Source organism: Pungitius pungitius, chromosome 8 (assembly GCF_949316345.1).
Source record: "Pungitius pungitius chromosome 8, fPunPun2.1, whole genome shotgun sequence".
Classification (NCBI taxonomy): domain Eukaryota; kingdom Metazoa; phylum Chordata; class Actinopteri; order Perciformes; family Gasterosteidae; genus Pungitius; species Pungitius pungitius.
This window is the reverse complement of record NC_084907.1, coordinates 3,489,761-3,559,298: the sequence shown is the minus strand read 5'-3', so window position 1 is coordinate 3,559,298 and position 69,538 is coordinate 3,489,761. Positions and strand designations below refer to the sequence as shown.

General features: G+C 45.9%; 2 protein-coding genes across 4 annotated transcripts; both read left to right on the top strand.

Moving 5' to 3' along the window:
• Positions 1–8,800: 8,800 nt before the first annotated feature.
• On the top strand, positions 8,801–33,537 carry mtss1 (MTSS I-BAR domain containing 1). 3 transcript variants are annotated; one of them, XM_037490379.2, is made up of 15 exons: positions 8,801–9,679; positions 17,925–17,986; positions 19,654–19,727; positions 23,994–24,078; positions 24,362–24,453; positions 24,536–24,610; positions 27,339–27,496; positions 27,595–27,702; positions 27,852–27,949; positions 28,123–28,201; positions 28,659–28,829; positions 29,363–29,464; positions 29,706–29,856; positions 29,982–30,008; positions 30,207–33,537. In XM_037490379.2, the coding sequence occupies exons 1-15, from the start codon at positions 9,608–9,610 to the stop codon at positions 31,340–31,342; spliced, it is 2,490 nt and encodes an 829-aa protein (XP_037346276.2). In that variant the 5' UTR covers positions 8,801–9,607; the 3' UTR covers positions 31,343–33,537. The 3 variants fall into 3 exon arrangements, with proteins under 3 accessions (XP_037346276.2, XP_062420100.1, XP_037346277.2); XM_062564116.1 differs by lacking the exon at positions 29,982–30,008; XM_037490380.2 differs by lacking the exon at positions 28,659–28,829 and having other exon boundaries at positions 8,803–9,679.
• A 1,461-nt stretch (positions 33,538–34,998) lies between these two features.
• On the top strand, positions 34,999–38,754 carry LOC119194260 (nuclear factor 7, brain-like). The gene is made up of 2 exons (XM_037448466.2): positions 34,999–35,889; positions 36,371–38,754. The coding sequence occupies exon 2, from the start codon at positions 36,386–36,388 to the stop codon at positions 37,760–37,762; it is 1,377 nt and encodes a 458-aa protein (XP_037304363.2). The 5' UTR covers positions 34,999–35,889; positions 36,371–36,385; the 3' UTR covers positions 37,763–38,754.
• Positions 38,755–69,538: the final 30,784 nt, after the last annotated feature.

The window sequence follows — 69,538 nt, the reverse complement described above, 5'->3', positions numbered from 1 at the left end:
ACATCTGGTATGTACATATGTGTACAAACACACTCTAATATCTATATCTAATAATCATATCTCACAAAGATTAGTATCAATACACGTGTTGATCTGACCAAGTAGAAAGAAAAATGACATCCAATCACAATGTGTAATGTCCTCAGAGGACCACAAGGGCCCGCCAGAGTCTCTAATCACCACCTGTGAGTCCTCCTTTAGTCCAGACTGGGCCTGCTCGGGTTCTGTCCCCGGTCTCCATGTCCAGGTGACGCAGGAGACACATTATCCAAAAGATGTGTCCCTCCCTGACAGGTTCAACTTTTAAAACCCCTTTTTGTTCAATTCCTCGCAGCGAGCTCCAAGATCTACAACCATCTGCTCAGGGCTTCATCACGTGCACTGCTCTCATGCACAGGTCCACTGCATTAGGTCTCAATGATTTGTTTGTGCAGTTTATTTATTTCACATATTTAAATTTATACTTCTTAGAATTAAAACATGATATCATACATCACAGAGTCAGACACCTCTGTAGAAGCGGATGAGCCCGGGTGTGAACGTGGTCATGTGACACACAACCGCAAGCAACGGAAGGAATAAAGGTTATTCTGAGAAGCCTTGTGGTTCTTTTTCTCACACTTTGGCTGCAGAGTTTTCTTTAAAGCACAATGAATGTAAACAGTTTATTCCATTTCATCTTTTGTTTTGTTAGATTTCTTTTATTTTGCCTTTTTCTTTTAAATCGGCGTCACAAGAACTGATTCTTCTGTGAAAACATTCAGCTGTGAGGTGTTTGTTGGAGTTTGAGCCTAAAATCTAAAAGGCAGCATTAAAGTGCCTGTTGAAAAAAAATCTGTCAATGTCACGACTACCAGAATAAACATGATTAAATTGGTTAATGTATGAACTTTTTATTACGGGTCATTTAAACAGATTCATAAGAAGACGGTTTATTAAGTGTCACCTCAAGTAGTTACATCATCCTTAAGTGTCACAAGGTTTATGATTGTATATATATAAATATATTGTGGAGTCTCTGCCCTAAGCTGCCCCCGATCAGGTGAGAGTCTCTGTTGCAGCACTAGTGTACGCAGAGGGGGCCGGGTGCAGCTCTTGGGGCGGGTCATTGATGGGAGGTAAGTCCCCAGATCAATCCTCGATCAGGGTGATATGCTCCCAGCCCCGCCCGCAGGAGCACGGCTGTGCTGAACTGCCAATCAGGGTTTCGGCATAAGAGGAGCGGCACCCTGGCCTCTCTTTGTGTGCCTGGCTCGTATTCTGAGCAGAACTCTCACCATCGGGCGGTAAGTTGAGACTCCACGTTATTCGACCCTGTTAAGAGAAGTTATGTTGAGATCAACCCCTGGCTAACGACCACCTTTGTTGTCCTAGGCAAAGACTGGAACCCAAGGATGTTTTAAGTTGAGTTTTTTGGATACGTGTTTGAGCCGGTGGGACCGGCAGCAAGCGGACGACGTCCTTATCCTATTGTTTTGGTTTTGTAAATAAAGCCACGCTGACGGCGTGTTAACCCTTCCCCCTAACTTTGTGGTTGTTTTGGACCCAGACACCTCACAAGTGGAGGAGAATGCGGGCAGTCTGACCCAAGCAAACCACAGCATGGAGCATACGGCTGTGTTAGCCGCCTTGCTAAAAAGCCAAGCCGAGCTACAGAATGCTGTGAAGGAATTGGTGGGAAGAATAGACAAAGAGGGGAATGCCCCACGACCTCCAGGCGCCGTTCTCTCCAAACAAAGTCCAGAAAATGATATAGAGGCGTATATTGAAGTATTTGAACGCACCGCTGCTCATGAGCGCTGGCCTGCTGCCGAGTGGGCTAATATCCTCGCACCCGTTCTCACTGGTGAAGCACAGCGAGCCTGCCGTGACCTGTCCACCGCCGGTGCCCGGGACTTCCAGAAGCTGAAGACGGCCATTTTGTCGAGCCATGGCTACAGCCTGCCAGCCCGGGCCCAGCGGTTCCATGCTTGGACCTACCAGCCGGGAGAGGCACCTCGGGCCCAAGTCGCAGGGCTCCGCCGCCTTGCACACCGATGGCTCAACTCGGGCGAGGGACCGCCATGGATCGAGAGACTTGTGATAGATCGTTGCATACGTGCACTGCCGCCCGATGCTCGCAAGTATGCCGCCCAGGTGAGCCCCTTATCGTTGGATGCGCTGGTTGCGCTCCTCGAAAATCACCAGGTGAGCACGGAAATGATGAGAGCAAGCAGGAGCGAGCCACCTAGGGTCACCCCGAGAGAGCCAGCCAGCCGCGACCGCCGCAGGGCGCTGCCGCCACCCAACACAAGCCAGCCGAGGCCCCCTCCCCATGCTGCGAGAGCCCACCAGGCCCCCCGGAGGTGCTACGTATGTGGTCAGGAAGACCACATCTCCTGGGACTGCCCGGCCCGGGACCAGGATGTCTCCATGGCTTCCGCCACCAGCACAGACGCTGCTCGGCCCTGTCTTCACACCGGCGGTCCCGACCAGCAACATGCCTACGTGCCAAGTGAAGATTGGAGACGCCGACGCCCACGCCCTCATTGATTCTGGGAGTGTCATCACCCTGGTCCATGCTGACTACGCTGACGACCTGACTACCGGGACCGTCCCAGTAACCTGTGTTCACGGGGACGTGAAGCAATATCCAGTGAGCTACGTTGCAGTCCGGACGCCTAAGGGAAATGTCGTCGTCCCCGCTGGAGTGGTCCCCAATCTGCCGGTGCCACTACTCGGCACACTCGGCACAGACTTCCCCCTCTTTCCTCGGTTCTGGGGAAGTGGCAAAAGAGACTTACCAGCTGCACCTCGCCGAAGAGGACATCGGCGTCGGCCGGCCAGCCCCCCAGTGCGCAGAGTTGCCTGCCCCACCTTCCGGCCCAGCGCAGAGGGGACCCCCAGGTCGAGCTCCGGGCCGGAGGAAGAGGTTGGAGGGACCCCGCCGCCTGACCAGGATGCCTTCGCGGAGTTCTAGGTGGTTGACGCAGTGGCCACCGGCCAAAGGGGTGAGTTCGCCACCGCTCAGTGGGAAGATCCAAACTTGGAGGCGCCTCGTCGGAATGTGATGGCGATCGATGGTAACTTGTGCCCTGGGATGAATGAGCTACCAAACCCACATTTCTGCATAAGGAACGGTCTGTTGTATAGGGGGGTCCAAGCTAAGGGGGGGGGGGATCTAGTCGAGCAGTTATTGGTGCCAAAGAAGTATGTTTCACGAGTATTGTATCTAGCCCACACACACCAGCTGGGGGCTCACTTGGGTGTTCAAAAGACATTTGACCGGGTGGTGGCCAGGTTCTATTGGCCGGCGGTGAAAGGTGCCATTGAACAATTTTGCCGTGAATGTCCGGAATGTCAGAAGACAGCACCCCGCCCAAACTTCCGAAACCCCTTAGTACCACTCCCCATCATAGGCACCCCGTTTTCACGTATTGCAATGGATATAGTGGGTCCGTTATCCAAATCCAGCCGGGGCCACAAATATATTTTGGTGATAGTTGACTATGCTACGCGGTAACCGGAAGCCATTCCCCTGCGTACGGCCAATGCGAAGAATGTGGCCCACGAACTTGTGATGTTATTCAGCCGGGTAGGGATTGCGGACAAAGTTTTAACGGACTAGGGTACATGTTTTATGTCTAGAATAATGAGTTCCGTGTACAGATGGCTGAAGGTAAAGCGAATACGCACGTCTGTTTACCACCCACATAATAATTAAAAAAAAAGACACATTCCATATTTTAACTCTGATACTTGAAATTAGTTATTGATTAATTATAACTTAAATGGATCAGACACATCAGCAGAGTGTGGCGCCTCCTTCAGGTGAAATGTACTCATTACTCAGTGAACCTTTTATTATTTATTACAGGGAGACGTCTTCTTCTGTCTAAAACTTCATGTTAAATAATAATAAGGTTAAAACATGAATCACTGATGTCTTGAATCATTGATCATTTCTACAAAGACAAAACACTTTTTGAGATGGACACAAACCATCAGAACACACATTAAAACACCATTTCGCTGATGTCTGATGGGAGCCCTTACAAGTGCAGATTTAACACAGACACACAGAATCTGAAATAGAACATTTGAAATGTAAGATGAGTTACTGTGTTTAAAGACATTGTCCCCAAACACCTGTTTAAATACAGTTGAAGACAGATAAAAAGACAGAGGACATCAGCAGCATTCAACTTGGACTTTGTTATAGTTTTGGAACCCCGGGCCTTTGTGTCCTCTGCCTTTCGACCATGGGGTTGCCCCTGCACTTTGGCTGCTTTTTGGGTTTTATGTCGGTATTTTGCTGCTGGCTTGCCTGCGTGAATAAAGTACTGCAAATGGATTTGAATGCCTCTTTCTTTTTGTCACAATCGTACAGAGAGATTTATTTGGGACTGAACACAGCTTTGTTATTGGGAACTGGACTTAATTAAATACATTTAATTGCCATTAAGGGGTTTTTATCTTTAGAAAACTATGCAGATTATCTTATGAAATACACCTCGAGGGCACTTTACCATTTAATATCATTCACCTTCACTGACTTCTTTTTAACATAAATTCTAACAATTAAATTAATTTATTACCAACAATAATGTAAAATTATGTGCAATATGAATTACTAACGTAAAAAAACATGCACTATATTACATTTTTATTATATAAATACACTTATTTATACACTAAAGAGGGATAAAAAAATATTAGAAAGTGCAAAAACAAAACTATTTACAAATGAACTATTTAAAACTTTAAACTTTTTAATACTTAATAAATCTTAAGTGAAACAACGTACAGAATCAACAAAACATGGATTAAAATGTTGAATGAATTAAAACAAGATTTACATTATGACCAAGTGCCTCAGCTTTGAGGAGCTGATCCTGGTTCTTCTCTCGGTATCTGCCCTGTTTTGGAGGAGCAAACAATGCACAGTCTCCATGAACATCACATGATTAAGGCGCGGGAACACTGAAGCCTTGGTCTCCCACCAGCTCAGTGGCTCTGCACTTCTCTGAAAAAGTGGCTCCTCAGGGTAGGATCTCACTTCCAGACAATATTCCGTGGCGAATTAATCCACTTTCGGATTCATAAGGATGTGTACTTTCTCAGTAACAAAGGAACATTCAAAAATATATAATTCTATGTTCGATTTGTTTAAGCACAAGCTGCACGCTAACAATAGCCGAGCTTCTTTATGGGCATGATGAGGATTTGGGGGCGTGGCCTAAAGGGACACATTTTGGATCTTCTGCTTTAATCAGAAAAGAGTCGATGTGATGAACACTTCATTTTTCTCCATAAATACCATTAAATGATATATTACTGTGCATATGATTTTCTCAAAAGACGTTTTGTTCGACCAACAAAACGAAATGAAATGAAATATATTTTTCTTACATGAATAAGCCGTTATCAACACAGCTGCTTATAGATCTGATTTATTAAATGAACCGGCTCATTGTTAGAGCTCCACCAGGTGGGGGCGTCGTTTTCATGCCTTCATGCTGCTTCTTGTCATATTGAATCTGTTTCATAGATATTCAAAGGTAAATGCATTTATTGTGTCAGAATGAGTGCCTTCACACAAGTATTCATGTATGGTTTATGAAACATTTCTGTATCCACACTCCACTTTTTTACATTTTCATCTGTTGATTTCAATTAAAAAGGCATTTTTCCCCGCATGTCTCTGCGCTTTAGTCTCTTTCTGGACTGTGTTTGGTTTATTTTATTATCTTAATTAATAGCGCCAACACTGCAATGTCTGGGTGTTTTAAAAGGAGAATTTATCAACAGGTTAAAAATGTAATTAAATGTCAACTTGTGCTCATTTTATTATCTTCTCTTTGAAGAAGTCAAAGTCAAGTTTGAACTACCAGCAGCAGACATGAAGGTCTAGACCGACACACAGAGAGGAAGATTAAGGATCAGTTTCAGAAGCTTCACCAGTTTCTGGAGGAGGAAGAGGAGGCCAGGATCTCTGCTCTGAGGGAGGAAGAGGAGTAGAAGTGTCAGATGATGCAGGAGAGGATGGAGCCTCTGAGCAGAGAGATAGCAGCTCTTTCAGACACAGTCAGAGCCACAGAGGAGCAGCTGAGAGCAGAAGACGTCTCCTTCCTGAACCACTACAAGGCTGCACTGGAAAGAGTCCAGCAGCGCCCCCTGCTGGAGGACCCACTGCTGCTCTCAGGAGCTCTGATGAGACCAGGCAAAACATCTGGGCGACCTGACCTTTAACATCTGGATCAAGATGAAGGACCAGAGGTATGTAAGAGTCGCCCCACTGATCCCCCTCGTCTCTTTCTGGTGGTGCAGAAGAAGCTCCGGAAGGATCCGAGGGAATCTGGACTGAAGTGGAGAAGGTGTGTCGTCTTCTGATCCTGTACACACAAATACACACCTCCGCACACGCACACAGAGCACTCGTTTGATTTCAATGCTTAATACGCTTTATTTCAGAAATACCTCTGGACAAAAATGCTTTATTTTTAACTTATTAATTTCATCACTCATGATTTTTGATTTCTTTTAAAATGATTGTCAAGAAGTAAAATAGCAAAGTAATATATATATTCATGCGTATATTATTATGATCATATGATCATACATATATATATTTGTGTAATTTTACATAGATACATAGAATATGTCATAGAATACGTAAAGTCCAACGAAACATCTCAGGTGGAAGCGTTTATAAACTCACTGACAGAAATATGTTCGCATGTTGTTCCTTTAGTCTGTGATTCAAGGAAGGACTCGTTTTGTGTTCCTAAGGGATCAGAGCCTGGATCTGAAGGCCGTGGTTCAGTTGGGGCCTCTGGTCGGCAGGTGGCACTGATGACGTGTTTGAAATAGCACAACACCTGAAGTATTTACCTGTGAGCACCGGGACCTGGAATGGTTCGTTTCACCTTGTTACGGAGTTATGGGACATCATAATATCCTGTACCCAAGTATGATGAAGCTGATTTTAGGTACTTTGTGAAGTATTTCAAGTACATTGTTGTATAATGCATCACATGTCGTATGTTTTCATTTAACAGGTGACCATGGTGGCAAATATGTGTTGAATTTTGTATTTTTGAATTGAATTACAGCTGCAGTCAATCACACCACAGCCTGAACTTATAAACCAACGTTGGAAAACCGAACAGACGGGATTTACTGTTGTTAGATGCTGGCTGGCTGGACGCCGGTGCTTTGGTCTCCGTGGAAACCAGCCTGGCGTTTGGTGGGTAGATACAGTGGTCGGTGATTCAGCAAAACACACACAAACTGCTGCGGCATGCTTGTTGCCATGGTAATCAGACTTGCAGTGGGAAGGCTGGCCGGGGCTGTGACTCAGCTTGTTGCCGGGTGAATCAAATCAATACAACGTGACTTTATGTTTATCATTGGCTAGTTGCTACAGAATAGATTCATAAATATGACCTATATATATATATATATATATATATATATATATATATTGATAGTCATAATTTGCAAGGCACTTTAGGAAGACATCTAAAACATATCTGAGTGTTTTAAAGATTCAAGTTATTACAATAATCTGCATATATTTTGGTGATTTGTGGGGCCTTCTCGACAGGCTCTGACTAAACGCTGGGGTTTGGTGTCGCCCCAACAATGTCAAAAAGGAACAAGTGTTTGAAGCTGCTTCCACGGTGAAACAGAACGAGGGAAACTATGCTGAGTCTACACAGTCGTTGATTGAAAGGTGACTCACGGATGTGTGAGAAACGAAAGAGATGAAGTTTGAACCACACCTTTACTTTCTCACCTTCACACACACACACACACACGCACGCACACACACACACGCATACAAATTGTAGGCCCGTATTTGTCGACGGGCCAGATATTGGAAACAACTGTAAAAGTAAAAGATTAATATTCTTAAAATTAATGTTTATCCTTTTTTCAGATGGTTTGTATTTTCCATATTACAAACAATGAGTCAGCATAAGCTACCATTTTTAGATTGGATGCCTTTTACTTTATTGTTAATTAGATGGTTTTGTTTTATTAGCTGCGGTTTACATTTAACACAATTCAGTTGCATTGTGTTTATATGTATCTGTATATTATGTATATGTATGAATGTATACAAATAATCATATAATTGTATTATGTTACTATATAATATTAGAGGCCGAATAGTCCCAGCTAAAGTGTAAAGTTGGTCAAACCATTATCCCCCCCCTCCCTCTCCTTCCAAAGACTCACAGTAGCTTCAAGCGAAAAAACTCAGCGCAAACCGGAAACAATATGGGGCTTCAAAATAAAGGCAATCTTTTCAGATTACGAGATTTGTTTAAAGTTTCAGATAACAACAGGAGACACACAGTAAAAAAATGGTTTTCCATGTAATTGGTTATTTCCTTTGCTCAAATCATGTTTAATCGCCAATTCACAATAGAAATGGCAACAAAAATATCAGAATCAGCCTTGTGTCCGTACATACAGAAGGAATTCTTCCATTGAATATACAAAAATACATACATGCATCAAAAACAACAGTGACAGTCTAAGGGAGAATATACTGCCAACAAATAACTATGCTTGCTTAGTGCCAACAATGTTAATTAATCAAATGGATAAGTATTTATAACATATTAACGTCACATATTATCATTCCAAAATTGGCCATCCTGCATAATGAGTCACTTTTAATTGCATGTTTAATACAATGTAAAATTGTGAAAGCATCATATTTACTAATGCTATTTTATACAAAGTTGTATTTCTATCCTCGTTTAGAGACGAACTTCTTGAGTGCTTCTATTGTGAAACCCCGGGGCCGGATGTGCGTTAGCATCACGGTGGCTAGCTCGCCGCGGTGTTTGGGAGACGCTCTCATTCACTCCACGGCCAGGACTCCCGCTGGAGGAACTGGAGGCAAACGGCTGCTCGGCTCGTCACACGCAACCAAAAAAAAAAAAAAAGAAGAAAAAACAACGCGAATTACCCCGGAGAGACACGTCACGACACAACGACGTCTGTGGATTCTGAACCCGAGCTGGACGTCGGTTAAAAGCCGAGTCGGTCTCCTTTTTCTTTTTTGGGGCAAACTGACTCCATGTTTAGGAATTACGCACACAGGTTGCTAGCGGAGTTGATGCTAACCTAGCTAGCCGAGTGAGCTAGCGGTGGTTAGCTGTTTTTTTCTTTCTCATTCTTTTTTTTTTAAGCCCCCGGGGTTGAACTTTAGCACCGACACACGGTCGGAAGCTTCTCCGGGACGGTGTGGCGTGTGTGGTTTCGGGCACGATGTGGTGTTTTTTCGGACGTTTGTCCAGTTGGCCGGTCGGTAGCATCGGCTGACCGAAGCCTGACGTTAAGTCTCTCGGCTGCTCGCGACCTGGAATTAACTCCTGGATGTTTTTTCCACTGCGGGTTTCTTCTTCTTCTTCTTCTGTTTTTTAAAGGTGGACTTTGCCCTCGGGGTGTTGTAACTCCCCCCTCCCCTCTCTCAATTAAATAAAAGAAAGGCTCCATTGATACGTTCTTTTAGAAGAAGAAAAAACGTTGGCTAGAAGTTTTAGTTTTTTTTTTCTTTTTGGAGGTAAAAGTTTTTGGAAGTTTTTTTTCCAAAGTCGTGTAAAAAATGGATGCGGGTATAGAGAAGGAATGCAGCGCCTTGGGAGGGCTCTTCCAGCTCATCATGAACGACATGAAGGTACAGAACAACTTTTACTTGTCTTTTGCATTTTATTTTGCAGATATCATATTTTCTTTTAATGTACTCTTTCTTGTTTATTTTCGTCCTGTGCTGTTTCTTTTTTTTAAATGTATGTATTTTATGTTGAAGTATTTTGAATATTTAGAAGTTGGTTTTTCAAATGCAACTTTTATCTTCTCCCTTTGGCCGTTCAAAATACACTTTATACACCTTTACTCCCAAAGGCACTTTTAAAAATTCAAAACAATATTTACCAGATGAAGATGAGTAGCTTTATGGCTTTTCTTATCCCTGCATTGCTTCACTGAACCTCGTGCACTTCCTTTAAAATGTACGACTTGCATTTCTTCCTTTTTTTATTATGGATGTCACAACCATCCCATCTCAAGTGCAAGAGAGACTTCTGGGACTCTTTTATTCTAAAATTACAGCTATCGAGCACGATGAAAACCATTGTGTTCAGACTGGCTGTAATTTTAGAATAAAGAGTCCCAGAAACGAATGAGTGATCTCCCAAGTGCTTCTATATTTATAAAGCAAGAATACAGGTTATTATTGTCTGCGTTCGGGGTGACTGGATGCGACTGCTGTTGATTGGGTAATGAGTGAGCAGAGGTTAGAGCTGGAAGAGGGCCATCTGAGATGAAGGGGGGGGGGGGGGGGTCCACCAGCTGGGTGCTCCTTGATGTTTGTTCAGCAGGCTGCCCTTTGCCGCCTGTCTGTCTGTCTCTCTGTCTGCCTGTCTCTCTGTCGGTGTTTCACTGCTCTCAGATGTTCATCGTTAGCAGACTCTCCCCTTTCCAGTCGGCCCTGAACACAACTCGATTAATGAACATCTGCATTAACAATTCTGCTGACAAATGTGAGCCTTCCGCAAACATATTTGATAAGCAAAAATAAACTGCAATACCTTGAGTGGGGCCAGAATAATGCTGGTTTCTAATGCTTCTTTTGATCACATTTAGAAGACCCTTATATTCCTTTAGGGATGTTAGATCAGCACCATAAGGTGGTGGATCAACACGTCTGTGTTTATCATTGTTTTCCAGCTTCTCTAAAGAATGTGACCTCATAGAAACAAGAATGTCTTGAGCTCAGCTCACAGTGAAGTCCTGAGGTTCATCCCAACATCAAACCAATTAGTTGCAAAATAGTCGTCTGGTTTGATTGATTATTCGGCCGTTATCATTGGACAGCTCGTGATGCTGATTGGTGGTCGGCTTGTTGTCTGAAATGCTGCGTTACGAAACTACTTACTGTCGACGAAGACATTTTTATGTGTTACTCTGTTACACAATTGTCCCCATGTGTCATCCTGAACTTGTCTTTTGTGCAAGACTCGGATGACATATTCCAGCTCGGGTCCATCAAACTACCTGCACAACCTCGTCCTGACACGGCTCGTTTCGGCCCGTGGAAACATCGGATGGTCAGCAGATAATCAACGTACCCTAAAATCGACACTCTGCCTCCGGCTCGCCGCCAGCTGTTAGTGGTCAGCAGACGCGTCGAGATCACGTCGAGCAGCGTCAGCAGTTAGCAAAGCTCGTCCCACGTAGAGCGGCTCCTTTTCTACGTCAGCGTGCTAATGTGCCTAATCTCCTCGTGGTTTCGGACCTTCTGAGGAAACGCAGACAATGGACTCGAGTAAACCTTTTAAGTTCCCAGAAAGTTAGTGCCGGGCGTTAAACGGACAGGACGCCTTGGCCACCAAAGACTCTGCAGTGTGAGAGACACGCTGTGCTCGTGCGTCCGGCGCGGTGTGGAAATGGATTTCAACACACCGCAGTTGATGATTCAGCCGCCAAACGCGCGCATGCTGCATGAGAGGCCTCCACGTACGCACAGCCGCTTATTTTAGATGCTTTTTTGTTTTCCCTCTCTTTTTTTTCTCCCCATAACGGATGCAGCCACTCAAACGCACGGGGCGGTCAAGTCAGACTTTCCGAAATGAGGAGAGAAACCTTCTCCTTTTTGATCATTTTATTTGGTATTAACGTGGTGGAACTTGCAGTGAGGAGAACACATGAGTCACGTCCGCTGTTTGATAACAGGGATTGTGTTTGTTAGGTGTGTGTGTGTGTGTGTGTGTTAGGGAGTCGGGGCATGCGGCACCACATCCTAGCTCTTTACCAACATGGCACATAACCAACGGGGGAATAAATCCTATATAGTATTGAACTATTTCACATTCAACAAATGTTGCATCTCCTTGGGTTTGAAAATCGCTTTGTTAACAATAACTATATTTTAAAAAGCACCTTTTGAAAAACAACACAGCACCACGATCGTTTAGCACGAAGCCACAACGCGTTACGGCACTAATGAGGCCCACAGAGGTTGAATAGAAGAGGTCACTCTGGTCAGGGAGCACGGACTAAAGGAGAGCATCACAGGACCTGCAGTCAGACGGCTTATTGATTTCTGCCTCAGCGATATCAACGAGTCGTCGACCTCGCTCTCCCCCACGCTCCCGTTCGCCCTCCATTACTTGTGTGTGTGTGTCCTTCTGGTCGTGGCTCCGAGAGGGTCCGATGAACATTTCGGTGTTAAGTTTATTCTCCTCGTTAACTCCACTTCAAAGGATCGCTCCTTGCTTCGGTGTATTAAGTGATTAGTGTGTGTGTGTGTCTGTGTGTGTGTGGTGTTATGGGTTCATGCATTTATATGCTGTGTGTGCGTTATGCATCCTGAGCTGTGTACTGAAGGTGAACTGAGGCTGACACGGCCCTGGCGTGTGTGTTTGTGTGCGTAGAATAGCAAATGGCTTTCAACACAGAGTGACTACCTTGTTCAGTTTCCACACACACAAACGCGCACAAACACTCCCTGCAAATACAGGCCATAAATGAAGGCGCTGTTGTCAAGACTTAGTCACATCTGTGATATAGTTAAGTGTGTGTGTGTGTGTTTTCTTAAACTTAAGAGAAGAGTCACTGCTGACAGAAAAATATTTAGCCTCAGGTGAATATGGGTGTGGACACACACACACACACAGTGTGTGAACGCAGTCACTGCTGGTAAACTGACCAACAAACACATTATGGAAATACACACACAAGACAGAAGGCTGGAAGGAAATAGGAAAGAACTAAAATGCAGAATGAATTGAGGTCAAGTAGCTTGTGCAAAATATTTGTCAGTTGCGTATTTAAATCAATCCACTGATATGTAAATAGAGAATCGTCCGTCTCTAATTCAAAATGTGATAATGTGATTTATTGAACTTCCTGCTGCCTCACTCAGCAGCCGGTTGTGTGGTTGACTCGCTTTGTGTTGACAAAGGGATCATTAATTAAACCAAAAGCAGTTGAACACTATTTGCCGTCGCATGTTGAAGGTCACAAGGTTAAAGGTCACCAGGTTCACAAACTCGGACCACTGGGACGGACGTGTTTTATTTAAAGATTACAGCTGCAGAGTCGTGAGTCAGTTTTATGGGCTAATATTTTGCTTTCAAGAAACCAATTTGAATCTTTCGGGCTTCTGGATTTGCACCCTTCACTAAGTCCCGCCCTTCCAACACCGATTAGCCAATCCAGTCCGGCGCTGTCCAGACCCCGATTTTAAACTGTTTTTGCTGCTGAATCCGTTTGACACCCTTGTCATATACTGTGTGAACCCCTTTATTGACCTCCTTCTGAAATGGCAGTTTTTTCATGAATCTTATTATGTGTGCAGTTAGTGGGCGGGTGGGCGCCGCGGTAGCTTTGGGGGGCAGTGACGGGATCGCATGGAAACAAGGATGCATGATCAGAAAGACACAAAAGAGACACACAAATGGTATGCAAAGATCCAAAATAAACAAACACACTAGTAAACAAAGTCACATGGAGATCAGCTGCCTTTTACTTCCTCCTCCACAGTGCAGAGAAGCCGTGGCAACAAGAAAAACAAAATGGACAAAGGCATACTGTGCTGCTGGTTGAAAACGGAGAGAAACGATTCAAACAAAAACTGCTATAAAACAGACCTCAGCTTCATTCCTTACAGAGGACCATGCGCCAAGTATCAGAGTCACTTTAAGTCCACCACACAAACCTGAGCACACTTAAGTTTCCTTATCTTCTCATCCGGTACCTGTGCTGATGAGCCTGCAGACACAGTCATTCACCACCTGGTTCCATCAAACACCTTTTAGTCCATATTTATCGGGTTTTAGCCTTTTAAAAACCATTTGAAGAAGCATTGGAGAAAGTCGACCCGCGAGCAGACGGGACGAGCAATGACGAGGAAGCGGAGTAACGAGGGGGAACCCGTAAATCTCTCAGCTTCAGGCTCTCGTCTGGAAGTCCACCGATTTGAACCTGCCGAGCTGAGGGGTGAATCCCTGCCAACTTCGCACAGAGAAGAGAGAGACACCACGGCGCCAAAGCAGAGCGAGCGACACCGCGAGGCCGGCCACCTAAGAACAATGAGGAGGACCAGTGGAAGGTCCATTTCCACTCCATAAAAACGCTCATTGTCCAACGGATAAAGGAGCAGTACAACACTGAACAAACCATTAACCTGATGTTGACACACACACACACACAGCCTGTCACCCCCCCCCCCCCCCCCCCCCCCCCATCCCTCTCCCTTTTTGTCTGCCTGTCCACAATCAACCAGTACAGCTCAAACAAACCATCGACCCGCTGTTTGAACAGACTCACCCTCTCTGGCTGCTTTAGAACGGAGGCCTCAGAAGGCACTGAGCAAAATGTCATTCTGTGTAACATGGTTTATAAATACCCAACATTTAGCATGAAAGAAACCCGATCCCCATGAGAGCAGGGACGTCCTCGACCAATAAGAGGCGCTCGATGGATTCATCATAATAAGAAAGGAGGTCGCCGTGAGGCGAAGTGCATGAGAACGGAGCCCCAACGTGGATCGCTCTTGAAAGTCAGAATGCAATCGGACAGTTTCGATCTCAAACTGGTTCCACAGGAATTTTTGCGTCGGCACATTCTTTTGAAGAACTCCTCCACCTGTGTGATTAACGACATGAGACCTATTCCAGTATTCAGAGCGTCATGTGTTTGGACCGTAAAGGAACGTTTTGACAGAGCAACACGTGACGTCTTTGTGGATGGTGGTGACTTCTGGTTCCCAGAGGGGGGGGTGGGGGGGTCGCGGGAAGCTCAAAATGGAAGAGAAGTCAAACCCATAAATCGCGTGCCTCCGTTTCACCACGATTCTGAAACCGGTTCCCTCTCGTTATTTATCGCACCTGGTTGTGCGCAAAAATACTTTCAACTCCTACTCAAGAACTTCTCCGAAACGTATCTGATATGATCTGGAATATCAGGAAAATAACACGACACACACGAGGGAACCAAACTCTGACTCATCACCGGCTCTCAAGGCCTCGTTCCTGCAGCTTCCTGCGGACGGAGGAGGAACCATCTTGGCTTTTCTCTTGATTCTCCATAACCGGCTTCTCAAGGCCACCGTTTATCTACGGCCCCTTATTCAGCCGTTGCTATTCCAGTGTTACCAGCACCGGTGTGTGTCGTCTCGTCGTGTTACTCCGACCTTCAAGTTGAACATTGTACACACGCTGTGTGTTTGTGTGTGGGCGGCTGTGGCGCACGGAGTGGAGAGCGTGGAGCGTGCGCCGAGAACCGCAGGGTTGGCGGCTCGAGTCCTGGCTGCTCCGTGTCAAAGTGTCTCTGAGCGAGACCACCCGAGACAACCCGACCCCCCCCAACTGCTACCGACCGGGCGAGCCTTACAGGAGCACACTGCTCCCACTGTGTGGGATGAGTTAAAGGCATCATTGGAATGACGTGTAATGTGTGGATGAGGTGACTAACTGCACGGGTCAGAGGGATTTTAGCTGGACCTTTTTTTATTTAGGTTACAGGCGTTGGGGCTGTTTCCTGCTTGTCGTCTCCCCGAAGCAGAAGTCACTGATACGGCGAGCAGCGCGTCTGGGTGATTGTTGCTATCTGAATGCTGTGAAATGTAGTTTTCAGCTGCGATGTTTCTCCTGGTCTCAAACATTTGCAGACGTGGAGATAAACGGACTCCGTATTCTAATCTCAGAGGGTTCTAGAGGCCACCGAGCGCTCTCAACGGGCTGTTCTGATTGGTCCGGACCTCACAGGACGGCAATAGATTTTTTTTTTTTTTTTTTTAAGTCTTGTCCATTTAATTATTGTTACCACTAACCTAGGATGTTGCTTTTGTTTATATATTTATTTGATCGTCTCGGCTCGTTGGTGAATGTCGACATGCCAACTTGTTGTCCCGAACACGTTAACGATGTGCAGATACGAATCTGGGTGTTACCGTGAAAACGGGCCTTGAAAACACATCACATTCCGTGATCGTTTACGATGACGCTATCTGTCAGTATTGCCACTTTCCTGAGACGTTTCTTTCCGCAGGTCAGCGTCGGATTATCGCTTTAAATGACACCGACTCAAAGAGCGCAGCGGCTCTCGTTTCTTTCTGCGCTTCGGTCCCCACCTTCAGCCTCCTCCTCCTTCTTCTGAGAGTTTGCAGCTGCTTCGTTGGCAGCTGTCTCGTGGAGCGCTTTGGACACAGTCGGTGACCCCCGGCGGGGCCCCCGGGAACCCGATTTAGCCACAACTGCTGTGAAGCCCCCCCTGCATCCGACGCTCACTGTAAAAAAAAACAAGAATCCAGCGCCGCTGGGATGTTTCGTCTCCGGCAGAGCGGGACATGCGGCACAGTCACAACAGACTCAACGTGCCGGTGGGAAGCGAGGAGGGAGACTTTCTGCACTCCGGGTCGTGGCTTTGTAGAGTAAACTTCATTCTTTAGATATCAAATGTCACACAAAGGCCATATCGGTTTGTTTCTGCACAGAGGAGGGGATTATTTCTTACTGAAGGCACTGAAACGTCAGCGAATCGTCAACTGGGAAAACCAAATAAACCCAGAATCCATCAAATATATTGAACAAGAGGGCCGGAGGGTGACGTAAGGCGGAGGGAGGGGGGGCAGAGGCGGATTTATACATAAGACCATTTTACACGCATGGATTATCTAAAAGATTAAAACAATGGTTTTGTTGGAAGGAGAAAAAAACCCCTCATGAAATGAGTATTTTTAGAAAGATTATATTATTTAAATGCTTTCAATTCAAAAATAAATACACCATCATCAAATCTAGAAGTGACTGCCTGAAATTGCCCAATTCCATAACCGCTAATGATTTCAACTCCACTTTCTGGGGGGGTTCGGGCCCAGAGGCGTTCAGCCGCTCACCTGCAGTATTTCACGGCGCAGTGCTAAATCACCGGGGCGAGTAAACCCGTCGTCCCCGTGCCGTGTGCACGCCTGGCCCGCCGTGGAGCGGGGGGTGGGGGGGAGGCTGGGCTGGGCTAATGGCTTTAGCCGTGTGGAGCTAAGAGGCTAATGTTGCGGTGCTGGGGGTTAAATCGGTATTATCCTCTCTGGGGGACAGTCGCAGTGACCCGGTTCAGGGCAGAGGGAGCGTGGTTCTGTTTCCCCTCAGCTCCAACAGGGCTTCCCTCTGTTATTATTATATTATTATTATTATTACTGTGTTTACTTGAATAAGCAAGTCCAGCAGCTGTTGGTCAACTCAAGGTCAGAGCTGGTCTGAGATTACATCATAATCGTACGAGCCCCCCCCCTCCCCCCTCCCCCTGAAAGGGTTTAAAGACCCTTCTAATGTCCTCCTCCAGCTAAAGCCTTTGAAACCCGCTTCTCCATTGTAATGATGTAATGGTGCCTGTTAACGACAAACACATGAACACATGAAACGCGACATGCAGTCGTGTGTCTCATTGGGAGAAATCCCAACGTCCAAATGGCGCTCGCAAGGCGAGCGGCGGCTTGTTGGAGGATCAATCATCGGGCTCGTGAGACACGCGGGTCAGTCAGGGGTCTCTCTTCCTGCTCTTTGTGCGTCTCACACCCCGGATGCTCATTTAGATCCGATCTATAATTTCATTTCTTTTCAGAAGCAGTACTCAAATGTTATAATAATAGGATGAAAACTAATGAGATCTACTATATATAATTTACTCTCATAATTCCCTTTTTGAAGGTTTCTATGATGGGAAAAATTCAGGCATGAAAAGGGTTTTGAGAGGTGAACCCAGAGAGTTTGGGCAAATCTATTGAAACGATGCATGACTTATTTCTGCAGTTCGGTTTGGCGTCGCCCCGTTCAGACTAATTCTTTTTTTCTCTTCATTTACACTTTGAAAAAACGTAGGTATCGCTGTTTAATGTCTTCGATGTTCTCCGTTCACTGCAGGCCAGTTACCCAACGTGGGAAGACTTTGTGACCAAAGGAGCCAAGCTACAATCACAGCTCAGGTAAAGCATGCACACACACACACACACACACAGATACTAACAAAACAACACACTCGAGCACACACCCCGAGGCTAACACAAACGAGAGCCCACACTGATGTCAAAGACCCAGTTGAAGTTGGCTCGGTAGCCTTTTAGGCGGCACAGTAATCCTCGGCCGACGTTAAAGGTGGGTGGAGTTGTTGTGGTGCGTTCAGGCTCTGTCTGGTGAAAAGGAGCACTGGGTGAATAGAGATTCTGAGACATCAAAGAGGGAATCCTGAACTTCTCTGTACATTTAAATTCATAATAGTGTATTACTTTTATTCTGGATCTTTTCAGACCTACTTAACAGCTTGTTGTTGAGAGAACTTCTGATTACTTCACCAGAACCTCTTGAAAGCAGGAGGAGCTCTCGGCTTCCTGTTGTTGACTCATTGTTAAACCCGGAGAAACTTCCCCCTGCTCCTTATTGTTCTATAGGCTGCATTAAGGCTGCATGTGTTCAGACCTCTTTAACACACACACAAATAGGACATCCATGCCAGTGCTTCCCCGAGCTAACTTCTGCTAAAGTTCAGCTAAAGGACCCTGTGTCTGGAGAGGCAATTACTAGACTAATATTATTCAGGCTGGTAATTATAAGACGTACAGTGTGAGATCTGTAAAGAAACCCGTCCCTGTTGTTATGGATCAGTGTGTGAGACGCAGCGGAGCATCTGTCCTGTGGGCCTCCTGGTGTCTCCATGAGGAATGTGGGACCGCCAAGCCTTTCCCACAGCGCCACCAGACCTCTCAGGCAGCTGGGGATCAAACGTGTGTGTGTGTGTGTGTGTGTGTGCGTGTGTGTGTGTGCGTGCGCGCGCGCACTCAAAGCCACAATGGTGTGTTTTTATCTTCTGCCCCTCAGTGTTTTTGTATTTTTTGTTGTATCCGATAAGTTGTCATCACATTGTAGGGTTTGGTAGCAGTAGATTGTAGAACACACGTGTGTGTGTGTGTGTGTGCGCGCCTGTGTGCTTTGGGTCTTAACCTGGGGGAGGATTTTCCACTGAGATCAGACACAAACTATTGCAGTGTCATCTGATCGTCTTAGTTAGGCTTGCCGGGAAATGTGTGTCTGTGTGTGTGTGTACAGGTATAGACACACACACACATTGCCTGTAATGGAACACACACACACACAGACAATAGATCCGTTGATGATGATGTGTGTGTGTGTGTGTGTGTGTGTGTCTCCAGTTACACACCTAACACTGGCCTTTGGAGGGCCACCAGCCTCGTGTGGCTCCGTCGATCCTGCCTCCAAAATAAAAGCTCTTTGTTTTTTCAGATGTTCAACTGCAGACGTTTTGCAGTTAGTGTCCGACTGTGACCGACCCAATGCAGCTACGCTTTGATCTGAACCGAAATAGATCACTTAATGACATCTTCATCACGCTGCCTCGTTATCTGCAAATATAAAGTCACATGACTTGCTTGGTAACAAGCAAATCTCTGTTTATTATACTTCTTCTCTTAAGTTAATGTGGGTGGGTGGCATGGTGTACAGACTGTGGAAATGCTCGAGATAAACCTTGTTAATTCTCAACATAATGTGATCGTACCGGGGTCAGAGGTTACTAAGACTACTTCCTGTGTACTTTATGGATTCAGTCCATTGTGTCTGATGTCAGTACTTTTTCCAGGACGACCATCTTGGTAACCGGAGCCTTCCTGGATGCTTTTCAGAAGGTGGCAGACATGGCGACCGGGACGAGAGGTACACACACACACACACACTTACTATACTTACACTTACTTCTATACTACACAAAGGGAAGTGGCTTCCCTCCTGATCTGTCAGTGGTTACAGTGTGATCTTTCTCTGCCTCTTTTTTATTAGAAACGGTGAGATCATGAGGGAACTTATTAGCTCAATTCTGTGTGTGTGTGTGAGTGATAAAATGTAGAAACCAGTGACAATCAGCTGGAGGATGAAATGTTTCCGTTACGTCTGTCTTCTTCTTCTCTGTCCCTGTTGTCTGTTTCTTTTGTTTTTTTTCTGTGTGTGTCTCTCTCTCTCTCTCTCTCTCTCTCTCTCTCTCTCTCTCTCTCTCTCTCTCTCTCTCTCTCTCTCTCTCTCTCTCTCTCTCTCTCTCTCTCTCTCTCTCTCTCTCTCTCTCTCTCTCTCTCTCTCTCTCTCTCTCTCTCTCTCTCTCTCTCTCTCTCTCTCTTATTGTCTCTGTAAAGTGACACAGTGAGGCCTCATGTGCAGCTGCCTTGTTTCAACCCGGATTAAGTTACTCACGCACACATTTCATAGGGCAGGGCGGTCGTGGCTCTTCAACGCTCCAACATTGTGTAAAATGCTTTACTTCTGCTGCCATTTAGCCACGAGAGCCACGTCGGGGGGGTCGGGGCCTCGGTGCAGACTCGTCAAGTTCAAGTTCCTCCACACCGAACTGGGGAATTCACTTTCTTTATGAAGCTGAAGTTATTGAAGCCACCCGAGCTGCCACGATGCCAACAGAACATTTTCCTTTATTAAATGAACAAACTGAATTAGAACCCTCCTCCCAACATGAAGGCTTCTTCTTCTCTCCTCCGAATACACGAATCAGTCCTGAGATTACAGGCCTCATGGACACTCGGACGGGGACTGACAGGACTCTGAGAGCCGGGGCTTTGTCGAGGTCGTCAGCTGCCAGCATGCTTATGTAACTCTGCAGTCACTTGGTATTAAAAGGGAAAATCCAGCAGTGTGTGTGTGTGTGTGTGTGCGTGTGTGTGTGTGTGCGTGCGTGCTTGTGTCTTGTGGACCTGCTCCGTCACGCCGCAGCACAACCACATCGAAGCAGAATGCAGATTAACGACCGCAGCACGTCACAGGACACACCGTGTGGATCACGCATGCTTACATGTCTGTATCTCTCTGTTACACCTGCACCACGATCTACAGCTGCTGACTTTTAATCATCTCGAGTCTCTTGTGATCACTTAAAAACAAATGTGGTTTTAATGACGACTTTACACATGTTATCAAGGCGCCTCCTGGGCTTACATACACACACACACACACACACACACTCTTAAACTCTTTGTGTCAAAAGTCTTGACAGCATGAAAAAAAGTTAATTGTTTTCTCCCTTTCCGCCCCTCATAACACATTCAGGGTTTGGGGGGGACGGGGTGTGTGTGTTTGTGTGTGTGTGTGTGTGTGTTTCTCTCTCAGAACCGGTCTGGTGGGTCTGTGCGTGAATCCTGTGGTCGGTTTAAAGTGTTTGGAGGTTTGGCGGCAGCTGGTTTTGCTTCAAGTTCATCACTTCCTCGTTGTGTGCGTTGGTGTCGCGCTGGAACACATCGGGGTTGCTGATGACTTGAGGTGTACTTTGTAAGTGCGGATACCTCCCCGGGGGCGGCGAGTGCGTTGCGTTGCTCAATCAGTCACTCAAACTCGGTCTCCTCACGCTGCTTCCTGTGAACCGGCAAACGACTACTGAAGACGACTCGGCAGTCGTCTTTAACGTCACTGAGATAACAGGAACGTCCTCCTCGACTGGCACATTGTACATAATATTGTACATAAGTGGATGTAGCCATTCACACATCACCTCCACTGATGCTATGCTGCCTTGAGTGCGGTAAATTTCGTAATCACTGGATCACTAAATCACTAAATCACTGGATCACCTGATCACTGGATCACTCGGCTCGTCGGCTTATTTCTGAAAAAGTGTCTTCCCCTCGTCCCGTTTCTCTGGCGGTTTCACATGAATCGTCTCCAGTGGCAACTGGGGAACAGTTGACGTCTGTGGCGTCATGGGTTCTTTCAACACACACACACACACACACGCACACACACACACACACACACACACACACACACACGGATCCCAAGACAACGCACAGAGTGCTGACTCGCCATAACAGATCTCCCTCAGGTCGACTGTGCACGCCTTCTAGATGATCGGGTCAGTTAATCAATAACCGGATCAATACAAAAACGAGGACGGACGCTACTGTTCTAAACTGGAGGTTGTTGCCATGGTGACCAGGACCGGAGCAATACATTTAAGTGTAGTTTCTGCACATAAATCCTTTTTTTTGCGGGGGGTTCTGTTCCAAAATCAATCACTTTCTGACTGTAACAATGTCGATATTAATTGATTTTCTTCCCTCCATGTTGATCTGTTAGAGAGGGTGTTAGACCGTGGACAGACCGACCAATCAGGAGAGGGCAGCTCTCAGTCGAGATGTAAACAAGCGTATCCACCATCTTAAAACGCATATGCAAATGAGGGGATCTTTCTATTCATATTTTATCTGAATCCAGCAATTGATCAATAATGCAGCCTCAGGCTCCACTTAAACAAGGCTCTCCTAACTTTGTGAAATAAGATATTAGAAATTAATTGAGTCAGGACCTGATTGATGCGTTCATTATTGAATTCATCGCCGTATGCCAAATGTTATAAAGCACCTTTTTTTTTTCTCTTCCTCTTTTTTTCCAGCCGGTGTCAACGTTATACATATTCTTTTGATGGAGAGAATGTTTTCTGCTAAGCTACGTAGCCCAAAATATGTAGACACCCAGTGAACCCAGTGACCTTATGCTGCAGCTGATGTCTTAGACCACCAGCAAAAAAACACGTAAACCGATGCGGCGCCTTCAGCACTTAAAAACCAGAACGCAACACCGTCTAAAACCAAACTGACTCCCTCAGCGAGTCTGTCTGATCTTGTCGGCTTGCATTTTTCTCCGAAGTCGACTCGGAGCTCCATTAGACATGTCTGAACACAAACGCAGCGCCTGTAGTGTGAGGACACCTGGCCACAACACACACACACGGCATGCTTACGGCATCACACATGGCTGGGCAGTGTGCTGTCATTCTGAGGATTTTTTAAATGATGTTTAAGTGCAGGATGCATAAGACCATCCATTAAAGGATCCTTCTGTTCATTACAGTCTTATCGTGGTGTCAGAGTTGGACTCTGTGCATAGAAGTAAAGTAAGAGTCCGACACTAAACCCCTAAAGTGATAGAATGCTTCATTCTTACAGTCCTTCAATCAGAGGATCGACGGTTCGATCAAAGCTCAACATTGCTGCCTTTTTGTTAAGCCAACCCCCCCCCCCCCTAAACATTGCACGACAGAGTGTAGAAACCATATCTGCAATGAGTTGATGTCTGTTCTACTTTTAATGTTTTTTTTCTGAGCTCACAGCTGCAACAGGGAGGGAAAGGCAAATAAAACCAACACACCTCGCCACACCTTAAACGTTTAACCCACGCCTCATACCTGTGTGTGTGTGTGTGTGTGTGTGTGTGTGTGTGTGTGTGTGTGTGTGTGTGTGTGTGTGTGTGTGTGTGTGTGTGTGTGTGTGTGTGTGTGTGTGTGCGCTCCGTTCTCCTCCCTGTGTGATAATGAATGTTTTGGAATGGGAGGGAAGGAGGAAGAGAGGCAACGAGGGAGGGAGGGAGGAAGAGAGGCAACGAGGGAGGGAGGGAGGGAGGGAGGGAGGGGAGGACTGATGGAGGATGGAGAGAAGGTCGGCTGATGGAGGCTAGATGACACACAGGAAGGGGGGGGGGGGGGAAGTGGGTGCAGTCCAGGTTCCTGCTCCTCTTGGAGGTGTTGGAATTGATTTGGATCTTATTCGTAACTCTGGTGTGACTCAGCGTTGCTGTGTGTGTGTATGTGTGTGTGTGTGCGCTCATACATGTGTGTCATTATGTCATTAATTGGATTTAAACGTTATTATGATAAAACTGTTGTAAGTTTGTGTGTTTTGTGAAACCAACGAGGCTGTTTGTGAAGAGAGGCGGCCTCCATGTTACGCAATACATTTCCACACCAGTCATAAGATTTTAATCCCATTGATTCTCCTGAATTCCTCCTCATTTCAAAAGACCTAAAAGCAGCAACCTTATTTCCTATCTCCAGTTCTTCTAATGTTGATCTTCATTTTGACACCTCGTTGTTTTTGTTGGTTTAGGAAATGGAACTCATGGGGTTGTTGTTGTTGTTGTTTTGTTTTCCAGGGGCCACCAAAGAGATCGGCTCAGCGCTGACCAGGATGTGCATGAGACACCGCAGCATCGAGTCCAAACTCAAACTGTTCACCACGTAAGACACACACACACACAGTCAAGAGAAACAAATAAACACTTCACATAAAATCGTAGGATTGAGTCTTTTGAGTTTTTTAGGTTTTTCATAAAGCAGAAATCTTATAATATCTCATATTTTATGATCTTGTCTTCTCAAATAATCTGTTTCTCATATATTATTGTAAATGCAATAATTGTAAAATGAAATTCATAAAAATCCACGTATAACTTATAGAGAAATGTCAAAGAGAAGTATATTAAGGGTTATGATTGAGACCGTGGAACTCTTTGGGTGTCAGAGCTCTCTCAGAAGGCCTCGTCACGCCGCTGGAGCTGAAGATGGAGGAGTGGAAAAAAGTGGCAGGTCAGCTGGACAAGGACCACGCTAAAGGTACCCACAGACACACACACACACACACACACACACACACACACACAGCCGAAACACTTCTGACGTCTTCTTCTGGGTTCAGAGTACAAGAAGGCCCGAGCGGACATCAAGAAGAAATCGTCGGACACCATCAAACTGCAGAAGAAGATGAAGAAAGGTGAGAATTAAACACAGAAAAGCAGATCAGGTTTTTTTTAATCAGCTGTGGAGCGGATCTGGTTTACTTCAGAGGAGGAAGAGACCCGCTGAATGCGATAATCCTGCCGGGTTAACGCGAGGAGTCCTTTGATCCTCCATGTGCTGAGATCAGCGTTTTCAGACCTCTGCGTTCTGCTCCGCCTCCTGTCAGTCAACCACGAGGGGAGAAATAATCCCTTCAAAAACAGGTTCCCGCCAGAATAAAGGCTCCCCTTCCGTGTTTTATTTAGTCTGGTTTGAAAGCCGCGGAGAGAAGCTGGTTTCTTTCTGCTGGTTGTGAACATTTTTAAACTTAACACCGGTATCAGAAAAAAAACGACTTTGTTTGAGTTATTTGCCCTGACTCAGGACTTAAAGGTTCTAAATGACTTGACAGCTTTCACAAGAGCCGACATGTAGAAACTTTAACTCCGTGCCAGCAGCCGATCACATGCATCAGTTGTGAAAGGGGGACAGAGGGAGTGGATGTGAAGCCTGTTGTTGTCATAGGCTGAACACACAAAGTGGACGTAGGTCGGTCCGTAACCGGACTGAGGAGAAGAGACGCTCCAGACCTGTCAATCACAGTAGCCCCGCCCTCAGGCGTTCCCTTTTGTTGTGGCACATAATGAATGAAGAGAGTTCTTGGAGTTTGTAACCGGCAGGGTGTATTTTATTACAGAAAACCCGACCTTTGATCTAACGCGGTGGTTTAAAGCAGCACACGCCCTTCGGTTGCTATAGCTGCACCTGGCCTAGCCGCCATCCCATAATCAAAGAGACCAACAGCCCGCCAGGAAAAGGCTGGGGATGGACGTGTGTGGTGGGAAGAAGAAGAAAAAACGCCCAAACACACACACACACACACACACACACAAACACCAAGAGACACACAATCTAAATGAAACCTTGGGGCCTTTTACATAAATCTCCTTTTTCGTCCCCCTCAACGAATCATGTATGCAAATGCACACACACACACACACAGCCTCAGTGTGGACCCGCCCATGCTAAGCAGAGCGACGTCTGATGTGGGTTTTACATCTCAACGTGTTTTCTGCCTGCTTTCGTTCTCTCTGGATTCTTAATGAACTTAATCAGAACGTCTCTGGCGTCCTGCTTCTTGTTTTGCTCTTTTTGGTCATTTAGTTTCACGTAAATATCAGTTGGTGGATCAACTTAAGGTGGAGACGACATTATGATCACATGAAGGAGGGAGAAAACAACGATTCAGCGCTTTTTATTATTCAAATCAAAGAGGCGTCAGAGAGACAATTCTTACACATTTTATTTTCCTGTATGTCAACATAACAGCACGACATTCCTTCATCATTTTAACGCAAAAGACGCAGTTCAAGCGATTAGTAAGAAAAGGGATTATAATACTTTCAGCTGAAAACGTAGCGGTTACATTCAATTCATACCAATAAACCTTCCACCCCAATTTGCACTTTTTGAATCTGCTGTAATAAAACAAAAGTAAATTCCCAATTCACAGAAAAAAGGCCGAAGATGGCTGGAGGATGTAATCATGAGAGAGAACAGAAAGAGGTCAAAGGTGTCGAGGGAAGGCGGTTGTTTTAAAAAATTCTGAAGAGGAGTGAAGCATCGAGCTGCTGTGAGAGTTTATTCATCGCAGAGTTTTCTAAATGTCGCATTAATGGCATCTGTTTGCTGTGTTGACCTGATTGTGACGGAGGAAAAGAGGCCGACGCTCCTCATTGGTCGATGTTGCAAAACATGGTTGATTGTGTGTAGTAAAACCTCTTTATTTGTATATAGTCTAATACACATTTCACTGATGGTGTTTTAGTCCCGATGATTCTTAGTTTGTGTGTGTATGTGTGTATGTGTGTGTGTGTGTGTGTGTGCGCGCGCTTCACAGGATTTACTGCCTGTTTTTTCGGCTTCTTGAAGGTAGAAAGAGGTTTTTGTTTCTCCACGTTTGGAAAAGGATTTAAAAATATTGAGAGAAGAGTCTGGGAAGGTCTCAGGGAAGAAGCTCGTCATCACTTTTTAACATTTTTTATTAAACAATCACGGTGCTTTCATGTGTCAGTGGGGAAAACGGGCTAAAGTAAAACTATTTATACTTCAATGTAAAACAAACAATCCCTCAGGAGTTACCTTTCTCGACTTTTCTCGAAGTTTTCTCAACTTAAAAAGTAACACTTAAAAGTTATCTCAAGGACTGATGCGTGATCTACATGAAAGTATAAAGTACCTGGTTAAAGCATTAAGTACCTGGTTAAAGTATTGCGTGCGAGTATTTTCTCTGCGCTTCGTCTGTTTGACCCGATCGACACACTGCAGCTACTGTGTGTGTCTCATTATTTACGAACGGGGGGAGGTCCACTGTTTTTGCACCCCTTTAGCTCAAATGTCATAGTGTGAGTCTAGTGTGTGTGTTTAGTGTGGTGCTGTGCTGACCCCTGCTGGTAGGATCGAAGTATCACAGCCTGAGGGTGAGTCTTGTGACTCTGACACCTGGTAATGTCTAACTGGACTCAGCTGGTGTGGTCATTTGCTGTGTGGGTTGTTGTGAGTCTGTGTGTGAGTGGTTGTGAGTCTTTGGTATGCGTGGTTGTATGTATCAGGTCCTCCTAACAAACGTCTGTCCAGGTGAGATTTACATTTCATCTCCGGTGAGATGATGCATTTGGGATATTGTATATGTACATTATGGATCTTTGTGTGTGTGTGTGTAGGGAAGGACGAGGTGCGTGGCCAGCTGGACAACGCGCTGCAGGACGTCAACGTGCGCTACGCCGTCCTGGAGGAGACGGAAAAGCGAGCAGTGTGCAGAGCGCTGATAGAGGAAAGAGCTCGTTACTGCAGCTTCGTCAGCATGCTGAAGCCCGTACTGGTCAGTGTGTGTGTGTGTGTGTGTGTGTGTGTGTGAGAGAGATTGATAGCCTTTAATGCCTGTTAAACCACAATAATCACACGTGTGTGTGTCTATAGGACCATGAGATCAACATGCTGGGTGAGGTGACCCATCTGCAGACTATTCTGGAAGATCTCACCAACCTGACGGCCGAACCAAATAAACTCCCCCCGTCCAGCGAGCAGGTACCTTCCTCCGACTCTGACTCTCTGACTCTCTTCCTCTGACACTTGCACCTCTAGCACAACCCTAAACACACACACACACACACACATATGTACCTACCGTATGTACCTTCAAGTGGCAAATAGGATGACTTTGTGTTTTGTTCCAGGTGATATTGGACCTGAACGGTTCTGATTTTAACTACAGCTACCAGACTCCTCCCGCTTCTCCCAGTAACACACTGTCTAGGAAGAGCAGCATCAGCAGGTAACACACACACACAACAACCCACTCATCACATGTTTCGTATCAACCTTCAACCCATGATATATTCCTATTATTATTGAGTTTCACTTTAATTTTGAAATTCCATTTAACTTTGATGTGTTCATTAGATCAAAGTCTGTTTGTGCCATTTATTCGCAAATGTTTTTTTACAGTAACTTCCAGTCTGGATCGGTGAGACACGTTCCCTCCCTGGACTCCATCAGCTGTGCAGTGGATGGAGAGCACATCCAGGTAACACACACACACACACACAGTGTGTTTACCACAGCACTTTTGTCATTTTTGCTCAGAAAGTAGAAATCAGTATGTTAAAAGGTGTCAGTTTCAATACCAGCAGAGATGTTTGGATGACCTTTAACCTTTCTATTCATACTTTGAAGTGTATTGCCAAAAGAATATGGACGCCGGATACTTAATGTGTGTCCTCATGCTTTTTGGCCATGTACTTTATTGTGACACTGATTTTATCATTTCCTTTCTAGGGCTAATTCATGTACGAATGTTTTGTATCTTAAAGGTGCATTTCACTTGTATTATAACCACACGCAACGCACACGCAACGCACACGCACACACTGACGCCCCTTGACCCTCCCTCCAAGATGGCAGTTAGCTGTGAGGATCTCCAGAATAAAAGCTTCTCACCGTGACAACGACCACCATCCGCTCTCACCCTCTCCTGTGTGTAGCGCTGCTCCTCCCCCTATCTGCTGATTGGCTGTGATGAAACCGGGCGCTCCCTCAGCGAGGGCAACTCCCCCTCTCGCCTCGGTCGCCGGGGCAGCCGCGGTTGCTACGGTTACGCCGCCGGCCACCACGCCGCGCTGAGCCGCCACGTTAGCCGCAGGGATAAGACCACCGTGAGGAAAAAAACAAAAAACAAAACCCCAACTATGACATCACTCCCGGAGCGAGCGGCGCCCTGAGTTCTTGCTGTTTAAACGTCCCATCCCACCCTTCACCGTGTCACTGGTTACTCCATCAGCCCCACCCAGACTCTCTCCATCAGCCCCACCCAGTTCGTTCTCATCTCACCTCTAAAATGTTTAATTCCCTCACACATCAAAGCGTTCGTCTCACTTCCATCAGAATAATGTCGCTGTTTTCTTGTGATTAATGTTTTATTTGCCTGTTAAGTGTCGATGGAAATAAAACAATTTTGTGTGCTTAAAAAAAAAGAGTAAATAAAAATAAAGTGTGTTTCTCCAGTGATGTGCTGAGACTCTAGAAGGGATTTTATTAGCATTAAAAGGTGTGAAAAGTACACAATAATTTCATTATTATTATTACAATAAGGAGTTTTAATTGAATGCAAATAGCAATAATAATGTGTAATAAAGAAGATGAGTCTCACTGTCCGTTAGATCAACTCTGATTGGTTCGTTTTGGACAGGAAGCCAGCGGCGGTGGAGCAGAAAACGGCCTGTTGGCTCCGCCCCAAAGCGCCTACTCCCACCACGCAGAGCGAGCCCGGGCCATGTCCGCCTCTGGGAAGGTAACCAACGTCACTGCAGATCTTCACCGGAGGTCTCCTCTCCTTTCACTTCCTCCTCTCCTCTCTCCTTGTTTCCTGGTCGCCTATCCTCATTTGTCTCAGTTTTCCACATTCTGCTTTTCTTGTCATGTTGCCTTGAATCTCTCCTTAAATCTTCTGTGTTCATGTCATTCTTAAAATGATTCATTATACTTATACACTGTATAAAGACCTAATAACCCTCTCTCTCTCTCTGTCTCAGTCTTGTTCGGCCCGCGATCAGCTGGCGTTGACGTTGAGTGCGTTGAATTCGGACGCCCCGAGGGACAGCAGGGACTCTCTGCACTGCTCCAGCGGCTACAGCACTCAGACCACCACCCCGTCCTGCTCTGAGGACACCATCCACACACACAGTGAGCACAACACACACACACACACACACACTAGCCTCCTCTGTGACCTTTCTCCTCTCTGGTCCGTTGTGTTCTCTCTGTAATTCTGTGTTTTTCTCGGCTAAACTTCCCTCCTTCTCTTCCAGCTGTAAAGAGAGAGCCTCCCATCTATGGTAGGTCTCTGACCAGCTGTCTGTCTGTCTGTCTGTCTGTGTGTCAGCGAGAGGGTCCCATAGTGTGGTCACATCCTCAAACAGCTTTTCCTTTCTGAGAAATACCTGTAATGCAAAGTGTGACCTCAGAGTACCGTCCTCCATGAGTACAACAGGTGTGGTTGTGGTTTCCTGATACTTCCTGTCTTCTCTCTCCAGTCGACTACGAGTCCATCTCTCTCCACGGGGACGCCGACTCCTTCTCCCTGCACCACCTCTCCCACGGCGGCGGAGGCCAGTCGGACTTCGACCGGTCCTCCACCATCCCGAGGAATTCCGACCTCAGTTTCCAGTACAGGAAGTTCGCCCAGTCCAAGCGGCCCGCCTCCACCGTCAGCCTGCTGGCCGAGCCCGACTTCATCGGCAGGTCCGCCCACCAACCGGCGTCGCACACGGCGACCATCCGCCGCAAGCCCTCGTCTAAGCCGGCGTACCGCCGCGGCACCATCAGCGGGGGGGTCCCCATCCCCATCTGCACGCCTCAGGTCCCCCTCAAAGCGCTCGCGGGGAACGCCGGCAGCGAGGAGAACGTCTTCGTGGTGCCCTCGGCCGCAGGAGCCGGAGGTTTGGGTTACAGCAAGCTCTGCACCTCCACCCAGAGCCTCAGCGCCTTGCCCCCCCCCTCCTCCCCGTACTACCAGCTGGTACCCGGTCAGATGCCCATCCCGGTGCCCACGCCCACCGTGCCCTTCATGCCGCCTGAGGGCGGCAACGCCAAGCAGCAGCAACAGAGACAGTTCCACCAACAGCAACTGCAGCAACATCAGCACATCAGCCAGCAGCGGAATCAGCAGCATCGCAACCAGCTGCAGCAGCACCACCACCTCCAGCAGCAGCAGCAGCAGCAGCAGCAGAAGGAGATCCAGCAGCAGCAGCAGCAGCAGGAGATCCAGCAGCAGCAGCACCTCCAGCAGCAGCACCTCCAGCAGCAGCAGCAGCAGGAGATCCAGCAGCAGCACCATCACCATCACCAGCAGCAGCAGCATCACCAGCACCATCAGCAGGCACTGCCTCAGCAGATCCTGCAGCACCACCCGGATCAGGAGCAGAAACAGCTGTACCAGCAGGCCTACGCCCCCCAGGGAGAGCCCTCCGTCCCGGGCCACAGCACTGACCACCAGCTCCAGGCTCCAGCGCCCGCCGGCCCGGACCAGCAGCAGCAGCAGCCGGAGCCGGCGGCCCCGGAAGGTGGGGGGGGCGGCATGCTGAACCAGATCCGATCTGTGAAGCTCAAACGGACCCTGACCAACGACCGCTCCGCCCCCCTCCTGCCCGCCCCGACCAATCGCCAATGAGGCCGACTGACTTGCTTTCGACGGAACTCATCATTGCTGGAACTCAACGTGTCTTATTTCATTTCTAAGGATCTGCTTCCTTTTACGCCGTTTAGTTGCTGTTTTTTAAGACATTTTTTGAGACTTTGTCATCATTTCATTTCCCCGTAGCCTTTTTTCTTTTCCTTTCATATTTGGATGGTGTGCGATTTGTTCTTTGTCTGACCCCGTCTTACCAACAGAGCTGTTGGTTGCTTCATCTGATTGTTGTTTAGGAAGCTGTCGTTCCTCTTTTCCTTCCCGGGTGTGTTTGATTTGCCTTTTTTCCTCCCAGGAGGGCGGGGTTTAGCCGTTGGCCCCGTAGCGCCGCTGTGTCACCTGGATGAAGCTGTGTGTGTGTGTGTGTGTGTGTGTGTGTTCCATCGCCGGTCTGTGGGTCAGCGTCGGTCCCGTAGTAAATCCGGTTCTGTAGTTTGTAAATATTTTGGAACCAAAACCAGCGTAGAAAGAGGAGGTCGCTCACTTCCTCCTCAGCTTCACCTTCAAGTGGCACCAACTCCCCCCCCCCCCCCCCCCCCCACCCCCCCTCGAGGGATGCCAAATGGATCCGCTGAGGGCCACAGCTGGTGGGACAGGGCGGCAGATGTTACTGCGTTTGAGAAGCAGAACAATAAAGAGACGATTATCAGTCACATCGCACAGAGAATCGATTGGTGTGATCAGTCGGTTCTGATATTTGCTTTAAAGCATGAACATTTGTTTTGATGAATACATCTTATATTTAAGGAATTGTGACCCAGATTTGATGGAGAAACTTTTGATTCTGACATCAAGCCTATTTTTACATTTTTTTTGTGTCATTGGTCAACAAACGCATTACGTGGCCGATAAATAACACGAGATGTCAGAACAGAATTTAATTCAATTTTAGGAACCTTGTCTCCATTAATGTTTGAGAGCTCAGACAAAATAGTTTTTATTTTTGCACAGTAATTTCCAGTTTAGTTCATCTCTCGGTCACAATTCTTTAATGAACAAATTTAAATGAAAAATGTTATTTGGATTTTTTCATTGGCCTCAAAAGTTAAGAAAATAAGTTTTTGCACAGAAACTTAATAATAAATACATTTTCTGAACAGATGTTGTTAAATTTTATATTTTAGATCATCAGACAGCATTCAGTCTGTAACCTTTGGTCATTTTTAGGTTGTGAAGAGATGTCACATGTTCCTAAAGTTGTCAATTAAATTTAATTTCTGATCCATTTTCTGTTCGATCCACTAATTGTTTCAGCTGTAATCATTTATTTTACCAGGTTAACCGAACATTTCCACATGTGGAACATCTGCTTCCATCCTTCACCACTATTAGAAATACTTCCGATTAAAACCAACAAATACCTGATCGTCGGATGTTTAATAAAAACAACGCTAGGATTTGATTTTGTTTGAGTGTTTAAATTCAGCACTGAGGAGTTTGTTTGTTTGCTTCAACGTTTAATTTCCATCTCCAGTAGTTTGGTTTGGCTCCAATAGCTGGTTCTATTTGGATCCCAAAGATGTTTAGATTACTTCATTTGTTGAGCTGTAATTCACATAAATCTCTTATTTGATATTTTAGCTCCTCTGCTTCTTCCTTCCCTCTTTTCCAGCTGACATCACATATTTAATGTGATATATTTATACAAACAAAAAGTCGCAGATGTTTTCAATATTTCAGGTGTTTTGCTCGTTGCTCATTTTATTTCTCAGAAAATGTCGAGGTTTGCAGCAGGCGTTAATTAAGTTTTATAGATTCTAATGATTAAATCATAGTTTGCATGTTACATTTCCCACTGAGTGGCGACGTAAATGAAATTCCATAGAAGACAGTGAAATGTCAGATGCATGCTGGGAGGGCCGAGGTCATGACCTCCCGAGTTGACCAGAGCTGCAACCAATTATTTTTATTCTCTCTAAAAGTTATGCTGTATTTTTGTTGATTTATTGATTGGGCAACGTGATAAGATGTTACACAATTGTCGTCACTCGTTATATTTTTGTATGAAAAGTTGAAGGGAGGAAACTTGATGTTGGAGGCTCTGGAAGGTGATTGGACGTCTGGGAGAAGCCTACGAAGGTGTGAACTGACGTTTGGACAACATGAACCATCAGAATTAATGTTCTGTTCCTGTTCGCTTTGGGATCAATGAGGATAATAATAATTCATTCATCCATTCTGGGGGTACTGTGTTTTTTTCGCCTCTTCGATTTTCTGTCAAAATAAAAAATTATGAAATTCAAATTATGTCTAAAAATGTGAATGTCAGATTTAAAAATATGGAAAAATCCTCAAATATTAGGTCAAAAATGTTTTTTAAAGAAGTCACATGTTAGTAAGAAAAATGTCATGGAGAAAAAGTAATTTTTGAAAATGTTATCGAAAAAAAAGTTTTACAAAAAGTCAAAACATGTCATACGAGAAATCCAATGGATTTTTTTGTATTAGTTCCAAAGGGTGTCGAAAAATAGAGAAAAAAAGTTAATTTTTTTTTACAAATCTCAAAATGTTAGTATGAAAAATTACATGGGAAAAAGTAAAAGAAAATGTCAAACAGAAAATGTCAAATTTAATAAAGACCAGATATGTCAAGAAACAAAATGTCATAATATAGTTTAGTAAACAATAAAATAGAAAAAAAATATTTAAAAGAAAAATCAAAATATATTTGCTCGAAAAATTCTGAAAAAAATGGGGAAAAAGTTCTGAAAAAAAATTCAAACTATATTTGGTTGCGGGTTAATAACAGCTGTCACTTGTCACCTGTAAAAATATAAGATATTTAAAATACATAATCTATATTAATTAACTCGTTATCTTTATTCACCTTTAGTATTTTTCCCATGCTAACTTTTCCTGATGACTTTTTTACTTTTAATAATGAAAAGCAAGAATATGTGCTGTGGTTACTGTGTTCAAAGCAGACTTAGTCAAATGTATTTCCATTTAAGTTAAAACTAAAGTCAGCTGGTGACCTCTCCTCCTTTCACTCAGCCTCCTCTTTGTGTGTTGGATGGTGTTTGTGTGTCTCTGCCGTGTGTTGTGAGTCAAATGATACCGTCAGCAAGACGTGGAGAGAATTAGATTTCAGTTACACACACACACACACACACACACAAACACACACGTTTATCTGATGTCATTGTGTTGAGATCAGACCGCTGGCAGGTGATTGGAGTCAGATTCACTTGTAACAGAGAGAAAGGTGACTCGGGCACCGTCACACACACCGACGCACACTGACCCAGATACCGAAGGAGATGAGCTCTCAGTGCGGCAGCTGTTCAATGAATCAAAGGCCACGTCACGCTGACTCAGACCGGCGTGTTGCTCCTGTGCTGCGCTTCCACCCTGCGCCGCCTGGGGGCGCTGCAGACCACCCTCACCTCCCTCGGAGCGCCGCGGGATTATCGGCTTTTGGCGGCATTTCTCGAATCGTCCTCGACATTTGCAAAACAGTTCGTGCGTTTTCTCAAAACAATTTGTACAAATAGCAGAACGCCGTGATTTACCTGCAAAGTTCATCTCTGAACAGTAAACATCTGCGTCAACGAACATGTCAGTGGCATCAGAACGACAAGTTTTGATGACATTTATTGTAAATTGTAAGTAACACGTGTGTGTGGGGGGGGGGGGGGGGGAGGTTAAGATTCACATTTTGTTGTAAAGTTTGTACTGTAATTTTTTGGCAGACATGTCATTGCAATACAATCGGACGTGTTACCACGGAAACCGTTTACGTTCTGTGAACTTGAAACGGTCCTTTTAACTAACAAAGATTCCATTCATTCATAAATCCCTTCTGTCATGCCCTTGTCTCCATAAACAACACATTATCAACTGATGTTGTTAATAATAACCAGCCTGGCTCAGAGCAGACCTTGTCCAGTTTAACCAGTGGTTTGACCAGTGGAGTCCACTGGAGTCCCAGGTAAACTTTGATAGAGTTCCATACTAAGACTGATCTGAGGGATCAGAGTTCGTGTGGAATTGAAAGAGATTCAGCTTTAAAGGGAAGGACGGAAGGAGGCACATTGGGGGCTTTACACATAATACTTCTGGGCAATAATAAAAATGTACACTTAATAATAAGGAAATTGAGATCTTATTCTCTAAACTTAGGCTGTTTATCTCTCTTCCTCTCAAATTCACATTCGACAATATGAACACTTACATTTAAAAGTTTTTCTCCTTTATGGGTCGGTAAGTTACGTTTTCTCTCTCAATGACCTCGCCCTCGTTGTGCGATTGTCACCCCCGGCGACGCTCTGCTTCGCTTTTATTCGTTTACAGTTTCCTCTCTGAACTTCACTCTGTAGCAATCTTCTATCCCGACCGAAGGTTAATGCTCTACACACACCCCGAACACCAATCCGCAGTCCTCACCTGTCACGGATGGGCGCGGAAATGCAAAGGAGAGTCAGATAGGAAGGCGTGGTACGGTCTGCGCTAGGAGGCATCGCGTGTGGAGCGTCGGGAGGCAGCAGGTCCTGGAGCGCGCTCGGACCCCCGTGACTTGGGTGACTACGGTACAGAGACTCAAGCAGTGACCCTTCTTGTGATTCTTTTTTTGTGCTGGACTATGAGTTTGTTCCTTTTCCTGGTGTGATCGAGGGGGTTTGGTTATTGAATGACTCTGATTGGACCACTGTGTGCTGTGTAGTCTTCACATTTCATTGGTGATACACCAGCATTTACCCTGAATTGTCTGTGGTGGCGTGTCATTGTTTCGCGTGTTTCCGGTTGGAAATGTAGCTGGGATCAAGTGGCGAGACCAGTGTGTGTTGTTGTTATTCTGTCCAAACGTAGGCCTACCGTTACAACACTAGTTCTGCAGAAAGAAATGAGCATCAACCATCTCCCTCCTCAAAGTTGCAGAGCGGGGTCTTCTAAAAGCCTCCTGAGAAGTGTGGCCGTGGCAACGTGAATGAAGAAATGCGATTTATAACGGAAACAGTCACGTGGATGTATCCTAATCTACACTCTGTCATTTGCCTGCTTTGTTTTCAGAGTTTTACAAATCCAATGGCTTCCAGGTGTGCGGAGGATCTCTCCTGTTCTGTCTGCCAGGACATCTTCAAGGATCCCGTGGTTCTGTCATGTAGCCACAGCTTCTGTCGAGACTGTCTGAAGAGGTGGTGGGCACAGAAACTAACTCGGGAGTGTCCAGTTTGTGCCAGAAGATCCTCGAGGAGTGATCCACCTGCTAGTTTGGTGATAAAGAACCTGTGTGAGTCCTTCATACTGGAGAGAGATCAGAGAGCTTCAGAGAAGGTCTGCAGTCTGCACTCGGAGAAGCTCAGACTCTTCTGCCTGGACCATCAGCAGCCAGTGTGTGTCGTCTGCAGAGATTCAAAAACACACACAAATCACAAATTCAAACCCATCGACGAGGCTGCAGAGGATCTCAAAGAGGAGATCCAGAAATACCTGAAGCCCTTCAAGAAGAAACTGAAGCTCTTTGAAGAGGTCAAAGCAAACTGTGATCAAACAGCAGCACACATGAAGGTCCAGGCTCGACACACAGAGAAGAAGATTAAAGACCAGTTCAAGAAGCTTCACCAGTTTCTAGAGGAGGAAGAGGAGGCCAGGATCTCTGCTCTGAGGGGGGAAGAGGAGCAGAAGTGTCAGATGATGGAGAAGAAGATGGAGGCTCTGAGCAGAGAGATAGCAGCTCTTTCAGACACAGTCAGGGCCACAGAGGAGCAGCTGAGAGCAGAAGACGTCTCCTTCCTGAACCACTACAAGGCTGCACTGGAAAGAGTCCAGCAGCGCCCCCTGCTGGAGGACCCACAGCTGCTGTCTGGAGCTCTGATAGACCAGGCCAAACATCTGGGCAACCTGACCTTTAACATCTGGGACAAGATGAAGGAGATGGTCTCCTACAGTCCTGTGGTTCTGGACCCAAACACCGCTCATCCAGAACTCATCCTTTCGGAAGATCTGACCAGTGTGAGACGAGGAGAGAGACAGAAGCTTCCTGATAATCCAGAGAGGTTTAACACTTTCAGCTCTGTCTTTGGCTCTGAGGGCTTTAACTCTGGGATTAACTCCTGGGACGTGGAAGTTGGAGACAATACATGCTGGTTTCTGGGGGTGGCAGAAGGGTCTGTTGAGAGGAAAGGGTCTGTACGTTCGGGAATGTGGAGGATTGGGTTCTCTCTGGGGAGTTACAAAGCCTTCTCCCCATCATCCCAGCCCATCGCTCTCCCAGTAAGGCGGAAGCTCCAGAGGGTCAGAGTCCACCTGGACTGGGGAAGAGGTCTGTCCTTCTTAGATGCTGACACTAAGACACACATAGTCACCTTCCCACACAGGTTCACCCAGAAGCTGTTTCCGTACATTTTCAGCAGCAATAATATCCCCATTAAGATTTTACCCCAGCTGGTCAACGATGATTAGTGGCACCGCAATCAATATCCTAAAGGGAAGTAACTCGTGAAGTGTGAATGAGTGCAATCCTGTTGATTCAGACTTTAAATAATTAATCTAATAGGTGATTATGTTAAAGAAAATGTGTTTTGATGGGAGGAGGTGTAAAACATGACACATTGTTTGTGCATTCTAAGTATCAATAGTGGTATATGAATTATATATTAATACAAAAATTGGAGTTTTGTCGCAAGATCAAATGTGTGTGTTTGTGTATTTACGTCACCTTATGTGATGTCACCAAAAGGTTGTGATCCGATTGGTAGCTGCATGATGGTGTTATAACACAGGTAGTAAAAGTCACTGTGCTACTTATGTCAGCTTACCTCAGAATGATGAATCGCTTTAAGGGAGTGTGTGTGTTATCTCACAGATGATGGTCCTCATATCTGACTCACAATAAGTACGCAGGACATTTCCAGCGGCTTAAAATGATTCCATGCTGAGATCATTTTCCAATGCAGACCTGAAGCAGTCTTGATCCAGAAGCAGTTCAAATCCTGGACCCTCGGTACGGATCGCAGTGTGAGAGCGTTGGATCGCTGGCAAAATAATACAATAAAACAATACTTTTATTAATAATGACATGTTTCTGTAACATTTGCACAGAGACGTATTTAAATCCACACTCAGTTCACCCACATACTTAAAACCACAAACCCATTCATCTGCCCACCTGCAGGGATGGGTAAGCCTACCATGCCATTCGTAAAACCAGTTACGAAACCAGTACCTAAACTGGTACCAAAACCAGTAACAAAACAAGTACCTAACCAGTACCTAAACCCGTACCTTATCTGTACCAAAACCAGCACCTAAACGGTAAAACCAGCACCTAAATGGTAAAACCATTACCTAAACGGTAAAACCATTACCTTGATCAAAACCAGTACCTAAACTAAAACCTAAATGGTACCTAAACCAGTACACAAATCAGTTTCTAAACGGTACCTAAACCAGTAGCTGAAGGGATGAAGATGCCGGTGTTAGCACTGTTTGCTAGCTGCTAGCGCTGCTAGCGCTGCTAGCGCTGTTAGCTGCTAGCGCTGTTAGCTGCTAGCTCATCATGAACGGCTACGTGTCGCATCATAGAGAAAAGAGCTCGTCATTTATTTTCTAGATTTGGGCTGGAAAAGGGATTGATTGTGGATTTTGTCTTTTGCCTGAGAAAAGGTCAATGTAGTATATTGTTTATGTATATAGTAGAGGTTATGTAGATCACCTAAAAGGTGTCAAATACCGAAACTGAGAAAATTGTGTGATTAAAGTTGTGTTTCAAAAGCAGGTTTGAAGTTTGGCAACACGGACACGCAGAATCCCAGAATGGAACACGGGCAACTGTTCCGACTTCCTGAACACGTCACGTAGCGTGCAGCGTGTAGACATTTCAGGCTCCGTGTCCTCTGTGAAGAAAACAGAGCTCCTGAGCACACGGACCCCGAGCGAGTCGCCTCTCAGGCGATAACAGGGAGATCAAACGCCGCGTGTGCTCCACCGGCCTCGTTATCTGAAGGTGAGCAGGGGCAGCGTGAAGGCCACAGCAGGTGCCCGGAGCCCTCGGTTCACATTAATGTCACAGGAAAAACATCTGTAGCCGCAGCTTCTGCAGATGTGTTCCAGCCATCCTGGTTGTCTTCAACTAAGAGACGTTTCTATGTCGACATCATATTTTTCATATCTTACATCATGAGTTGTGATATTAAATACTTTCCAAAACATGCTAAAATATAACTGATGATTAACCAAAGAAACTTGAACTTTTGTTTCTTCAGAGGAGTTCAGGTCTCTTTGACCTTTAGTTCAAACACTAAAGGTCACCTCACCTTTGTATTTCCTCATTTCCCTTTTACTTTTATATATAATTACACATTACAGAGCAAGTGCTTTTACTTTGGATACTTTGAGTATATTTTGCATATCACACTTCTATATTTTCCGACCACTCATTTTACTGTTACCAAAACGATCTTTGACCTTGAACGTTTGCATTATATTAGACAGGAACACAGCCGGTTTCCTCTCTGATGAGATCATTGCCTGATTGCATTATGTGTGCACACACACACACACACACACACACACACACTCGGCTTGTTTCACAAACACACCCAAAAGAACAGATTCTCTTTCATTCATTATCCATCCAAACACAGCGTCTGTTTTCCCTCTCACACACACTCACGAACACACACTCAGACACACACAAAACACACACAGACACACTTCCCGCCAAACCTGTCCCCTGGGCGGCGTGCCCGGCGCGGAGGACGCTCCGACCCTTTCAGTTGGCCCTCGCCATGGAAACGACTTGTCTCATGTTGCCGCGGCGCCGCGCGGCGGACGTTGCTGTGCAAACACAAAAGCACACAGACACACAAACATACGCACTTTGTATTTTCATGTCATGCAGTCTGAGTTTGTGCGTTTATTATATAAACATCATCTCTTTACGGGGGAGACTTTTCATGTTGTAAAAACACTCAACAAAAAAAAGTTTGTGTTTAAGTACACTTTAAATGTAACTTCTCTTCTCACCACAAGAGGTCCTCAAAGGCTTTGGTTTGGGATGAACTTTCTTCTTTACTCCCCCTATCCTCTCCCTCTTCCCCCCCCCTTTACTCTCTTTTACCCCCCCCCAATCCTCTCCCTCTTCCCCCCCTTTACTCTCCTTTACTCCCCCACCCTTCCTATTTCTCCTTTCCCTCCATCTTCTCTCTCCCCCCCCCTTTACCCCCCACCCTCCCTGTCTCCCCCCTTTTCTCTGCCTTGCCCGTCCTTCTGTCCATCTGTGTTTCCTCAGCGTTACATAAGCTTCACAGCATCACGGTGAGATTGGAACACGGCTGCACTTTGGTGAGTTGTTGAAGATTGATTTTGCGTGTGAGAAAAACATTTGGATTTGTTTATTTTTTGTATTATGATGTAATTTCTTAATGAATAAATTCATGAAAAAATATATATTTTTAATTATTACTATTTTCACTTATATAAGTTGGTAAACTGTGACAACTGTGTCTGTTTTCTTTGTCATAAGGCAACAAAAAGGGCAGCAACACGTGCCGCTTTGTGATTTCTGGCACATTTGCTTTCACAAAATAATAATAGAACATATAAATGAACATGAGGACCTCTCCCTTCTCAGTTGAAATTCAAGATATCTATCAATAACTCTCTGGAAACATAGAGGACAACATCACTGACCTACTTCTAAAATAAATGTCTCACATGGCGATACGGCCGCTTGGCAGGCGTTCCCTCATAATGGCACACTTAAATAGATAAGCGCGCAATTCTGCTGGTGAATCGCTCACGATATCAACATGTTATGAAGCCACTTGTACCCACTTCAAGTGACCTGGAATCAGGTCAAAACTTCACCCGGCGAGCTGTACCTTGTGTTTTGGGGGTGTAGCATTTGATGTTTACTCTTATTCTTGTTTTATTTACTGAAACAGGAGAGGATCTCTCCCCAAACACGACCGAGAGGACGATTTAATCAATTCATAAATCAAAAATGCTGCAGGTTGGTGAAGATGGTGAAAGGAGAGACGAGTATTCCTCGGTGCTAGTGGGGCTAATGATGCTAACAGTGTTAGCCTCACACATTCCTTCACGCTATCGTTACATGAAGCAGTGTTAACTCTGATGTTGCTCCTTTAGGGCGGATAAAATGTCCCCTTTAGTTTCAGCAAAGAAAAAGCCGGTTAAACTGTGTTTTTGTGTAGCTGTGTTGAATTAAAACTCTCCAAGAGGAGGAATGTTGCAGAGTTACATCGTCCCCGCTCAGTGACAGCTTTACACGGTCAGTTATGAGGCCGACTTCCTGCTCTCCGGAGTCACTTCAACAGATTGTCATGTGACGACGTTAGAGCAACACTTCTCAGCTGAGTGTGAGCAGAGTTAAAAACGTGCTTGTGTGTTTTATTCTCAGCGATGGAACCTGTCATCCCTCTCCCGGGCCCCCCCACCGGGAGCGCGTTGTGCGTTCGGGGATGTCGTTGCCGGGGGCGACCACCCCCGCTGAACTCTTGTTTCCACGTGTCGCTCCGATGACTGCGGCGGCGCCGTCGTGATCACGAGGAAGAGAGAAGCCCGCCAAACTGCGGCAGCCAATCAGCGGGCGGGGAGGAGAGTGTGTGTGTCTGTGTGTGCGAGTGTGGGTGGTCACACACTGCAAAAAATGACTTACTTATACTATTTAAAGTTATTGCTGTTTTTGTGTTTGTTTCATTTGTTGTTGTTTATCAAATAAACAGCTGTAACACTTAATTGTTTCTTCAGCCACAGCAAAGATCAAAGTTCTTAAGCATTTTGTCATTTAAGAGTTGCAATACATACAACATAAACCACAAAAGAGTGGAAATCATAAAAGATCCACATTTAGAAAGGACCTAAAAAAGGTGACCTTTGACCTGCATTTTTACATTTTGTTCATCTTCTATTAGAATCTTAACTTTAGCGCAGTTTGTTCATTTCCTCAAATTTGGACTTCCTTCTAAACTCTCACACACACAAACCCACTTTGTCACTTCTCACAGTGTGGATGTGTGTGTGTGTGTGTCTGTGTGTCTGTGTGTGTGTGTGTTTTCCCGCCACTGACAACTTTCTGGAGTCGTGCCAAGAACACGTTCCTTAGACGGAAGGAGACAGAAAGTCTTTCATTCACAAATGCAAGCATGCTCCAGCTATTCACTGCAACCACCTCCCCGAGTTTCTGTGTGTGTGTGTGTGTTTGTGTGTGTGTGTGTGCATGTGTTTTTTAGAAAAAAAAGGCTGATTGAGTTTCGCCCTCGAGGAAAACTGTGAGCAGGCGAGCTGCTTCCCATGTGTGAGACAGCGAGGGAGAGACCTCCACGGCACATGTGAAGGTTTATTAGGAACACTGCCTCACACACACACACACACACACACACACAAAGTCAGTTCAGGTCAGGAAAACGTTTGAAGTTCAGGCGTCCTCAAGAACATTTAAAATCTTGTTAAAAATAACTAATTAAAAATCAAGCCTGACAATGTAGGTCTCTAGTCCCCGTAACAACGGTTAAACGAGTGTGTGTTCACATTTATTGTACCTTCACTCTTCTACATCTTTGCGCCTCCACCTCTGAAACGTTGAAGCCGATGCTGAAGTGCCTGCATTCTCTGTGGTGACCACCAGGGGGGCGATGAGGAGACGAGAGTCCGCTTACTTCTTCAACGCATCGAAATGAACCTTCGCTTTGACGTCAAGGTGTCAGAGCGGCGTCGCCATGGTAGCGCACGCTGTCACCAACGTAACCAGCCTCCCGAGGTTCACTTTTGCTCAACGCTTAACCTCGACGAGCGCCAAATTAAACCAGCGCTAACGTGAAGTCAATCCCAAATGATTGTGTTCAACTCAATGGAGTTGGCCACTGGTACGACATGATTGGCCGGGGGGCTTTAGAGAGGGCGGGACTTATAATTGAGAGAGAATCCAACATGAGATCAACTGGTAAATCTGCCAAACCCTTTACGTGAAAACGTAATAATAAAAAAATATTTGATCATTTTATACCCAGGAAACAGTGTGTGTGTGTGTGTGAGTGTGTGTGTGTGTATGTGTGTGTGTGTGTGACTCACACACACACACACACACACACACACACTTGCTTTAACGTTTATCAGAACTATCGCAGCAGAAAATAATGTTTTATGGTCAAGCATCACTCGCCTCGTCAAACTGGGTCTGCTCCCTAAAAACCAACAAACCAGACGGAACAAAGAACTATTTCTCTGCACTAAGATGTATTTCTGTTTGCCAGAGCGCCTCGAAGAAACATTCCATTAAGCACAGAGCTCACACTATGACCCGGCCTTCATGAATAAAGATCAACGCACACATTATTGCGTAAGCGTGATCATTCGCACGGAAGAAGAAGACGAAGATGACGAGGAAGAAGAAGCCGACAGTAAAAAGCAGTGAATGTAAAGGAACAAACGAGGAAGCATCGTCAGACAGAAAGAGGAGGAGGAAGTTCCCGTGAAGAAAGTCACAAGTCAAAGGGGGGGGGGGGGGGGGTGTCAAAGGTCCCCCCGAGTTCAAAACGCTAGAGCTGTGAGTGAGAGGTGTGTTGATGGATCGGCCTGGAGGGGGGGGGGGGGGGGGGGGGGGGGCATTTCATCCTCAATCAGAATTATTATGCATGCATATTATATTATTATTAATATTTTCTCACTAGTTGGATCGTGGTTTGCGTTGAAAGACGTCACAAAGAAGGAAGAATTAAAGACGGATGCAACGTCCTGGATTCAAACCATTGTCTTATTGATGGGATTAACTGCATCACAATGGAGTGACAGAAGTGATGAATGCAGTTAGTAGGAGTATTTATAGTAGGATGATAACAAAATAAAAAATATAAACTGGCATTAATAACAGGTGAGTATTATAACAGCAACAGTGGATATAATAGAAAATAAAAGCTGTGAAAGAAATGTTGCATCAACACGTGGAAGATTTCCCAACACGAATGACAAAAGCTAATATTTGCACTTCAAAAAAACACACATGCTCATTGACACACACACACACACACACACACACACACACACACACACATAAACACACAGTGTTTGATCCTGATTGGTCGCCGCAATGTAAAAGCAAGCAAAGAAACGTCATCTGCTGAGGTCACCCATCTGTTCCTCTGCCCAGAGCTCACACAGTGTCGAGGAGTCCTAATACACACAGTGCAATGTTTATATGTAAATATATGTTTATTTCTCTAGAGGGGGGGAGGGGCATAAAAGTGTCTGCAGTATCTCTTTTTTTTTTTTAGGGGAATAGTTTCCACATTTAACGAATATCCAAAGCGAGAGAAGTAAATGAAATTGTTTCCATGGCGACGGAGGATGCTCCAGCAGCTTCGTGAATCCCTGATGGGACGCTCGGCGTAGAGGCGGTCTCCCAGTGGGGTGGGCGGGGGGGGGGGTTTGGGTTAAAAGAAGCACGATGGGGTATGAAGTTATGACGACGAGTTACGTAACTTTAACACTGACACCCTGCATACAACGTTTAAAACATAACTAAATGAGAATTGTGGGGACTGCTTCTCTGTAATTGTTATAAATGACTTATGTAACTCCTAAATAAAGCAACCTGACCCGGCCCGTGTTGCGTTCCCCTTTGAATGTTGAATAATAAGATAGCGGCAGATAAACAAAAAGATCATAAGAGTTACAGATGTGAATATTTCCTGGACGGTCATCATGACCGCCACACGCGGTACACTCCTTTAGGACATGATAACATGTAACACACCGCACGAACTCGCCTTCGTGACCTTGGTCCGGTACACGCGCACACACACACACACACACACACCGCAGTAACACATTAACCTGCTGTGCACAATGCTGACGTGGCCCTGAAACACACCTAACTGACCGATGAAAGGACACTCAGCAGGTCTGAGCTGAGGGGGGAGGAGCTACATGTGCAGGGGGGGGGGGGGGGGGAGGGGCTACGGTGACCCGGAGGAGGAGCTTCCAGAGGCTGAGCGGGCCTAAACCCGAGCAACCATTCAGGCTCAAGTCCTTTATCACGATGTTTGTTCCCACGCTCGCCGTCAGCGCGACAAACACGACGCGTCCTCCAGCTGCAGGCAGACGTCTGAACATCTGCATCTGAGGTCAAACGTAACCGCGGCCTTTCACACACCAGACCGTTGATCCAGGCTTCCTCCACGCGACTGCGTTCAGTAATTCGATATGACACACTTTATGACTCTGGAGTTTTAAACCCCTCTAAAATGTGAGATCCTGTTGTCCTGAACATGAGCAGCACCTTTCGTTGCTTGAACCCAACAGTGAAGCCCTCTAAAGACAGGCATGACACCTTCTGCCTGACCTTCTCATGGAACTTCTCTGTTGTAACAATTCATTCCAAACGTTGCCTGAGGGTGAGTCGACAGAACACATCAGCACCTGAAGATTCCTGTGTGTGTGTGTGTGTGTGCGTGTGTGTGTGTGTCTAAACCTGCAAAAATGCCCGGCAAATTTCCAGCTAATTTAGATTGGGGTACACACACACACACACACACACTCACACACACTCACACACCTACTACTCGAGCCGGTGAAACATTTACAGGTCTGTTGGTCCACACCTGTTGAGCAGCGAGACACCGTTTGAGGGGGGATTTTGTCCAATTGTGGCAATTAAAAGCCTCGCAACCGAAAGGGAATCTATTGTTCCCGCCTCTCCAGAGCTAACGGTTCATTTACATAAGTGATGCTCAGATAATCAGACCTTTGGGGCAGGTGCTTTGAAAGATCCGGTCGGAGGTAAAAGATGACGAAAGAAACTTTAAGTTTATTTTTTAACTTTATTTTTCCCATGAATGCGCTCGTATGTCTGCACGTGACCTCATTTAAACACCGTTCGGTGGCCTCTTCTGGGGATGAGATCATATTCTGCACGGTTTGGGGAATCGACCATATAAGCGGTTCCTCGTGGTGTAAAGGATTTACAAGCGACACATCGGCAAAGGACTCGAGGAGGATGTTGCGTGTTGGCTGAGGTGGGCGTGGACCCGCCGCGGAGCATTAACTGATAATAACTGATCCGTGCTGCTGTTACAGCTTAATGACTCTGTGCTAAAAGCAAACATCCGGGTCGCCTTCAAAGTGGCAGTGGCCGTTATTAGTGCCCGTGAATGGTTTATAGGACGGCCATTACTGTAGATAAGATAACAGCATATTTAAAAATTCAATTCTGTTAAAAAAATATATACCATTTTAATTCATATGTACACAAAGCCTCAACGTTACTGTATATTTATAATGTTCTACTGTAAAAACGGAAGTCTGGCTTGACACTAAAGGCCAAACGGTGATTCTGTTTTTATAGTTTCACAGAATCTTCAAATTAAATCTCAAGTCTTTGCCGTTGAAGCCCAGAGAGTTTCGTTATGGAGTTTATTATCCTGGGAACAGATTACACAGCCTGTGTGTGTGTGTGTGTGTGTGTGTGTGTGTGTGTGTGTGTGTGTGTGTGTGTGTGTGTGTGTGCGAGTGTGGGAGCTTTATCGTGTCGTGGCGTGAAACATTGACAGCGGCGCTATTGTGAGCCGGAGGTCATATAGGTGGCGTTCTTGTGACTAATCTCTATTTATCTAAGGAGAGCGGTTCCTCGGCCCGGCCCTCCATTCATGGGCTGGAACTCACAAAGAGAAGAGAACTCAGACAAGTGTTTCACTCTGAAGTCTCACTGAAGACAAATCCCACCAGCAAGAAGTGAAGTAATCAATGATGGCATCTAATGTAAATATATTGATAATGCATCATCATTACGTTTTCCCTACAGATGATTTCATTCATTTGTTCCCCTCTCTTCATTATTTTGTTTTATTATTTGTATTTCAGAAATAACACTTTGAGCCGTGCTGTGTTTTCTGTATTCTTGGTATACTTTTTGTTTCAATATGATTGATGTGCTCGGTTTCGAGCTGATTTCCAACTGGAGACCAAAAGCAGATGTTAGTGGGTCCTAATGTTTTTTTTTTTTTTTTGGTCCTGTTGGAACCAAACACTTATTCACACTAACACATAAATTGTTCCGAGGTGTGGTCTCCTTCACATCTAGTGAGTTCCTCTCCGCATCCGTTTTACAGTGACTGTGTGGATTACATTTCTTCTGGATTCTGAAGAACTGGTTTCACAGTGACAGTCGGCGTGTGTGTGTGTGTGTGTGTGTGTGCGCGCGGTGACACACCAGTGACACATTCTGCAGGCATCCCATGCACCACTCTCACTCTGTCAACTGTGAGCTGTTTTATTGTCTGTCTTTGGCTGCACATTAAAGCTCAGAAGCCGACCGGCTGTGAACAGCTGCCAACAGCTGGAACCTTTGGATAACGAGAGAGATACAAAAGTACCATTTTTCTCATTTGACCGAAGGAAGGTTTCCTGTAACGGTTCTGGATTTTTATCCATTTAGATTAAAGAAAAGCAGTTTTTTGACTGAATTTCCTCATTTTGGCATTTTTTATTCCTGCAGCTTTAACATTCATCAACAGATCAAAGCCTTTACAGTAATAGAGCGCTGTGAGGTGTCACGCCTATCAATCAAACCACAGATGACTTTCATTTCTTATTTTTACAGGTTATTTTCTTAATTTTACAAAAGGTCCTTCTGTTTCCTGAGCACAGGAGAAATAAAGCACAAAGTACTCAGAGAACACCACATTAGTCTTGAATATACAGTGCTTTCAAAATAAAATTGAACAATTCTTTTTATTGAAGGTATTTCTTATACAAACTGTACCCCAACGTTGCTCTGCAGGATCTAACCACCAAACAGCTGATCCAGACCCTTACGGACAAAGATAGATATATAGATAGATGTTAGATAGATAGATAGATAGATAGATAGATAAATGGATGGATGATGGATAGATAGATACATATGGATGCTTAAACCATGGAATATTCATTTATTCTGTGATGAAGCTGATGTACGATCCTTTGTGTCTATACATAGACTTGGATTGTGACCTTTGACCTTTGCAGCATGGAGCTATATATGTATCAACAGAGTGACATCCAGAGTGGACCCCTTCCTTCCTCCCATTGGACCAGCAGACGGTTAAGAGAGGTGGAAATACCCTTATTCCTGTGTGTGTGTGTGTGTGTGTGTGTGCTTCCATGGCAGTAACACACACACACACACACACAGCGAGTCATGGGAGGTTGGAGAAACAGAACTGCTGACTTCTTTTGTTCCTGAGTGTTCAGCTTAATGGGATCTGTCAGCCGGAGACAATGAAGAGTTCATCGGCATTTTTTTCCTTGGCTCGCTCTCTGTTTCTGCCCCCCCCCCCTCTCTCTCTCTCTCTCACTACAAAGTGGGGGTCTCTCCCTCGCTCTCTGTCTCCTGGGCTCATGTCCTGACATGTCCGTTTCCTCTCTGCCATCGTCAACCCCAATGTGCAGCGGAGAGACAATTATTGTCTCCATTATTCCCCTTCTGGACGTCATAAAATCCTCCAGAAGAATCCTCTGCGCTCACAAAAGGGAGCGAGAAGGTTGGTGGTCCTCTGACACCAAGCTGCTCCTCCCTTCAGCTCTGATGTGCATCACTTTCCCTGGATGCTTGTTTCTAACCGTCACTCACCATGTGACCGGCTACGCTTCTGCTGACTCGGAAATTCCGGCGAGCTGCGACGCAGAAAAGCGACAGAGATGTCACAGAGTGTGCGTGTGTGTGCGCGTGAGCGCGTGTTTGTGCGTGTGAGCGCGTGTTTGTGCGTGTTTGTGCGTGTTTGTGCGTGTTTGTGTACGTTTAGGCAGTCCCTGTGCTCATCTGTGTGTTGGGTGCAAGCCAAGCTGTTTTTGACGTTTATACAATGATCGATGAGCATTGAGTGCTGTGTGCTCCTCAGGGATATCCCCCCCCCCCCCCCCCCCCCCACCTCCCCCATTGTCTCCGGGCCCCTGGAGCATTTAAATAAGCATCACGGCAGGATGATGTTGGAAGAAGAAACACCAGCATTTAAAGCTGCACACTATGAGAAGTTAATATGAAAAGTGTCCTGGGATGAAAGACGTGAAGGGAGCCGTGTTCATGTCAGCTGGGCCTTAAAGGAACAGCACGAACCGTGCAAAGCATTCAGCGGTTTGAAGTGAAAAGTGATGCTTTGTGGGAAAATGTAAAATCACGTATACACATCAAAGCGAATCGTTTCCCGTGAAGGAACCTTTTCGTAGGTTTTGGTGTCTGTTCTCCGTTGGTGTCTCTGCACCTTCAAACATCTTGTACGGCTTTTGATTGAATCTCCGCTCTCTTGAACCCCGGTGGACGGGTCGTTGTTTTCGAGTCCCCCCCCCCCCCCCCGGGACGCGGCGTGACAGTGTTTATGACATCCTGCCGCCGCACGCTCTTCCCTTTAAACTGTCAGGGGCGGCAGTGTGAAGCCTTTGACCCCCCTGACCCGCTCGGTTCTTCATCCCCCCCCCCCCCCCCGCCCCATCTGAAGCTCAGTCCCCTCGTCTTCTTCCCTGCCTACATCCTCCTCGGACCTTTTCTCTACTTCCTGTCTTACGTCCCTCTTCTTTTTCTCTCCTTCCTCGCTTGCTTCGTTCCCTTCATTCCAACTTGGTTTCTCCCTCCCTCTCTGTTCCAGAGAGGTTTTTTGGCCTGCAGCAGCTGTTAAGAGCGCGTCCCACCCTCCAATGTGTGTGTGTGTGTTTGTGTGTGTGTGTATGCACAGAACTGCAACTTGATCTTGTGGCCTGGAGAAACGGTTTTACCCTCACGTCAGCGCAGTGTGTGACAGGAACTTCCTTATAGGGCAGACGGAAGATCAGGCATCCGTTAAAGCCTGTGTGTGTGTGTGTGTGTGTGTGTGTGTGTGTTTTAGATACACAGATACTGAAGGCCTGTCCGTTCACGTATTCATGATCCGCTAGGCCGCTTGAGAGATTTAACGAACAATCGAGTTTTAGAGAAAAAAAAATGTTCATTCATTTGTTTATTCCTTTAAGGTTCTTTCATAAACACGATGGTGATGCTCTCGGCCTGTTTTAAAGTGCAGCAGACGGATGTAGACTTGTCGTAACGTATCATTTCGACATGGGATCAGTGGAACAACGGTTAAAGAAGGAGTTGTACTTTTGAGGTGAAGCCAAGCTAAGCTAAGTGGGGCTTAAAGTTTCACTTGCAGTCTGAGATTCTGAAGGAAATAAGAAGGATGAGATGAGAAGACTACAAGCTGCCTGCCGTGGCTTTACCTTCACAAACATCTGGATCCATCTGGTCCTCCCGGATCAGCCTGCACTAAGAGTCGGGGGGGGAGGAGAGCTCTCCCATCCGCGGCCCACTGGGGCTCCAAGCCGATCCACAACGGTCCCCTCGTGTGTTTTCTGTGCAGCTACCGGCCACATTCATTTAAAGGTGATCAACCTTGTCGTCCCTGTCTGGTTTCTTTTCTCAGAAGGTCCTCGCGGAGGAGGAGGAGGAGGAGGAGGAGGAGGAGGACGCAGCAGGAGGAGGCAGGGCGGAAGTGGAAGGAAGCAGGAAATCTTGCTACCAAACGGTTACATACACATAAAACGGCGTTTCGCTCGCAAGGCCTCATGTGAAACGGGGCCGATGCTGGAGAAACGGTTTATTGGTCAGACGCCAGAAATGTGACCTCTGTGCGTTCAGTCAGGGAAAAAACAGACGTCTCGTAATACTCCCATTCACTCCAAGTCACGCTTTTCAAGGAAAAAACGGTTAAACGGTGGATGCAATTCAATAAAAGGCGAACTTTGACCCTTTCAGTCCTTACGGCCGACCAATAGGGACGTCTCTTACAATAAAGGCAGAAATTGGAAAAGTGGAAGTAGAAAGTCATGGAGGCGTCTTCAACAACTCTATTGTTAATTAGACCGTTGACTTGTCCTCTGCTGGTGTGACGTGTCCAAACCAGTAATCGAGTGCACCATTCACACCGAGAGACTCGTTTAAAGGTAAAATGATGAAACAAGTGAATCTATTCAATCATATGTTGAGCAACTCTTCATATAATATATATATAAAAATATTGAATCACACCCATTTGTAAAAGAAAACCCCCTTTTTGCTGATTTGCAAGATCGGAACTTGTTACGGACTGATTGATGGATTGATGGATTGATTGATTGAATCCTTTGATTCGTCCCGTCGAGTTTCGCTGCTTCTCAGCGAGTTACTCAACGTCTCCTCACCTCGAAAGGACCGACAAAGCAGTAAAGCGAAGCACGCACACACGCACACACGCACACACACACACACACACACTGACCCGCAGGCTGCGGCCTGTTCACGTGCACACTGCTCACGCACAGAGGAACTGAAAGAAAAGCACACAAGAACACACGAAGAAGAGATGAGAATGATAGTTCTGAAGGTGTGCCGTTCAATTTTTTTAGTTATTGGGATTGTGTCTGCGTGTGTGTGCGTCTGCATGTGTGTGTGTGTGTGTGTGTGCGTGTGTGTGTGTGTGTAAGAGAGAGACGGTTGTGAAATGTTCTTCTTCTCCCAGAGGATCGTGGGATACGTCCACGCCCGTGTGTTCCATTCCTGACTGACACCTTTGGGGCAGATTCACCCCCCTGAGGAGTTCACACACACAAACACACGCACACACACACACACACATGAACAAATACACACATGCACACATGCACACACTCAGATGGGTACCGGCTCCCACAAAAATCAGAATCATAAATATTGAAGTGATTCCTGCATGTGTCTCCCACTGCTCTCTCTCTCTCTCTCTCTCTCTCTCTGTGATTCACTCCCCAGCTGAAATACTTTCCCATGCTTAAACAATGAAAAGGGGGCGGGGCTACATTTAAAAAGAAGCCCGGTGTCATCCCTCCGTCAGTAAAACACACACAGAACAAGTGTGATGGAGTGAGAATCTCTTTCTGTCATTTCAGTCAGTGCTTTAATTCGCCTCGGAAACATTTAACCTATAACTAGGAATGTGTGTGTGTGTGTGTGTTTGATAATGTTGCAACACCTGCAGAGAAAGACAGACAGAAAAGATAAGACTTCATGTAAAGCAGCAATAGAATGGAGACCTGTTAATAATTACATAATTACAACTCTTAAAACACGTCTCTCTCACTCCCGCTTTGATACAAGTGCAATGCATGATGGGAAATCGTCCCGTGAACCATTAGTTGGACATTAAGTAAATTATTAAATGTTTCAGGAAATGCCATGAATCACAGCTGCTAAAATGTTCCAAGGAACAACCTCCGTGTTTGTTTAATCCTGAGAGGAGGGTGCAGCTGAGAGGCTGGACTTCTCTTCAGATTGTAGCGCTTTGAAGATTGGGCATATCTTCGGTAGTAACAGGAAGTCGCTGTGTGTAAAAGGTGTTATTGATCCGAGCCGAGATACCATCAGCTGGTGAGAAGAAAAAAAAAAACTCAAATGCATCCAGTTCAAAAGACAAACCCCGAGGGGACGACATTTCTCTGTAAATCGAACACAACGTCGCAGGCGCTGCAGAAGTTTTATCATCAATCAGCCATGTGACAGAAGTTCAAACTCACATCCATATTTCCATGACTTTTGGGGGACTGCACACTTAGAATAATCTCCTGTAAACTATTTGTAACCGTTGCCAGACCAGCCCTGACCCGAAACCAATTCCTCACTCTCACATGCAATCATTGAGGGCAGGACTCCATGAAGGCAGGCGAGTCCCCACAATGCGAGTGTGCAAACAGATTCATGCCCTCACAAGACGGGTAAAACACGCCCACACACACTAACACACACAGACTAACACGCACACTTAGGCAAACCCCTGATCCGTGTGTATTAGATAAGATGTACAGATGAAAATGTGCCAAAACAAATACGCCCACAGACTGATTCCCATGGGGATTCTTCAAGTATGTGTGCACGTGCATATGTGTGTGTGTGTGTGTGTGTGTGTTTGGGCGTGTGCCGAAATTGAAAGTGATGAATGTTCAGGACAAAAAAGGGAAAACGGCTTTCATGTGGTTTTATGGATTTATGTAAATGTACTGATGCTTTCAGGGATAATTATTCAATTTGAATAAAGATGTAGATGCCAGGTTGTTAAAATTCGGTTGGCTGCATTCGACGCCTCCCCCTGCCCCCCAGTACTTGACCTCCTAAAGGGGGGGGGGGGGGGTTTGGCCGTCTGCTGCAGGACATCCACGAAAAGATCCCTTCCTTAAAGTGGACGATAAATATTCTTTATATATTGATCACATGACCACTCACACTGAGAGAATAATCAATTACCCTGCTGCCCCCCCCCCGACCCACGCCCCCTCCCTCACTCCTCCATCCATCTCTACCCACTTTGAGCTCAATATTTTGATGAGCTCCACTGATGAAAAGTTTCTCTTTGTTCTCGCACGAAAAAAACGAACGGCAACACGTCGGGCCTTTTCAAAATAAAGTTCCGTCGTGTTGTTTTGGTTAATAGAATTTAATGAACACTAATGTAATGAAATTAATTCTGGTTGCAGTCGTCTATTGTCAGTCAGGGCATCACATTTGTCCCTCCCGTCTTCGGCTGCGGGACACACTGTCCCCTCGGCTGGCAGGCAAATGGCGGCGCGGTTAAGACCTTCTTGCATGAACGGGGCAGCGCCTTCGTTCCCTTTGAACCCGGAGCGTGAAGGAGTGAAGGAGTGAAGGCCGTAGACACGCGGCTTACAGAAAGACGAATCGCTGAGTTTTTGTTGAGTTAATCTTTTATTTACACTCCGAGACCTTTGCTGACAAAGCGAGTTCTTTTTCTCGTGCGGCTCCCGTCTTCACGTTTTCTCTCTGGCTGCAGAGGCAGGAAACCATCACTCTTCTGTTCACCAGCAGGCGGCAACTCTCTGATGAATGAGTGCTGAAGAGCAATAAACTGGCATTCTCTCTCGTATGGACTCGTATTCTCTTCTCTCCTAATTCATTCCCTCAGTAAAGCGTCTTCTTCGATGCGGCGCATTGACGATCTGTCGATGAAAATATATTTTTTTCCCATTTTTTCTGTGTTTGCTCTTCTTCAGATGAGTGAACGACGTCCTCCCCTTCCTCCTTCTGGCTTCTGACGGTGTGTCGCCCCACGCGGCTGAAGGCCTCGCGGCTAGCTTCCACTAGCTCCCCGCGGGACGCCCCTCCGCTCTGGTTACACACACAAACGCGTTCATAGAAGCGGAGATGGGCTTTTGTGTGATGTTTGATCTCCGCTTCTAGAACACGAACCACAAGCCAATCAGTCCCAGCAGTATTCCGTTTTTTTTGGGGGGCGGCTAATTAGCGCTAGCATGCCAACATGCTACAACATGTTAGCGTGTCGGCTAGCTCTTTTTAGATTGGGCGACACCAACCGTGCTGCACGTCCCCACGAATGCTTAAAATGTGGTGAATGGAGATAAATGTATCAAGTGTATCAAGTGTTGCTTGTTTTTGCATGAGGCAGGAAACAAAACCCCAAAAAACACGGCGTGTGTTGGTGTACATTAATACATCTGGTGCACGAAGGTATTTCCTGCCGCCTCTTTGTTGTGGCGGGAGTCTGATGAGAGATCTTCTTCTGCTTCCTAGAAGTATCAACTCGGTCCACTTCCTCTCTCACATGAAGCTTCGCCGTTTGATGTCTCCGTGTGTGTGTGTGTGTGTGTGTGTGTGTGTGTGCGATGAAGGTGAAGGTGCCCTGTTTCCATGGCTACCACAACTTTCTGTCACTGTCAGGTGAGAAGGAAAAAAAAAGAAAAAAAGAGGCCTCTTAACTCTGTTAACTCGTGTTGTCTCTGCAGCGAGCATCACCCGAGGAAAGAAGGAGAGGAAAGACGAGGGGGACGGGGAGAAGGGGGACAAAGGACAAAGCAAGAGAAAGGTGTCAGAAAGAGAAAGCGGGAGAAGGAGGGGGATGAAAGAGAGGCGCGGAGAATGAAAAGAGGCCTTCTGATGCGGGCAGGAGAAGGAGAAGGAAAGAGAAGAGTCAAGGAGTAAAGCTGCCGGAGGAATGCCATTCAGAGGCTTTTTAAGGAGCCGTCGGAATTTCTTGGAAAAATCAGCGCGGCAGGAATGCGCTGCTTTGAAGGTCGTCCCTCTCAGTCACGCTGTAGTTTTACCTCGTCTGCTGGATGGAGGAACGCGTCCCTCTAGGAGCCATGTGGTGAACGATCATCTGAACGCAAAGCGTCTCGGGGATTTGTTTTAACAGGTGATCACTGACAAAGAAACACAGAGGACCATGCAGGTTTTACAATCTTCTTTATTTAGTTAGATGCACCAGCCCCTGACTTCAAAGGCCTCCCTGTTCCAAACTGCAAGCATTTTCGGGGGGTGGGGGGGTGAGACTGAAAGTCCATTCTTGACCTTCGCTTGAAACCACCCCCTCCACAAATTTTAAATGTATTTGATGCTGGGGAGCTTTCAGTCACATCACACAATCTTCAGTGCGGACCCTTGAGTGCTCACGCTCTCAGTAGCAGACGGGTGATGTCACATCATCGCTCTTCCTGTTTAAAGTCTCGTTGCTTCTCCGTTTCAGCTCGTCGCCGCGAAGACCTCCAACATTCACAGTGCAGCTCCACTCCATTCCCAGAGGTGTTGTGTTACTACGTGGAAGGAGGGGCGGCGGGGGGGGGGGGGGGGGGGGGGGGGTTGTCAAAATGAGGGGTCAAGACCCACAAATGGCTCCCGGGTATCCCCCAACCACACACACACACACACACAACCTTCACACAGGCTGAATTTAATGAGCAGACGGAGAGGGAAAGTTTTCAAATTTGATATCTGCAGTGTGAACAATGAGGAGTCAAAACAACAGGTGGGGGGTTGGGGGGGGGGGGGGCAGAGAGTGGGAAGGTAAGAAATGAAGGATGTGGGTTTTTTAATTTGAAGCACAAAGTTACAAAGTCAAAAAGTTACAATTTGCAACCACACAAAAGAGACACAAAAGTCGAAGCAGGAGGGAGACGTTTCTGAAGCTTTGTTGGGCCCGAACCGATGAATCGACTCTCTGCAACACACAAACCGCTCCAACCGACGCGCACACACTCTGCAACGCACAGGAAAAGACGGCGTGCAGAAGCACGCTGCACCGAATCCAAATTCATCCAAATTAAATTGGTTCGCCTTTTTTTTTTTTTTCTTTGCGATCCACCGCTTCCTCGACACAGCAGATCTTCACCCGGAGCTAACAAACTGGTTTTGTCGCCTGAAGCAAACCCAGTTACCTGTGACGACGGACATTAGTCAGCCTTTTTCTTTCCGCTAGCCAAGCTAGCTAAAGGACGGGACATGTCGCCAGAAAGCCTGCGATCCTCCAGCGATCGAAAAAAAAGGAGCAAAAGTGTCACGTTGCAAAGTGAAAGTAGAGGCTGCAGCCTCAGAGACACAACAAAGAGGCCCCCGTTAACCCCCTCCGCTCCATACAGTACCATCCCCCCCCCCCCCGGGTGGAAAAACAGCAATCTAAGGAAAACAGGGCGGGCGATAGAGGCCGTGGAGAGAGAGAGAGAGTGCTGTGAAAACACTGCCGATGAATGAGACTTCCCCCGGCGGGTTGATCCCGTGTTTGGTCTGATGGAGACAGAGGGGATGAATGGATGAGTGTGAGAAAAAGAGAGAGAGAGAGAGCGCGGTGGGAGGGGCCACCTTTGGTTTTGCCTCGTCGGGACAAAGTAACGTACGAACGCGTGTACGCCGATCGATACCCGGGTGTTCGCTCGCGATCACAGGCGGACACGCGAGAGGTCAAAGGTCACCGGAGAGTTAAAGATCTGCACTCACAAGGAGGAGGGTGCGCTGGATTTAACCCGCTGGAGATTCAATGCTCTGTTTCTCTTTTTATTCTTTTAATCAGCACCAACAGACGTCCCGTCCCATCACTCATCGCTCGAGGTTTCATCGGTTACACATTGACGAGAAGAAAAGACTCTCTCTGAATGAATGATTTCCCTTAAACGCATCGGTCACTCATCAGGTGCCCAGTCTGTAATCTGCTCATTTCTACAAATGAAGTGTCTGACGTGTTCCCGTCTCAGTTATTAAGTGATGGCTTCAGAGATGCAGTTTGGGGTCCCTGGGGGGTTGGGGGGGAGGAGGTGGCGGGGGGGGGTTCCTCCGCATGGCGAGGGTCAGCGGGGGGAGGACGACGTGTAGAAATAATAAAAGCAACTGTTTCCACACCTCTACGCTGTTCTTTTATTCCTTCCCTAATCTCTTAATGTCTGCACGTCTTTGTTTTGTAATCTCATTATCTCCTCGATGACCTTTGGTGAGACGGGGTCACGACCTCTGCTGAGTGTGTGTGTTTTGATGCAGCTCATGACTTTGCCTCACAGCAGCAAGTACAGTGGATCATTTGTCATTCGTCATCAACTTTTGATACTGAAATAACGCGGTGGAGGCACCTTTTGTCTACTTCTCTTCTCCCTTCTTCCCTTTCCTCGCATGTCTCCTTTTGCTAGGAATCAATTCATCTCATGTGACACTCATGTCAGCTGTGTGCTGGTTATTGGATAAAGAAATGGTTGTTGTTTATCACGACGTTTGACCCTAACGTGATGCCGTCTTCCTTCCCTCTGTTGTGGAAACAGGAAATTCCATCTTCCATTATCCAATGAGTGTGGAATATGTCATGTGACTCAGCCTCGAATGGAGGCCTTCCCGTAAGTTAATCTCATTCATTTATTTATCACAGGGAGGAAAGGAGAATGACTTAGTCACTGTGATATCAAATAACGCAGCAGCCTGAACTTCAATTCAAACTGAGCATGTGTTTCCCCTCCAGCCAATCATCAACCCCCCCCCCCACACCCTCCCAGCCAATGAGGAGCGAGCGTGGAGTGACACAAACGGTATTCCATTCATTCCTGAGCGCTGAGCGTTCAACGGGTTCATCGCTGCTTCCTTTTCTTCCTCCCTTTCTCTCTCCCTCATCCGCCGCCTCCCTCGCCCGCTCCGCTGTGTGTGTGTGTGTGTGGGAGAGGGGGGGGAGGAAGGGGGGGGGGGGGCGTGGGATTTGGAATGTGCGGTGGGATGTGAGTAACTTCCTGTTTCTACTTGTTAAGTACATCCCTGTGGGGCTTCACATCATGTGTGTGTGAGAGAGAGAGATGGGAGGGGGGGGGGGGGGGCAGAAGGGGATGCGGTGCAGCAACATGTGGCCAAAAGTAAGCGGGCACCCGATACATTCCGACCTAATGTGATGTTTGAACTCATCGCGGGGCATCAATCTGCTGCTGTAAAAAGCCCCCCCCCCCCCCCCCCTCATCAGGTTTCTCACCAGATGTTGGACCGACGCCGGGGGGCCCCCGATGGGCCCTTTGCAGACGCGTCGGGATCTCATGTGCCGCCACTTTCAACCTCATTTGGGGAAAATCTGTTGATTGACAGTTTTTGTTTTTCACGGTTATTTATGTGACACAATGTAGAAAACTTTTTTTTATACATGATTTAATGTGAAGCTGTTGACTTTCTGAGGATCATTTTGAGCAAACAGGCCAAGCTTTTCTGCTGTGTATTTAAGGGTTTTACACAGCAGGGATGTAAAGAACAAACACAACGAATAAATGTGACAAAATACCTGCGTGTGAATATTATATACAGGGCTTTTATTGTGAAAGGAAAGACCAGAAGGAGAGGATCGCCTCATCCTGTAAAGGTTGAAAAAGACCAATAAAGATTTGCGTCTTGATGATTATTTGCCCAGTTTGAAAAAATATGTTGTGCATGAAATAAATCTCGTAGAATAAACTTCATCGGATACTCAAAGACGTAGTCATGATAACAATAATAATTTGGAATTCCTTGCTGGTGTTCCATGAACTTTGACCTGTATAGTTTGGGTTAATTGAGGCATTTTGATAAGGAAGAAAAAGGTAAGTGGCCACCTCTCTGCTGAGTACAAAGTGTTTACACCACAAATCAAACAGCCACGTGCTTTTCCCGAAGGGGGTCAAAGGTCAGGTTCAAGCCGCGGCGATCCGAACCGAACGCCGTAGTGAAAGGAAACTCCAGCAGAGTGTAAACACGCGTGTGCAGCACCAACACGCAGCCGACTAAGCCATGATTAGCACGTAAATGCTTCCAACCCCACCTCGGTTAGCTATTAGCGCGCTGAGCTAACGGCTGTGTGAGAGACGCAGCGTGTTTATTTTACACAGGCATGTATGTAAATACATCCGCTGCGTGTAAACGGCCTGTTAAATAGGCGGTTACACACAGACAGACACACACAAACCACCCGGAGCCTTTCAGTAGGATTATAAAGCTTGTAAAGTTATTCCCAGTAGAGAACTGGTGTGATGCTCACAGAACGCAGGTTCAAACCAGTGCACGGACCAGTGTGTCTGTGTGTGTGTGTGTGTGTGTGTGTGTGTCGTTGCAGGTTAGGTCGGCTCGGACCAGGAGGTTCCAGGAAGAAGCAGCCGACGGCGTGGAAACACCGGGAGCTGCTCTCTCAGTCTTTGCTTTGGGTCTGTTTGTTTTGTGCATCAAGGAGCTGAGCCCCGGTCCAACCACAGCGGGCGCCACGGCGCACGCGTCCCCACGCCGCTCTGCTTTTGAAGTCTGTGTCAACAAGGTCTTTGTTTGACTTTGGATGCAGACATTTACTGGTGTCTCAATAGACAGACACATGTAGAAACGTGGTGGACCTGCTCCCTTGTCTCCACCTCCACCTCCCTTCCCTCACCCCACACATGAGCTTTACATAGATCACATTCAAAACCTTTTTTGGGGGGCTTTCTATGAATGGCCCGACAAAAAAACATACCAATGAATATAATACGACCCCTTGAAATCCGGCACGCCGGCCCTTTAAGAGGCCTCGTCCCGGAGGTTACAACAATAACCACTGGGATGAGTTTTGGGAATGAATCCGGTCGATGTTCAATGATCCCAAAGTTGACTTAAGCAGAAAACAATCAGCTTCTGTTGCTTCCACATCTGGGCACAGTGGTGTAAACATAACCGTGTGCCGCTTCTGGAGTAGCTCAGAGCTTCATGACAAACCTCCTGTTCCCTGAAACAACGGCGCTTTGACCAGGCTCTGACCTTTGACCTCCTTCGCCACCGGCTGTGTTCCGTCCTCCAGGGACGAGATCGGATCTCCTCGGGCGGCACACGCAACTCAAAGAATGTTTCCAGTTGAGGCCTGACGGGCGAAAGCTCACCGAGTACAGTATGTACAGTACATACGTGTGCATGTGTGTGTGCATGTGTGTGTGTCATCTTGGCTGTGAGCCAGCAGAGGCCACACGTTTGAGGAGTTGGCTCAGCAGACTCACAGGTTCTCTCTCCCTGAAGCTTTCATAACGATGCAGGGAATAACCCAACGTTATGTTAATAAAGACGCATTATTTCAGCTCATAAAAAAGCAGCTGATGAAATCTCAGCTGTTATTATATGACTGTTATTAAGTGACTGTTATTGCAGCACCGAGCACTGACGTCTATGTGACATTACGGTGAGAGTGTTGCATTATGGGCGTTTTGTCCACACTAACGGCGTTGGTCAAGTTCTGTATTATGAGACATTTAAACTGAACTTAAAGGACTTTCTTAAATAGATCATTTGGGTTTTCTTGACACAGGGAAGTAAATTCCTGATGAGGAAAAAAACATAGTTTCAAAGATTTTAATGTTTTTACACAATTGATTTTAATTTTAAGAATCAAAAGGTCTTGAAGAAGAGCTCAGAGCTTCGGAGTGTAGTCATGGTAACGTCTCCCATCCGTTTGTGGACCCGTGTTGTCGAACCTCGATTTCATTCATTTCTTTCCACCTCACCTTCCTCGCATTATTTTAATTTGAGTGGAATTCCGCTCCAAGTGATGCTGACTCAACGAAACCTTTCAGCAGCTTACTTACTGTGAAACATCTGGTTGCTCCCTCTGGTAAAAAAGACCAGACACCTGTAAACCAAGCAGGGAGTGTAAAATTAGCACATTTCCCCCTTGAGGGCTCGGCTGTTGTCATGTGAACCCACAGCGACCAGCGGAGTCTGCTGCTAATGTTGTTGGAATAAACTAATTATTCCACTAGTTATTCTGTCTTAAAGATGCGCTGATTCCGACATTCAGGATCATATAAAAGTGTGCAGGAACGTTGCAGCGAGCTCATGGAGGAGCTCCAGAATGACGTCTAAAGTTAAGTTTGCACATTGTTCACCTGTTTTTACATTTTCAACACTGTGGTCCTCCATCATCGGACTGAATCTCTCACTCAAAGACACTGTGTTCATTTAATTCACCTCGTTGAGTTACTTGTTAAGGGTTCATTCTGGAAATAATTCACCTCATAATAAAACATTGTTTTTTCTACTGCCCATCTTCATTTTGTGCGCTCCATGTTGTATTTCTATTCATTTTTTTAAACGTTTTGTCCTTTGACACAATGATAATCCTCCGTACTGACACCCTTTAACCTTTGGGACGAAGACACAAGCGGACGTCTCTCTGTCTCTGGTCCTCGTTTGAACTCTGTCAGGTCAGAATTCGCTGTGACATTTTTCGTAGAGAAGCTTGTCGGTTCCTGCAAACCCCCCCCCCCCCCCCCCCCGAGAAAGAAGAAGCTCGGAGTTCTCCCACAAGCAACGTGTTTAATTAAGGTGAAAGTGGAGGTCTCCACTTAAAACCAAACCAGGTCACCTCAAATAAATAGCGGAATGTTTTGAAGCAACAAACGCGTGAAAGTGAGGTCCTGGAGGTGTTGACGGAGCAAAAAAAAACCCAAAAGAAGCTGCCGCAGGGTGGATGTCAGACCAAAGTAATGCACACACACACACATACACACACTCTCACTCTCTTTCCATGGAAGGTTGTTGAGTAGGTGTGTGTTCTTGGAATGAGTGTGGGATATTCTGCTGCTGGCTGTGTTTCAGGACACTGTGTTACTGTCTGAGCCTCCGGCAGCTGGCCCCGAGCCACAACTGGCAGCGATTCCACATTTGCTGCTAGAAGTCGGCGGGTCGGGTTTCGCGTTAGCAGCAGCGGCCTCAAGGGGGGGTGGGGGGGGGGACGGAGGGGGGACGGGAACGCTAAATGTTGAAAAGAAATAACTGTGAGACGTTCTGTGGAAGTTGCATCAGACATTCAAGGTCCCTGGATCCTCCTTTTTTCTTGGAGGCTTTGGTTCAAGGCCCACGAGCGAGGTTGAAGTGATGGGGGGTGTTGATGTATTCATTCACTGTGACCTGAGAAGATCTCAGAGTTTCCACTTAGACGTGAAAGCACTCCTTCACAGATCCAAGCCGCGTGAACCAAGAGAGCTCGGTGGTAGAAACTACAGCATTTTGAGTCTAAGCAGTGAGTTTCGATATTAACGAATGAAAAAGTGAGAATGAGTTAGTTAGGAGGGCGAGTGGTGAAACCTCCGTCACCCCCCCACCCACTCGTTGAGCCTTCCTGTCGACACTTTGCATGTCACCCAGCTGCTGAGCCAAAGGGGTTTTCTGAAGTACAAATTAAAGAGAATAGAAGAAGAGACTCTGTCAGCTCCAGTGACCTATTCGCCTACAGATGTGTGTGTTTTCATTTCAATTTCAAGTAACTTCATGTTTTCTTTGTTAATTACAGTTGGTGTAAATCATCCTGCGTTGGACTTAAGTTAATCTCTCCTTCTTGACAGAAGCATTTGAATAATATTTGCATTGCCTGGGTGTCACGCCCCCTCCGAAAACCAGAGGCTCAGGAGGACAGATTCTGAGGGACAACAATGAAAACATTGATTTAGAGTTTCTAGGACAACTTACAATAAACATTTGTATTACTTCATGCAGATGTTTGGGACAAGAACAAGTTTTCTAGCAATATATTTTTGGAATTTTGAATAAAACATCTTTTGTTTTGCCAAAAAAATTATAAATTGGGGGATTGCGTAAACATTGTGTTTCCATTGATTTAAAGTTGGGAAAAATGTGGGGTCTTTACTATAGTAAGACCCCATCACATCACATTACGTCCTCATACAAAATCCATCTTTTGTTTAATTTTTTTGCCATATGGGAGAAACAAATCTAAGTGACCCTGACCTTTCCCCAGAAGAATGTAGGTACAATAAACTCTTTTAGCTCTGCTCTGGTCCCTACCAACTGGGTGAATATGACCCTTTAGTTAAGAATTGAGACAATCCTTATCTTCTGGTAAAAAAGTATAATTCTGACCCACTTGCCCAACCGGACTTCCCAGAACAAAAGACAACCTGTTTGTTTAACCCCTCTTTGCTGTCAAATGTGATGGATTGTGGTCAAATGGACACCATCTCCAACGCTAACAGGTTGGTCAAGTCTTTGCCTGGAAAGACCTGTCAGGGAAACCCCCCCGCCCCCCCCCCCCCCCCCCTTTGCGATCCCTTATCTGGGTCCTCGTTGTAAACCTCCAGTGACGCCTCGACACGTTCGGCCCACAGCGGTTAGACTGAATTCCTCCAAGTTGCTCAAGAAGGTTCTTGCCATTAAAATCTCAGCTCGCCGCGGGATTGACATTTTAGTGGTTTCTGCGTGCAGGGGGCGGAGGGGGGGTCACGCGTTTCTTTTTGTTGCATCTGTGCTGTGAGAAGCGTGATTAGTTTGCATTCCTGTCCCGGCAGCCTCTGTGTGTGCAGACGCCTCCGAGGCCTCGGCGCTGACAGGAGGCCTCGGTCCACTTGAACCGGTTCACGGGAGGCTGCGACTGCTCGAAGGTACCGGGAAGGCGAGCAGAAACACACCGCCGAGACGAGGGGGCATCACAATGGACGCTAGACAGGAGAGCGAGTTGGGTTCGCTTTGAAACTCAAGTTGACTCCTTGACGGGAGGCCAGCTGTGTACTTTCAGGGGGTGTGAACGTTGTCTCAACCTGTCATGTGTGTTTAGTGGTGTCCAACATTTATCATCACGGCTTTTGTAACCGGAACTAAAACAGGGGGCTGAAGGCAAACCGTATATAAATCGTACATTAATCCAAAGCAGGAAAACCTCATTCAAAATGTACGTCTCTAGCAGCCTTTTAAATATATTTACCATAAACTTAAAGAGGGGTTCTGTTTTAAATACCATCAGCTTGACAGAGATTACGGCACCATTGTTGTAAACATGCTGTTAGAACGGAAAGAGCAAATAAACAAAGGTTCACGGACGAATCGCTTCACAGTTCACATACACGTGCATCGCTATGGCAACCAGAGAAGACTTTTCTGACTGCAGGAATCGCAGGAAAACGGGCCGTGGTAATCAAGTAATTGAAATACCACAGCAGCAAATCTGCTCCCAGGGCCTTGCAGCGTGCACGGCGGCTGGCTTTATAGAGCCGTCGTTAACCAGATCTTTGTCACCTGGCTTTTCCTGTTATGACAAGTCAAAGTGTTCCGCTGCGATAAAGAAAGAAGAGTCCCGGATTACAAATAGTTCACACTGAGTGCCACTAATACCGTGTGTGCACCGAGGCTAATGTGGTAACTGCAAATTGCAAATAGGATTTTCCCAAGAGTTGCAACAAAAAAAAGTTATTTTGTCTTGAATTGCATTGAGCTTAAAACATTACACTCCAGCAATAATTATTGGCTGCAACAATTAGACAAACTGACAAAGCTGGCAATGCCTTGGGGAAGGTTTTAGGCAAATTTAGGCAAATTTAGTTAGTATGTCTTAGAGGCCACTTTAGGGCTTTGTTCCTGCAGTGCAGCAGTGCACAGACGTAACCAAAAGGTTGTCAGAAACTGAATGAATTTACAAACTAACCTTCTGATGACATTCAGCTCTTATGATTATTATTATCACCCGACAAGAGAAGAGACTAAAATGTTCCATGTTTTCAACATTTAAACTTCAGCAGTTATACTAAATAATAATAATAATAAAAAAATAATTCATAAATCAAAATAATCATCAGTACATGTCTGGGCAGAAATCCACCCCTGTAATCAGTTAACGGCAGATTTAGTTTAGCCAAAAGGTGTTTTACCTGGCCATCCATCACTTCATTTGAATATATTTTAGTCAGTAGAGTTTTTTTAAAGTCTGAAGGGGTTTTACCCGCCTATGTGTCTACACATTAAGAAAAGAAAATTCCTCCACATAGTGAGAACCAAGATGAATACAAATGAAACAGTCGTGAAAAAATTCTTCCCAAATAAGCCATGCAAATGGTGGAAGAAAAGGGTGATTATTGAAATAACTGTTATAAAGTTGTATTTTCTCTGGTAACATGCTCTGGAATTTAACATTTAAAGAAATAAAATTAGAAAAGGAAACAAGTTGACTGAAAAATAGTACAATTGTTTAAATTCAAAACTGCTGACCGACCAATCAGTGACGAGGCCCACTACCTGAGAGGAATCTGATTGGCTGGTGGAGGAAGAGGGACCCTCATGCTGCAGAACAGACACCACCGGAACTTTCAGAATAAATGTACCTCAGACAATCGTCTGTCAATGATTGAACTCGGTCCTCCGACGCTCCGAAGCCGTTTGACTCTCTGCTCATTCTGAGAGACGCAATGACTCAAACACCCAAAGAGCGTCGACGCCTTCAGCCTCCTACCAAAAAGAAACTGAAGACGACCCCCTTCAACCACTTTGTGGAGGCGTTTACGGTACACTAGATGAAGAGCAAGCACTTTACACAAAAGAGAAGAGAAAACTTTTTAAAAAAAATGACAGACATAAAAAAAAACACCTCCTCCAACAAAGAAATATGTGAAAGTTCAGGTAAATGTTAATTTGCTGTGTCTTTCTTATGTTAATAAACTGTGTTTGACCCAGTATTAGTACGAGGAATAACATTAAAAGTGCATTTCCTGAGAGTTTCACACCTTTGCTCTCGCTCTCTCTCTCTCTCTCTGGGTGCTTTTGGGTAACAGTTCTAATCATGACCTTGAGTCAACTCTCTGAATGAATGAACTTTCACACTTGTGGAGATAGCGCTATCGGTGTCGGTTAGACAAAGTGTTTCCGCTGGAGAGGAATGAGTGACGGAATCTTTCGCCAAGAAACCAGCCGTCTATATTTGTATATTTGAGAGAGTCTGATAAAAAACAGTACAAGCACGCATGAACCCGCTATGCAGGAGCGCAGCTGGATGAAACCAAACCGAGACGAGGTGCCAAGGGTAGATTCATCGGTATAAAAAAGAATAAAACCAGGAATTTAACAGTTTTACAGACGTCACATAGTCTTAATATACTTAATATACTTCCATCTTCACAAGAAACAGCTCAGCTTGGTTTAGACCACAGCAAACACTTGGCTTTGTTTGGGAAGAGAAAAGCTAGCGGTCTTTATGCGTTAGCTCAGTTAGTTGGCTAGCTCGCTAAATCCGCAGTGCGAAAATGAAAAAAACACTTTCAGAAAATCGCCCGTCCTGACGCAAAACCTGTATATAAAATACACGCAGCATGTTCCCCCGACATCACCACAAAATATGTCTTGCGTTGGCTAGCAGCGGTTCCTGGCGCGGCCGTTTAGCCAGCGCGTGGAGGTGGGTGGCGACATAACAGCACAGTGACCACGCGGGCCGCTGCGGCTGTGGTACCAACGTTGTGGTGCTAAAGTACAAATTGGAAAAACCACAAGGCGTGCAGTGAAAAAGCCGCAAGCCGACGCTCCGTTACAACCGGAAACACTTCACCGCGTGATGGGCTGCACGGACGCCGCCAGGTGGTGAATATCTTATTTTTAAATTATTATTCTCCGTTTGTGTCCCTGTTTCTCATCAGCGGGTGTGTTGTTGTTTGTGGTTTCCTCTGTTCATTCTCTCACCTCGCCTCCCTTCTGACTCTGAGTCAAACATGAGGTGTTATTTTCTCTCTCAGCCGTTTCAATGCTTTACAGAGAAATTGCAGTGTTGCGATGGGAAGTTCAATTCTCACTCTGGAAACATGTCGATTTTATGATAAATCATATCGAGGGTTTAACAAAATGCAACCCCCCCCCCCCCCCCCCCCGTTTTTTTTACGTTTTACAACATGTTTTACAACAAATGTCACATTTTGATCATTAATATAGCAGCCGACAACTGTTTGCAATTCAATGCGCTGTTTGCGTGTTTAGCATTGTTAGCGCTGTTAGCTAGCCGCCGGCACGTGTACGCGCGTGTAGTTTTATATGGAGCACATTTAAGGAATGTTTCTCAGTAATGTGCGAACCCAGCGAGTATTCAAAACGCCTCGATATCCATCAGCAAATTCAGAAAAGACGAGCAAAATCATTCCAGGAAAGACCCGAACAAAGTTCTCTCTGCACAGCTGAAACTGCAAACTGCAGTTGAAACCTCACCCAGGTGTAAAGTTGAAGTTGCCGTCACTGTGTATCAGTCCCGCGGACACGCTCAGATTCTTTCCACTGGGAGAAAAAAAAAAAAAACCCAATGAAGGGTATGCAGATGAGGCAGATGATGCAGATGGAGCAGATGGAGCAGAAGAAGCAGAAGAGGCAGAAGAGGCAGAAGAGGCAGTGGGCGTTGTGGCTGTGTGGCGTCACATCATGAGAGTTCCCCTCTAACCCCCCTGTGATCCTGGTTTACTGTCAGCGTCTGACGAGCTGCCCCCGAAGTGCCACCTTTGAAGGGTATGTAGTAAAAAAAAAAGCAGTTTATTGCGGCTAAAAACAGCACCACGTGAGATCTGACTCTTGTTATGCGGTGTGGAATTTTTACCAAACTTCAGCAAAGAACCCTGAACCATAAAATGATCGGTACGCTGCACACTTTTATTCATTGTTCATCTTTTAATGTTTCTTATTAAGTCCACAATATTTTGGTCGCAGCTCTGAGTTCTGTCGGTGAAAACCATGAATAGAATAATAGGCGTCTCTCGCTGTGGTTAAATGAAGATAGAATGACACTAGAAGGTTAATAACTTAATGACTTAAGATATATTTACAAATGCAAACAATGCACAGTACATCAGGATAATCATCGGTTGTATGTCTAAAAATAACTTTACTAACGTTATTGAGGTGTGTAGAGGCCAGAGGTGTTTCCAGGGGCCGGGGGTGTTTAAGAAGAAAACGAAAGTATTGAGTCATCTAAGGAAGATAATGCGTGTGTGTGTGAGGGTGTGGGGGATGAAAGAGGAAGCCCCCCTCCCTCCTGCATAGTAAAAACAGTGTGTGTGTGTGTGTGTGTGTGTTTGTGTGTGTGTGTTTGTGTGTGTGTTGTAGGATTTCAATTGCTTCATGTGAACCATCTGTCATTAAACTGTACTACAAAATAAAAGAATGCAACAAAAGAAAATAGACAAAAGCACAACAAAGAGAAACAGGAAGGATCAACTTGTGGATTTAAAGGATTTTTTTTGGGGTGTTTTTTTTTTTTTAGATAAAACAATCTGGGCTTTCCTGTTGACGTCCATCTGTCTGGTTACAACAGAACGGGAAGGATTCACTTCACAAAAAGGGAAAACAGGATAATCTGCCTAACCGCTGCTTAAAAAGACAATCTCACGACAAAGGGAGCAACTGTTCCCATGATGCATCTGTTCAGTCTCAACCACAGCCGGCCCTTTCATCCGTCCCCTCGTTGCCACGCGCTGTCAATCAACTGTGCTACATTTTGTCACAAAAAATATATAAGATGACACCAAAAGTCGCAAAGGCTTTTGTCTTGAAAGAATCTTCACAGGCAAGACGACTAGCACACAGGTGACCAGAAAAGACACACACACACACACACTCTCTCTCTTTGGTTCTGCTCCACCGCACACACCAACGCACAATGCGAGGCCCCGGATGCAGAGAAAGTTCCCCCGCTGGGTTTTGTAGCCTCACCGAGCGAGAGAGAGAAACCACGCGGGCGACACGCGGACACAATGAATAATCTGAGTGAGGGACCACCGAGCTTCTCAGCGGGGGGGGGTCTTCAGCTTGGGAACGCGTGAAGAAACCAAATAACAGAATCTTTGTGACGTCGCATATGTTTTTGCTGTCTCTCAAAATTCCTAAAAACGTCACGTGCACATATAAAAACAAAAGAAAACAAAAAAAGGAACCTTGTTCATTGATGAAGTGTAAATTCCAGCAGGTGGATGTGAAAGCTGCAGCGACCTCCTGGTGCTGCACAGCGAGCGTCACGTGGAGGAAAAACCCACATTCTTACACGCATTCACAGTCCTGGTCGGTTCAGAGTCACAGCGCCGCTGTCTGATTGGCTGCTCAGCCGGACTATCCGGGATTTCGCCAACTGGTTGCGGCGTCGACCTTCACCTTTTCATTTATTTTTCTACGAACAAAACGTAACCGAAAGGCGAAGCATGAATTCATTCTTTCATTCCAACTAG

Excerpts from the sequence above, each read along its gene's own strand:
- mtss1 (XM_037490379.2), top strand. The coding sequence starts at position 9,608 with ATGGATGCGGGTATAGAGAAGGAATGCAGCGCCTTGGGAGGGCTCTTC. Across the intron at positions 24,611-27,338 it reads GCAGAAGAAGATGAAGAAAG|GGAAGGACGAGGTGCGTGGC; the intron begins GTGAGAATTAAA and ends GTGTGTGTGTAG. Across the intron at positions 27,950-28,122 it reads AGGAAGAGCAGCATCAGCAG|TAACTTCCAGTCTGGATCGG; the intron begins GTAACACACACA and ends GTTTTTTTACAG.
- LOC119194260 (XM_037448466.2), top strand. The coding sequence starts at position 36,386 with ATGGCTTCCAGGTGTGCGGAGGATCTCTCCTGTTCTGTCTGCCAGGAC.